The following is a 72,089-nucleotide window of genomic DNA, read 5'->3' on the forward strand; positions in this document are numbered from 1 at the left end:
TGGCATCATGCCGGTCGGTGCTTGAATGTAGCGCAGCGTCTTAGTATTAGATGGAGACCAGACATGCCCATTCTTCGCTGTCCACTCACTGTTAGGATGGACAGGATCTTCAGTGTCCTCTCCAATTTCAGAAGAAGGGTTAGAGGCATTCAAAGAATTGGAGGACTCCAATGACCATTTTGTGTCAGACTCCCCCTCAAAACCTGTGTCATCTTCAGATGAGTCCTGCAGTTCGCTGGCAGATAAAGGCTTCATTTCTAAAGCCTCCCTTGTACTAAAATTCCTCTTCATTTTTGCTCCTTCTCTTTGCTCCAGGTCTTTCTCCTTCTCTGCTCACTAATGAAATGACCCCTCAGCCAAGCTGCATTTTTATCTTTGGCTGTGAAAGCAGTTGTTTTTGTTTACAACAAAGGCAGGAGACAATGATTTATTTATACACACAGACACAGACACACACACACACACACACACACACACACACACACACACACACACACACACACACACACACACAATAACTGGCAAAAATACAATAATTTCATGCATTGGCCTACAAAGGGAAAATGGTTGAATCTGGTGGAATACAGTAAAAATGTCAAATATCACCAAATGCTGACATTACAGAATGCAAGGTTTTATACTGTAAAGGCAGTGAAATAAAAACATGTGGTTTTAATGGAAGTCGATGAGGCATTTTTGTCCATGAAGGTGTCCAGAGGGAGTGTCTGGCACTACATAAAAAATACTAATGCAATCAAATCAGTTTTGTTGATAATCTTTGACATATCCAAGATTCTAATCACCACCAAAGCCCCATTCCCCTATGATTTATTTTATGGAAAATAATTAATATTCTGTTGGGTTTTTCATAAATAATAATTACTTCAAAGAATCAAACTGGCATTTAAAGGGTTAAAATCCTGAAAATGATTGAATGTTTGGTAGTTTTGAGCAAGTCAGAAGTCATTTAAGTGATTTATGAAAAAAGCATAAAAGCATAAAAGAAATATTGATATGATGATTTAATATGAGTTTTTGCTATGAAAATGTCCAGAGTGTGTAAAATGAATCAATCAAGTATAACAAACATGTAAGAGTAAAAAAACACTGGATTTAAAAATTTTGATCAAAAAGAAAGATTCTGACAAAATGTCATAAGCAGTAACACAGCAAAAAGTATCACAAAATGAAAAAATAAAATACAAAGTACAAAAATGCCCGAAGAGGGCATGAGGGTTAATTAATTGTGGTGATGGGTTTGGGAGGGGAGATGGAGGTAGGGCGGGGTTTTATTTTGTGTGAAGTGTAAAATGTTCTAAAGGAAAACCTTCTAACTAACTGATTACAAAATTATAATCAACTGCATGAACCAAGGTAAAAACAACCTGCTAATCCATGTTTTTATTAGCTTGTATTATAATAAACCTGTAGGACTACAGAGTAAGTGCTCATGACTTCTAACCAGATTGTGAACTATGAAGGGCAGAGGAACAATATCTCTGTAATCCAGGTTATTTAGCAACACAGAATAAAAAGCTGAGTTAATGTTAAAGGGGTGATAGAATGCAAAACCGATTTTACCCTGTCATAGTTGAATAACGACAGTTTGGTGGGTAAATAGGACATACATAGAAGCTCAAAGTCCCACTGACACCCCTTTACTATGAAAATGTCATATTTTGAAACTGCCGCTGAAAACGGGCGAATCCCAACAAAGCTGGAAGTTGACGTCAACCTCCCAAAAACTGGAACCTTTGTCACGCCCATGGGTGTATTAATTGCTGCCTCGCCGCCCGACCTGCCGTCCTTCACAGACCCCGACCTGCTCTGAGGTACTTGGAGCTCCGTCACGACTGGGAGCCCACAGCACTCCATACCCGTGCAAAGTCACCGGTTTTTGGATAATGGACTACTAAACGCCGGTGCTCTGACAGAGCTCCAGGGCCTGCAGCTCCCCTCTTCCTGCTAGCTAAATGCCCGGTGTGTGTGAGTGAGAGCACGGTCAGCGAGCTTGTTACGCCAGCAATCTGTTACCATAGGTTCCAGTTAATCTTTTAATGTGTGTAATTATAATGTGTTGAGTTATTTAAACAAACAATTGGGGAAATAAACGCTGCTTGTCCGCGAGTCACATTGATAGAGCCTGTGGCTGGATGTAGCTCTATCAATGAGAGCTAGCTCCTCCCAGAATTCCTCTGAAATTCACAAATATTCATTAACTTGAAATCGGACACCGTTGTTAGCATTATAAGACATTTAGGGAGATGTTGTATAAGTGACGTGATGAAATTCAAACTGTAAATATACAGAAATTACGTCAAAAATGAAGCTAACTATCCGTGATTTGTAGCTAGCTACACATAGCTAGGATTGAAGGGACAGTCATAGCTAACGAAACCCCCACTGTTCACAAAAATTCATTAATTTGAAATCGGACACCGTTGTTAGCTTTATAAGACATTTAGGGAGATGTTGTATAAGTGACGTGATGAAATTCAAACTGTAAATATACAGAAATTACGTCAAAAATGAAGCTAACTATCCGTGATTTGTAGCTAGCTACACATAGCTAGGATTGAAGGGACAGTCATAGCTAACGAAACCCCCACTGTTCACAAAAATTCATTAATTTGAAATCGGACACCGTTGTTAGCTTTATAAGACATTTAGGGAGATGTTGTATAAGTGGCGTGATGAAATTCAAACTGTAAATATACAGAAATTACGCCAAAAATGAAGCTAACTATCCGTGATTTGTAGCTAGCTACACATAGCTAGGATTGAAGGGACAGTTATAGCTAACGAAACCCCCACTGTTCACAAAAATTCATTAATTTGAAATCGGACACCGTTGTTAGCTTTATAAGACATTTAAGGAGATGTTGTATAAGTGGCGTGATGAAATTCAAACTGTAAATATACAGAAATTACGCCAAAAATGAAGCTAACTATCCGTGATTTGTAGCTAGCTACACATAGCTAGGATTGAAGGGAAAGTCATAGCTAACGAAACCCCCACTGTTCACAAAAAATCATTAACTTGAAATCGGACACCGCTTTACAAGACCTTTAGAGATATGTTGTATAAGTGGAGTGACAAAATTCAAACTGTAAATATAGCTAGTTATGCTGACAGCCAGCCAAGATTAACTGGAACTGTTGAAAGAGATTGCTGTTGTAACAAGCTCGCTGACTGCGCTATCACTCTCACACACGGGCCATTTAGCTAGCAGGAAGAGGGGAGCTGCAGGCCCTGGAGCTCTGTCAGCGCAGCAGCGTTTGGTCCATTAACCCCAAAACGGTGACTTTGCGCGGGTATGGAGTTCTGTGGGCTGCAAGCCGTAATGGAGCTCAATTGTGCTCAGAGCAGGCCGGGGTGTGTAAAAGAAGGCAGGCCGTGCAGCGAGGCAGCAACACAGGCAGCACCGGCAGCTGAACTCCGACACACAGTCTTACCAAATTTGCAATAAGCCATCAATTTTCGTAAAACGTCCCATATTTGAGCTTTATATAGTTGATTTCTTGCTTAAAAAAGTCTCAGAAGTGAATTTAATAACGTAATAGCCCGACAAACAATGCATAACTTTGCAATGAGACCTGCTGTCGAGTCTCCCATGTGTTTCTATGTAGTTTGCTCAAACCAATCAGTGCGTAGCTCATTCTGAGTATTCATAAGCATACCATATTTGGAAGAAAAGCTCTTGTTCCAAATAGAACCATATTCACAGGGTAGTTAAGGGCCTAATAAATTAGCATTCAGGCAATTTTCAGCCCAACCAATGTTACATACCCCATTAGGAGACCTTAAGGAACAGTGTAAAATACCCTATATAATCATTCTATCACCCCTTTAAAGAATTGGTGTGATTTGACAAAGCTGATCCCAACACTACACACCTCTCTATCATTAAAGAATTCAGAGAATCTTTTTCTCACAAATCCTCTTCTTAGTTTCATAATATCTATTTTGTGTCCATTTTCCTTGTTGATCGCAGCATGTTGCAGCGGACAGGTAAGTGTCATAGAGAGGCAGACCTGCTGCCCAGAACCTGTCAGACAAATAAAATGTTGTTCTTTTATCAAACAGCTGAAACTCCTGATTGTTGTTAATTTGAAATAAACTGTTCAATTTCACTTAAAATATTTATATTATTTGTAAATAATCAAATATTTCAATAACCCAAGATTAAGCTTTGTAAATCAATGTAATCTGTAACAGCTGCTAACGAAAGAATGAAACCTTTCTCCCTCTCTCCCCCCCTCTCTCCCTCCAGGGAAACAAACCAACTCAGCATCTTTCAATGTAAAAGACTTATTTTAGAGACAAACAGTGACCATGATGGAATTGTGATGGAAACAAAAAAATCTTTAAAATGTCTCACGTTTCTGTCAGCAGTGATCCGTCCACCCATTTCCATTCTGCTTGTCTCCTTTCATCCCATAGACCAATCCAGGACTCTCCATCCTTACTCAGCTCAGAGACAAACTTCTAGAAGTTGACGAGAGACAACAATAATTTCTATGTTCACAGTTTAGCATTAATGTTGTAGTAAAGTTATCTTGTGACTTCATCAGCCACAACAAACACAAGAGGGATCCCTCGGTACACCACACACTGAGGACGGGACCCAACAGCATGACAGTAAACACACATTAGTAATAGAGGAGGGTCAAGAAAGACATTTATACTCAGCAGAGAAACAGAAAACACATGAGGAAGTGCACGTTTACTACTCAAGATAGTTAACATTAATTTTATCAGAATGCATTTTAAAAAGGAAAATAAACATTCCAAGGGCATTTTACAAAGATTTCAAATTGTTATGTATTTTTAACTATTTCCATTAAATGTCTTTTTCTCTAAACTCACTCATTTAGAAACAAACACTCACCTGTTCCTCTTCATTGTTTATGACGGCCAGATCTGCTCCTCTCTTCTTACAGTCAGCTCTGCTTCCATCCCAATAGTCCTTCTCTTTAGATTTAAAGTAACAACTGCATCCAAATCTCGTCCATCCATGAGGACAGCTTTTATCTTAATGTCAAACAAGTTTAAAGACAGATTTCACATCATTCAGTGTCAAAGTGATAAGACTTGGAGTTTTAACCATTTAGTTAAAGATCTTTCTTTCCTCTGTTACGTTTCCCTTTCAGGTGGTTTACAAAAAATTTGAATTTCAGCTCAGGTTTTATTTGTCATTTGTAAGTGACCATCTCTAACAGAAATATTCACATCATCAGCGAAACACTTTAACAGCATGAAACAGTTCTAATCAATGGTAACTACACAATCGGTCTATGATGTACGTAAATGTGTATAATACAGGGGTTTACTGGTTTTAAACTTTTCTTACCTTCAGTTCTGTTCTTCAGCTGCTTTACTTCATCCTGTAGATGACTGTGGTTGTTGCTCAATTGGTTGTATCTGGTCTGCAGCAAAGTGACTGAAAGATGTATATTAAAACCATAACAAAGTTTAAAAAAAGACCAACAACACCAAATCATTCTGCTTCAAACTAAAGAAAAATATTTGGGACATGAAATGATCAATCAAATGAGCCAAAGCTTGTATGAGGTCTCATTAGTCTGACTTTCCCAAACTCATGTTTCCACTGACAGTGTTTCCTTGCTGAGTGGTGGTATAAAGGAAACATCCTGGTAGTCAAGTGTTGTGTTGATAAAGTTTCAGCTGAATGTTAACACAGAATGAAGACTGTTTTTTTCCCCCCTATTTCTTAAATTGGAATTGGGTTAAAATGGATCGCTTAACAGGTGATATGGACAGTAGGAATAATTACAGCGACTAATAACTATTTCAGCATATATATGGCATGTCAGTAAAAACCTGAACCTTTCCTTTAGAGCCTGAAGCTGATTTAAGTACACCATGGTGTATTGGTTCAGTTTTTGTGGCTCAGTAGTTGTGAAGTGTATTTAATCTTACAGTATACGGATAAGAGGATGATTCCAGTCATCATCAGAAAGCAGAGCACTGCCAGACAGAATGCTGCAGCCCTGAAAGTCAGTTATATATTCTGTGCATAATGAAATCTCAAAATACCATCCATTCTCAAATTGGAATTTTGTTATTTGGTGTGTCTGTCCTTTAAGCTGTCATTCATGTTGAATTGTTGTAAGTAGTAACTATAACTGACTTGTTAAAGTGCTCATATTATGCTCATTTTCAGGATCATAATTGCATTTAGAGGTTATATCAGAATTACATGGTTTGATTTAACAAAAACGTCATATTTTGTCGTACTGCACATTGCTGCAGCTCCTCTTTTCACCCTGTGTTTTAGCTACAGAGTGAGGCATTGCACTTCTGTTCCATCTTAGTTGGGAATCGCACGTGCAGTATCTAGGTAAGGACTACTAGCCAGTCAGAAGCAGAGTATGAGGGCGTGCCCTGACAGTACCAGTTTGTAAACCTATACATGCACAAAAAAGATATATAACACAATTGAGGAAAGGGAAAAAGAAAAAAAAAGCATAATGACGACTTTAAGTATCAAGTGTGAACAAGAACCAAAACATCCTCTGTTTTAGCGCCTGTCTCTTTAAGACCCCTCCTGTAAAAGACTAGTCTGCTCTGCTTATTTAAAACATATGACTACTCAGATACTACTCAGACAGGGGAAGTATATTCTAATGAGCCTGACTGTAACAGAGGAAGGGGAGTCAACTGTAAATAGCTTGTTGAATCGCATGTTTCCTCATTTGGCAGCCGTGAAAAAACTGACTGAGTTGCCTTATTTCACAGTTGGTGGATTGGTAGGCACGCCAGATACCCAAATGTATATAAGAACTGGAAAAGTATGTTTTTATGACATGTCTCCTTTAAGATATAACCGTTTGTATTAAAACAAAATACTCGAGGCGGCCTCTAGCTCACCCAGTAAGAGCGTTCACCCCATGTTGGTTGAGTCCTGCAGCAGCGTGGGCTCAAATCTGACCTGCTGCCCTTTGCTGCATGTCATCCCCCATCTCCCTCTTTCATGTCTATCCAAGGTCACTTGTAATAAAGGGAAAGGCCCCCCCCAAAAAAATAAAAATAAATAAAAAATAAAATACTCACAGCGAATGAAGAGTCCAGACAATGTCAGAAGATAAAACCCTCCCAGAGTCACTGCAGTAGCTTTGAAACACCTTCTGTTGTTGGCTGCAGGGTTGTTTTGAGTGTGTGGTCCTACAGAGACACAATACATTCAGAACATGATTTATTATGTTTGAAGTTTTAACAATAAGACTGACTCACAAGGCACCAGATTACAGTCCCAGGACACCTTGAATTGATCCACAGTTAATGGTGACCAATGGTGGATTGATTAATAAATTGTGAATTATTATTCAGTATCTAATTGTTATAAAGCAACACGTAAACTGACATGAACTTCCCCTTTACAACAATCATCATTTCTGACTTACTGGCTCTTTGTGGCCCAAGATCAGCATGATTCTCTTCATCCTCTAAGATATCCACCTGACTCTCCTCTTTCTCTTCCTCTCTGCTGTTCTCTTGGAAGTTTCTGTTATAGCTCACATTCAAACGTGGCGCAGCGACAGAATCTGCAGACATCTTGACAAACTAAAAACTGAACTGAACGTATTCTCCGTCTCACTGTCTGTCTTTAAGTAGGCCACTCCTTTGACACAGGAAGTGGCTGCAGCACAAACTACTAAGACAGATCCACACCCTTATACATTTGTTACTGTTAGAGAAAAAGTTTCACTTAAATTAAAATATGACTCAAATTGCAGCATTCAGTCGATTGGGAATTAGAATTATTAAACCCTTTAGATAAACTTTATAAAAGTATCTTAAAGTAAAGCTGTTTCTGCCTGACTGTAAAATTGAGGAAATACACATCTGTGCATATCAGCATTAACACATCTCTGAAACAGGAACTGTTGTTGGACTGAAGACTTATTTTTGTTCTGTCTGATAGAGGAAGTTAAGTTTAGGTGGCAATTTTTATGTTTTAGTGAAACAAACAAAACACACGATAGACCATCTTCCTTACTAACACACAACCAGGGTCTGTGATAATTACCTGAAGTTCAGCTGGATGGAATAAAGAATAAGCTCTGCTACATGCACAGCTAGTAACACACAGAGAGCAGATCATAGATGTATAAATGAGTATAGGAGCACAGAAAAAAGATGAAGAGATGAGTGACCAATGTTGCAAGTCTTCTATGTGTAATAGTTTAGGCATATGTATGTGTTAATGCCTAGTTAGCTGAAGTGTTGTTGAAACTGAACCTAAAATTATTTCTCTTGTGGCTCTTTTGTCAGTTACAGCTTCAGGTGCATTACCACCACCATCTGGACTGGAGTAGTACGGACTCATTTGTATTAAGCTCTGGAAAACTTACTGACTGTAATCAGATTAGTGACGTGGCTAACAGAGACTCATATATAGTATGGGGCAAGGTGGTTAAAAAAGTGTTTTAAATGACGAGTGTAAATGAGATGGTTAAGATTTGAGAAATATTCTTATCACAGAAAAGCCAACGTTATTTGTGGGTTTAGAATCAGAATTAGAAATGGCTTTATTGCCAAGTACGTTTTTTTTACACATACAAGGAATTTGTCTTGGTGTTGTTGGTGTATGTGACACATTCTCTACATATAAGAAGGATAAAAAGAATATAAAGAATATAAGTATAAACATATACACACAGTATGTATTAATAAGATAAAAATAAAACGTAACACCTCCTCTCCTTGTGCCAGACACAGCCTAATTCAACTTAAAATCCCTCTTAGAGTACACTGGACTAGGGCTAAACTGGCCAAGATTTTCCCTAGTGCTGATCCTGCTTGTCCCCCGCTGTAAAATTCAGCCAGCTGATCACATACATATGTTCTGGTCTTGCCCTTATCTCAAGACATTTTGGGCAGACATATTTCAGGCCTACTCCAAAATGTTTGGTATAGACATCCCCCCAAACCCAATATGTGCCATATTTGGCTTTACACAAGAAACTAAATCTCTTAAAGGCAGGGCTTTTGCTGTTATAGCATTCACCTCTTTGCTTGCTAGACGCCAGATATTACTCCTGTGGAAGGAACAAACACCACCCACATTCAGTAGATGGATGAGAGACATTATGTTTTTCCTGAAACTGGAGAAAATTAGATACACACTGAAAGGCTCCATACAGAGCTTTGAGAGGACTTGGACCCCCTTCATGACATACTTTGAGAGCTTACAAAGACCCTTACAGGAACCTGACTAGATGATGACATCCCCCCCCCCCTTCTCCCCTTTTCTCACCCCTGTGATTTTGATATTTATTTTTTGGGTATGTATTTATGTATTTTTTTTATTTTTATTTTTATTTTTATTTTTATTTTATTTATTTACTTATTTATTTTTAATTTACTGTGTTTATATTTATAGGTATTTACTTTATAGTAACATACTTTATTATAGTGTGCCTATTTCTTAGGACAGACTGTAGGGTTTGGACTGGATGGGTTGGGGTTGGGATGAACGGATTGGATGAGCATGGGGTGGGTGTTTTGATTATTGCTGTTCTATACCACTTGTACTGCACTTTTGTACGGCCAAGATTTGAACTGCTTTTTGTTCAGAATTGTCTATTTACTGGCAAAAATCAATAAAATGTGTTAAACAGAAAAATAAAACGTAAAATAAAATAAGTTAAAAAGTAGTAGTAAAAAGGAACGCTACAGCAGAGTAGGTACATGTAGGAACATGTAGAGCCAGAGGTGGAGTGTGGGGAGAGTCAGGATGGGTTCCGGGCCTTGTTAATGAGGCTAGTGGCGGAGGGGAAAAAACTGGTCATGTGGTGTGTGGTTTTGGTCCCGATTGACCTCAGCCTCCTGCCAGAGGGGAGTGACTCAAAGGGCCCTATTTTAACGATCTGAAATGCATCAAACGTGAAACGCAAGTAGCTTTGTGGGCGGGTCTCGGGCGCTGTTGCTGTTATACTGGCGGGATAAATGACTCTTGCGCCCAACGCAAATCTAAAATGGGTTGGTCTGAAGTAGCTAGGTGTGGTTTGGGCGTAACGTGCAATAAACCAATCAGAGCGTCATCTCACATTCCCTTTAAGAGCAGGCGCGCTTGTTCCATGGCAGATTGCTATTATGATGGCGGATTTGCCTGGCGCATGCCAGTGGGAGCTGTCTGGGATGCGGCAAAGTAATAAATGCCCGTCTTGACTGGGTGGCGATGTTGCTGCGGCCTCTCGGGCGCATCTCCTCAAGTCTGGAGAGGATTGCTGCAGCCATGGAGCGTGGGCCTCCAAAAGCACCACCTGCTCCTGTTGTGCCCCTTCTTCCTCCCCCCACTCCATCTCCGTCCACCCGCTCCACCAGGAGCGCATCGCGTATTGCCGCTCCCGGACCAGATCCCGCTCGAGTGTCCAATCCCGCCGTAGGTCAACATCACGTCTCCTTAAGTCCTCTAATATTTCCTCATTTATGTCATCAACACATCCATGATTTATGGAAATGTGTAAAACACAACAAGCCACAAAGAATGTTACAACTTTTTGAGGACTGTACTTTAAAGTGCCTCCTGACCTATCCAAACTGAAGTGCATTTTCAGTAATATTTTTCCTTGTATTCATGTATGGTTTGCAAAAATGGGAACTGCTGCGTCCGTGTAGATATGAGAGAAGCAAAGTGTATGCGATTTGTGCATACGCTACATTATGGCCAAGCATGCACCCCTAAAATAGAATTGAATAATGCGCCACTGACTTTAGACTAGCGCCATTTGACTTTAGACCAGGTTTTTCCTGGTCTGTGACGGAATTGTTTTCTGAAACTGCAAAATAGCACCAGGGAACGTTTTAGCCTGGACACGCCTCCTCTTTTCGCTGAACCGCCCCCGGGAGCACAAATACATTCCCTAATTTACCAATGTGTGTCTGTATTCCAAAAGTCCGCTGTGCGTCGGGTGTAAAATAGGAATGATACATGCGTTGGTGTACAAAGGCCATTGCGCTGAGTGCAAAATAGGGCCCAAAGAGTTTGTGTCCGGGGTGGGAGGGGTCTGCCACAATCTTTCCAGCACGCTTCAGAGTCCTGGTGGCGTAAAGGTCCTGGAGCTGCGGCAGCTCCAGGACCTCCAGGACCATTCGGTCTGCCTTCTCTGCAGACCGAATGTCTGTCCTTGGCAGTGGCAGCAGCGTACCAAATGGTGATGGAGGATGTGAGGATGGACTCAATGATGGCTGTGTAGAAGTGCACCATCATTGTCTTTGGCAGGTTGAATTTCTTCAGCTGCTGCAGGAAATACATCCTCTGTTGTGCTTTATTGATGAGGGAGCTGATGTTCTGCTCCCAATTGAGATCCTGGGATATGATAGTTCCCAGGAAGCAGAAAGACTCCACAGTGTCAATTGTGGAGCCACAGAGGGTGATGGGGGCAGGTGAGGCTGAGTTCTTCCTGAAGTCCACACCATCTCCGCTGTCTTTAGAGCATTGAGCTCAAGGTTGTTTTGGTCGCACCAGGTCACCAGGTGGTCAGCCTCCCCCTGTAGGCAGACTCGTCACCATCAGAGATGAGTCCGATGAGGGATGTGTCGTCCACAAACTTCAGAAGCTTGACAGACTGGTGACTGGAGGTACAACTGTTGGTGTACAGGGAGAAGAGCAGAGGGGAAAGAACACAGCCCTGAGGGGATCCGGTGCTGATGGTCTGTAAATCAGAGACATGTTACCCCAGCTTCACATGCTGCTTCCTGTCACACAGGAAGTCAGTGATCCACCTACAGGTGTAGTCAGGCACACCAAGCTGGGAGAGCTTCTCCTGAAGCAGTGCTGGGATGATGGTATTGAAGGCAGAGCTGAAGTCCACAAACAGGATCCTGGCGTAGCTTCCTGGCGTAGGTTCCTGCGGAGCCCAGGTGCCGGAGGATGTAGTGGAGGGCTAAATTGACTGCATCGTCTACAGACCTATTAGCTCTATAGGCAAACTGCAGGGGGTCCAATGACAATTGGGGGTTGAATGACAATCAAACATTTATATATATATAACAGTATATCTGTTGAGGACAAAAATAGGATAAACAAGCTAATCAAGAGAGCTGGTTCAGTTATTGGTCTTAACCCGGACGTACTGGAGGTTACTGTAGAGAAGAGGATTAGTTCAAAAATAAAAATTGTCCTGCTTTTTGAAGGCCATCCACTAAACACTTTGTTCAAAGGACTCCGAAGCTCTTTCAGTGAGCGATTGGTAATGCCTCGGTGCTCAAGTGAGTGCAGGAGAAGGTCTTTTGTTCCCGCAGCGGTTAGATATTTTAACCAACACAGTTAACTGTTGAATATTATTTTTGTCATTTATAGTGTTTGTTTTTTACATTTATGTATTGTGAAATTGAATTTTTTCTTAAAACTGTGTCTCTTAATCAGGATCTATTAGTCTCCTAATTCAGAATTATTTATATTTGACTGTTTGTTATGTATTGTGTTCGATGGCAGCATGGTTGGTGGCAATCCAGTTTCCCTATCGGGATTAATAAAGTTTTGCAAATCAAAATCAAATCAAAAAACGCACACAAGGCAGGAGACATGGCATTTCCAGCAGCAACACACAAAGATTCCTCCATTTGGCTTGAACAAAGGGAAGGGGCTGTGGGCACAGGTGATGTCTAATAAAGTCTGTGGCTGATTGATGTCAGTACCCGATTCGTTCCAACTGCACAATCCGTTCTGCGCATGCGCAAGATGTTCGCGCATGCACTGTGGTACGATGATTTACGACACTACCCGATCTGTTCCCACACTAGCCTCCACCGGGAAGCTAACGTTAGTTTAGCTAATAGCTAATTCACTTTAGTTTAGCTAATAGCTAATTCGGGCGGACTGCTAGGTGATTATAGCGGTCTGCCGTTAGCCTCCACTGGGAAGCTAACGTTACTTTAGCTAACAGTTCATTTGGCTAACCGCTAGCTGATTGTAGCGGTCTGCCGTCCGTCAGCCTCCACAGTTAAGCTAACGTTATAACTAATACTAACTATATACACTCAATACTTGTCTTTATTGTTACTATAAATCTTAATTTTGCTGTAGCCTGCTTTTCCCATTATGTTTGACTTAACGTTATTTTAGACTGAATCTAGCTGTCGGTTCTGCCTGCACGATCCGTTCTGCGCATGCGTTATTTGTCGGCAAGCGGTTAGCCGAATTAGCTGTTAGCTAAACTGGAGGCTAGCGTGGAACAGATCGGGCAGGTCGTAAAACAGTATTATCATCTGCGCATGCGTAAACATCTTGCGCATGCGCAGAACGGATTGTGCAGGTGGAACGGATCGGGTACTGACAATTGGGGCTAATTAGTTGGAGGTGCAGTGGGGGAAATGGAGAAATGAGTGGCACAGAAAAGGGGCCGTGGCAACTGCTCTGCATATATATATATATATATATATTAGGGCTGTCAAAATTAACGCGTTCATTTTTGCGTTCATTTTTTAATATTTAACTTGTTAAAAAAAATTTACGAAATTAACGCAGCTGTGTTTGTTTACTTCATGTGGCGACTGAGAAACGTAATACGTCTCCATAACAGCAGGCGGCGCTACTCGGTATTGTTGCCCAAGTAATGAAAACCGGCAGCTGATTGGACGAACGCGTCACATGGGTTTGTTTTCTCCGGATGTTGACAGCCAGACTGTCATGGCGGCCGTTCAGAATACGATCTCATATTGTACTAAAATAGTTCACTGAAACATGTTTCTGAAAACATTTTAAGCGAGAAATAAGCCGTGCAGTTGCAGAATCTGTCTTCATTTCAGCTCAACAAAGGTCAGTTTAAAAGATTTTCGTCAGATTTTGAGAGACTAGTCACGTCACCTCATTGCGCTCGCCATTTCCGGGTGAGTCCCGACTGCCCTGCCGCCGACTGAACTCTCGGCTCGTTGGAGATGAACTGCTCCTCGCCTGTAAAGTAGACGAGAGCAGGCGACAGCAGCCGGGGACGGTGACAAAAATCTGCTCTCAAGTCAGACAGTTTCTAGCCGTTTCAGCAGCCTTCAGCAGGACTAAATAAGCCAAATTGTTGCTGCTGTTGTTCTGAAAGATATTAAACATTCTGAACTTAGCAGAACCTTTCCTTGTTTGTTTTTTTCTTCATATTTGCAAAGTTAAGTGATTTAGCATTTAAATATCCATTATTACAAGCTTCAGTCTCAATTTAAAAAAGCGATTAATCGCGATTAATTACAGCAAATTGTGCAATTAATTAGTTAATTTTTTTAATCGATTGACAGCCCTAATATATATATATATATATATATATATATATATATATATGTATACAGTACAGGCCAAAAATTTGGACACACCTTCTCATTCAATGCGTTTCCTTTATTTTCATGACTATTTATCAAGATTTGGTACCCCCTGACCAGCAATAGATTTACCAAACAACAGCCATGTAACTGAAAAACATTTGAATGCTAATGAAAAAAGGCAACAGCTTTTTTTTAAATGTAAAAACATGGAAAAAGTTGGTAGAAAGAAGGAGGTAAGGCAAGAATAGGTGAAAATTAGTACAAAAAAACTTGGAAAACCGCGACAAACCGTTAAAGCGACAGACTTTAACGCACTTTAAAAACACAGTAGAAAGAAGGAATACAAACTTCGAAAAAAGTGACAAAAATAACAACAAACAAACTTGGAGAAAAAAAGAAGACAGAAGAAAAAAAGAAGGAAGGAACGAAGGCAAGAACAGGTTGAAAATAGTGACAAAAAGTGAAAAAGAATTTAAAAAAGTGACAAACTTCAAAAACAGTGACAAAAACTTAGAAAAAAGTGCTCACATACCCCCTGCAGTCCTCCAAAGTACCCCTTTTGAGAAACACACACACACACACACACACACACACACACACACACACACACACACACACACACACACACACACACACACCTTAGAGCTCTGGAACAAACTTCCCATTCATATTAGGTCCTCCTCCACGGCCGAGATCTTTAAGTCTCGTCTTAAAACACATTTTTATTCTTTGGTGTATGATTAGGGACATTTGTATAGAAGTGTGTTGTTTGTATGATGTTCATTGTGTCTATATTTTTATTGTCTGCCTTTGTTTTTATCCAATCCACCTTTATTTATAAAGCACTTAAAAAACAACACTGTTGACCAAAGTGCTGAACACAGTCTATGAATAAACAATAACATACAACAGAGGCACAACACAATATTAATAAAACAATAAAAATAAATACAGCAATACAAAACTCAAAGTCAACCCTCAAACTAAGTTAAAAGCCAAAGAAAATAAATGAGTTTTAAGACGAGATTTAAAAACAGCAAGAGACTCAGTCAGTCTGATGTGCAAAGGCAGCTCATTCCAGAGTCTCGGAGCTGCCACGGCAAACGCACGGTCACCTCTGGATTTACGTTTGGTCTTGGGGACGAGCAGTAGTGCCTGGTCAGCCGACCGGAGCAAACGAGAGGGGGTGTAGGGCACGAGCAGATTAGACAGGTACTGGGGGGCCAGGCCATGCAGACATTTAAAAACAAATAACAGAATTTTAAAATCAGTGCGAAAGTGCACAGGGAGCCAGTGGAGTGATTGGAGGATGGGTGTATTATGGTCAAATTTTCTAGTTCCAGTTAAAAGACAAGCAGCTGCATTTTGGACTAGTAATCGTGCCATATTAGATTTGCTAATACCAGTGTAAAGTGCATTGCGTTAATCTAAACGAGTGGTGATAAAAGCATGGATTAAAATTTCAAAATCATGTCGAGATAGAACCGGTTTTATTTTGGCTAGTTGCCTCAGCTGGAAGAAGCCGGTCTTCACCACTGCCCCAATCTGCGCATCAAGTTTTAAACGACCGTCCAACTTGACAACCAGGTTTGTAACCACAGGGCTAATGTGTCCGGTTAGACAACCTACGTCAACAGGAACCGCAGCAGCCGAGTCACTAGGAGCAAATAACACAAACTCAGTTTTGCTTTCATTTAAATACAAAAAATTCATAGCCATCCATGCTTTCACTTCATTCATCTAAAAGAGTTTTTGACTGACTTAGCAGTACATATATTTGGCAGTCGTCAGCATTAAAATGGAACGAAACATTATGACTTCTGAGGATTAACCCAAGAGGCAGCAGGTACATTGAAAAAAGTAGCGGCCCAAGGACAGACCCTTGAGGAACTCTACATGACAGAGGAGCCGTAGAGGACAGAGCATCACCAACCTGAACTGAAAAGCTTCTGCCTTCCAAATAGGACCTAATCCAGGCTAAGGCCAACCCCTTAATGCCCACACAGTTCTCCAGTCGAAACAATAAGATTTGGTGGTCGACTGTATCGAACGCAGCCGTAAGGTCCAATAGCAGCAGAGCAACAGTATCACCAGAGTCTAAAGCCAAAAAAATGTTGTTTAAATGTCGTTGAATATAAATTTGTGCAGCACTTTGTTCAGCCTAGGTTTTTTTTTTTTTTTTGCTCTATAAATAAATTGACTTGACACAGAGCTGCGGTGCAGACGGATTAAACTACATCACCTCTGCAGCTTCAAGTCACAGCGAGTCATGGAAATGTGGTCGCAAGTGTGGTTACACTTTTCAAAACTCCACACAGACAGCGTTCACTGCAATATAATATAATCACGAGCCGAAAAGCGGCCGTATAGCGCGGTTAATGCTACACTTCCTCTGAGACAGACACAACAGTGTTCTCTATGCCCTGGAGACAGACTGACAGGCTGGAGGTTGTAGGGCAAAGCAACTTTATTTCTATAGCACATTTCAGCAGCAAGACATTGTAATTCTGCACCAAGGCTGAATTTTGGGAAAGAGACTTCAGATACAGTATTAGGGTACCACTAAGGCCTATATAAAAGCATCCAAAGAGCACCATGTCAAGGGACCTTTAAGGTTACAGTGCAGCGTTAAAAAAATAATAATGATTTAAATGGTTGTGGGGACAGGTTTGGGAGGGGAGATGGAGGTAGGGCGGGGTTTTATTTTGTGTAGAGTGTAAAATGTTCTAAGGAAAAAATTCTAATTGATTACAAACATAATTAACTACATAAACCAAGGTAAAGACAACCTGCTAATCCATGTTTGTATTAGCTTTTATTATAATAATCCTGTAGGACTACAGAGTAAATGTTAAAGAATTGGTCTGATTTAACAAAGCTGATCCCAACACTACACACCTCTCTGTCATCAAAGAGTTCAGAGAATCTTTTTCTCACAGATCCAGTTCTTAAAATCATCAGCAAAATATCTTCCTGTCCATTTTCCTTGTTGATCGCAGCATTTTGCAGCATGGTAACTGTCATTGCGAGGCAGTCCTGCTGCCCAGAACCTGTCAGACAAATAAAATGTTGTTCTTTTATCAAACAGCTGAAACTCCTGTTAAATTTCACTTAAAATATTTTAAACAAACCAATCAAATTAACATTTTTCAACAAACAGTGACCATGATGGAATTGTGATGTAAACCAAAAACCTTGTCTCAAAAAATGTCTCACTTTTCTGTCAGCGGTGATCCGTCCACCCATTCCCATTCCCATTTCCATCCTTGTTTCTCTTCATACCGTAGACCAATCCAGGATTCTTCATCCTTACTCAGCTCAGTAACAAACTCCTAGTAGTTGACGAGAGACAACAATCATTTCTCTGTTCACAGTTCAGCATTTCTGTTTAGTAAAGTCATCTTGTGACTTCATCAGCCACAACAAACACAAGAGGGATCCCTCGGTCCACCACACACTGAGGACTGGACCCAACAGCATGACAGTAAACACACATTAGTAATGGAGGAAAGTGAAGAAAGACATTTATACTCAGCAGAGAAACAGAACGCATGAGGAAGTGCACGTTTAAAGCTCGACAGTTAACATTTCATGTAATCAGAATGCATTTTACAAAGGAAAATAAACATTTCAAGGTAATTTTCCAAAGATTTCAAATTGACATTATGTATGTTTAAATATTTCCATTAAATTTATTTTTCTTTAAAATCACTCACTCAGAAACAAACACACTCACCTGTTCCTCTTTGTTGTTTATGATGACCAGATGTGCTCCTCTCTGCTGACAGTCAGCTCTGCTATCATCCCAAGTCTTCTCCTCTTTACACCTAAAGTAACAACTGCATCCAAATCTCATCCATCCATCAGGACACCACTTCTCTTAATGCCAAATGTTACAAAGACAGATTTCACATCATTCAGTATGAAAGTGATAAGACTTACAGTTTTAACTATTTAGTTAAAGATCTTTCTTTCCTCTGTTACGTTTCCCTTTCAGGATGTTTACTCTGTAAATAATTTGAAAACAGGAGTTTACTGGTTTTAAACTTTTCTCACCTTCAGTTCTGTCCTTCATCTGCTTTACCTCATCCTGTAACTGACTGTATTTGTTGCTCAGTTGGTCGTATCTGGTCTGCAGCAAAGTGACTGAAATATAAGATAAGGTGAGCCTTTATTGAGGACAGAAATAACAACAGTTACATAAATAAAGGTAAAAAATAATGTAAAATAAGAATTTGAAACTATGAAAGAGTAAATCGACTAAATATCCAGTGAAAACCACAACAAAATAGGAAACAGACCAACAACATCAAATCATTCTGCTTTAAACTAAAGACAGAATTAAGATATATATCCTTTGTGTGATGAAATATCACTCATTATTTCAAAATGGAATGTAGTTATTAGGTGTCTCTGTCCTTTAACCTGTTCTATATGTTAACAAAAAAGTAAATAGAGGATCAGTGACGTATTAACTGAAGCATAAAGTGTGAACAAGAACCACAACCTCTGTTTTAGCGCCTGTCTCTTTAAGACCCCTCCTGTAATAGCCCAGCTTGCTTTGATTGGCTTATTTAAAACATATGGCGCAGCTATGCAAAAGATAGTTGTTAAGCAGTGGGCGGAGATCCTCAGAGGGGGGAAGTATATTCTAATGAGCCTGACAGTGACAGAGGAAGGGAAGTCAAATGTGAATAGTTTGTTGAATCACGTTTCCTCATCTAGGCAGCCGTCAAAAAACAGACTGAATTGTCTTATTTCACAGTTGGTGGGTTAGTAGGCACTCCAAATGCTGTATATGTGTATAATACAGGAGTTTACTGGTTTTAAACTTTTCTTACCTTCAGTTCTGTCCTTCAGCTGCTTTACTTCATCCTGTAACTGACTGTGATTTACACTCAGTGTTTGGTAGCTGCTCTGTAACCGGCTGTTGTTTTTGCTCAGTTGGTCGTATCTGGTCTGCAGCAAAGTGACTAAAAGATGAATATGAAAACCTTAACAAAGTTAAAAAAAAACAAAAAAAAAAACAACAACAACAACACCAAATCATTCTGCTTTAAACTAAAGACAAATATTTGGGACATAAAACCACAGTCTTTGTTTTGTGCAAAAATGAGCCAAAGCTTGCATGAGGTCTCATTAGTCTGACTTTCTCAAACTCAATATGTCTTCAGTACAGTTTTCTCTCTTCATGTTTCCACTGACGGTGTTTCCTTGCTGAGTGGTGGCATAAAGGAAACATCCTGGTAGTGTTTTGTTGATAAAGTTTCAGCTGAATGGAAACAGAATTTTTTCCATTGGAATTGTGTTAGGAAGGGATCGCTTGACAGGTGAAATGGACAGTAGGAATAATTACAGCAACTAATAACTATTTCAGCATATATCAGGGGTGTGATTGGCATAGGACAAAAAAGCAGGAAAATATACCGTGCACCCAGTAATAGTACCGTTTTGATGGGTAATTTAGCAAATCCAATTACACTTTATGTTGTTTATGTTGCAACAACTAATAAAGACCTACTGTAACTAAAGACCAGGGGTAAAATTGGGATTTGTTCTGTGGGGGAGCTCACCTTAGGGGGGTCCGTGGGTATGGAAAAAGTTTTGAAAAATAAACCATCAAATGGCCCTTTCTGGAGAGTTTTGTGCAAAGAAATGGAGAATGATGTGCAAAACTGCAAGGTTAAGAGCCTATACTTTCCATTGTTGTAGTATCAAAAGGTATTAGGGCATTTAGCATTTACATTACTGTTAATCAGCCATCGCTTGATTACACATTGTATTACCTTGTTATGATATAAGAAGTGACCCATACAATGTGCCAAACATAATGGGCCACATGAAGAGACAGCAGCATATGACAGTAGCAACAGCTGACAAGATTTGGGTCTGTGGTGACCAGGTCCACCTCACACAAACTTACTTCTCCCAATCTTTCTCTTTACTACAAGACACACACACAAACACACACACACACACACACACACACACACACACACACACACACACACACACACACACACACACACACACACACACACACACACTTTAACCCCTGCTAAGACGTACTATTTGAGAGTATACAGATTTTTGTTGGTTTCTCCAAATACCTGAGGAAAAATGTAATTAGCACCACGTAATAAAAAAAGATTTCTGGCTTGTTTGTCACTTGTTGCTATGCTTTTGGCAATTTAATTTTTTTTTTAAAGTTTTTCTAATATTTTATATATATATTTATATATATATATATATATATATATATATATATATATATAAATTTTTGGGAATATATATATATATATATATATATATATATATATATTATATATATATATATATATATATATATATATGCATGGAGTATTGGTTCAGTATCTGTGGCTCAGTAGTTGTGAAGTGTATTTTATCTTACAGTTTACAGATAAGAGGAAGATTCCAGTCATCATCAGAAAGCAGAGCACTGCCAGACGGAGTGCTGCAGCCCTGAAAGTCTTCCTTTGGACAGCCGGAGGATGTCTCTCAGTGTCTGGTCCTAAAGTGGTAAAGTACACAGAGAACAAGGTTCATTACAGGGACACAACATGAGTCTTTGTTGTCAAAGTTCCTATTATAAGTTCCTCCAGGATTTAGCAGCCTTTTTTGAGATTGTTGCAGCCCAAAATGCCTGATTTTGTGGGAGCTTTCGTAAAAAATATCGATAAAAGTTGCGATGTCTTTGTATTTTTGTTGCAACGAAGTTGCGAGAGACAGTGAAAATTGCAAAAAAAGTGTGATTTTTTTCAGTATACTTCTTTAAAAATAAAAATAAAACTTGTTTCAGGGAGAATAAAATTGAGTGAGTTTTCCTAGTAACCTCACCAAAAAGGCTCAGGGTGTTGCAAATGTTGGTATTGTCAGGCACACAGAGGCACAATGGACCCACAAAAGCACCTCTCCGGTAGGTAAAAATCCAAAAGCTTTATTTGAAGCACGAACAAAACAGGCAGAAGTTTCAAAATCGACAGACAGACTGAGGTGTGTGCGTTTCACATGTAGCTAACTGACTGGAAACGTTACCGGGGATTATTTACCGCCGATGGCGGAGATGAACTAACGCTACACTCGTTAGCCTACTGTAAGTAGCCTACAATAAACCCTCAATGATTACAGAGTCAATACTTATCAATACCCACCTACCTGTTGTACAGGCAGAAAGCGATATTTCAGTCTGCTCTGCATGGCTGTCCACTCTCGTCCACCGCGCTGTGCAAACACAGCTCTACTCTGCAAACAGCGACTTTACAAACCAACTAAAATGAAAGATGTCAGTTTGTAGTCTAAGTGTTTATCTTAATTCGCAACCAATCTTTAACTTTGGACAAACTCTTGTAAACGTAGCTGACGTTCTTTATTCTTGATGATGTTGCTGGTTGTATTATTTAGCAACAACATTGTCTTATTTCAAATGAGGCATACAGGAGGAATGCTATCCTGCTTATCAGTCCATTCATCATCACAGCTGCTGTTTTCCACAACTTTTCACTTCAGGCTCTGTGACAGTGAGATGTTTACCTGACAACAGGACTTTCTTTCTGTAAGCATTTTCCACCAATCAGGACATGGATTACGTTTCAGTAATCAAGTCTTTAACCATCTCTCCTCAGTGAACTGCCCCCTAATCTGAGATCATTTTCTAGTTAAGTAGCCTATCTAGTTATCATTATGGATTTTCCATGTTTTTAGGGGTTTGCTTACACTAATACATGTAAAAAATATAGCATTAATTTAGTAAGAAAGTGAAAATATCAAACAAGAAGATGCGTATTAGATATAATTTTATTTTCTATAATCTCTGCGCACATTTTAATCTGATTAAATAGCTTGGTTTTATTTTTAACTGAGAGCCTACTTAGCCAAGCAGTACTACAGTAAAGCATCATACTCTGAATTACTGATGTGAAAAATAGAGAGATGATTTGACTACTAGCTCCATAAGGTCTCAATCTATGAAGAAAATACACATGCTGTTGTATTTTTTTGCAGATAAAATGTATATGAGAAGTCAATGAGAGATTGTCGTCTATCATGACACCCAAATATTTATAGACCGAGACTTGACTAATTTCTGAGTTATGAATCTTCACTAAGGACAGTTGACAATTCTGAGTTATTCCAAAAATGATTTCCTCTGTCTTCACAGTGTTAATAATGAGAGCATTGTTATCACACCACTCAACTAACCAATCCACATTGCCCTTGTTAGTTAATTTCCTATCCTGGCCTGGCAGACACATTCATACGGTTTGATAAAGGACTTATTGGACTTTAACTTATCATTGCCCTTACAATAACGAGCGTAGCTGTCCTCAAATTAGGTCATCCTGTACGTCTCATCTCCGGTTTTTCCTGCATCCACCGTGTGTGTTTGTGTGTTTGTGTGTTTGTGTGAGTGCGCGTGTCAGGAAACAGCAGCAGCTTTAGAGTGAAAAAAACGAGTGTAAAGAGACCGTATTATGTCCCTGTAAGAATAACCTTTTACTCAGCAGCTTTGATCTGTGGTTGGATGTGTCAGACCCTCCAGGTTACATTCAGGTGAGAACACGATCTAACCCAAATACAGGAAGTAAACCACAAACAGAGCATTTACTAGCCTGTAGCTTCAACCTTGCACACAATTTTATAGACTTATGTATGATTTAAGGGATGATGGTCGTCTGTGTGACATCATCAGTCTGTGTGACATCATCAACACTGAAGCAAAACCAGGAAACCCAAGACATAAATGTGGTGTTGCTCCATTATTTCTGAGACCAGAAGTGTCGGCAGGTTTCACTCAGATATTCTGTCCAATAAACAAGCGACTGTTTCCACCATTTGACATTTGGTAACTGTGTTTGGTGCCTTTGACAGAGTGCAGTGTTAACGCAAACCCAACCAAATTAATAAATGCAACAATGTTGCAACATCACCCCCGAAATCTGGTGTCTGTCGAGTCTGGTGAACTATAGGTGTGAAAGCACCTTTAAAAAAATTATTAAACCTCTTAGGTAAACAAAGTATTACACTAAAGTATAATAAATATAAACTCATCTGAAATGTTGAGTTGGAATGGGCCATTGAATTGCAGAACTGACACAATAAAAAAGCTGCCTTATAGTGACTTTCCTCTCTCTCTCTTTAGTCTCTCTCTCTCTCTTTATTTGGCCCTACATTGCTAATGATATTCAACAGACGTCATCACACTGTACTTCCCTCCTTCCTGTCCTGTGGTTTTATGTCTTTACCGGAGATGTGTCCTCAGATCTCAGAAATGACACTTGTCAGTTAAATGTTACCATAACCAAACACATTGGGCATCATTTTCTTAATAAAAAATGCATCCCAAAACTTGAAAATGACTCTTCTAACCAGAGAGCTCTGATACTCTCAGCAGAACATAATAAAACTAACTCCAGGAAAGAGCTGCAAAACACAAGGTTTCCATACTGTACATGTACATCTCTAGAGACAAACATAGATGGGCGGCAGTTTCCTTGGGATTTGACAACTGAGACTAACAAACTAAACTGAGAGCAAACGTAGAGTTTACACATCAGTCCAATGTGTCTTGAAGGTACAGCCACATTCAAACAGATAATCATTAATATTTATAATATTGATTTGTCATAATTTCTCACTTACCTCCTCCGTGTGACTGATTATCAATGTGGTCATCTCCAATAGCGTCTGTGCTCTCGTATATTACCACCGTCCTTTCCTCCCACTCTCCTTTGTCTTCCTGCACATTTCTGTTGTATCTCACCTTCTTTGACATATCTGGTTTGGCATAAATATCTTCGGACATCTTGAGAAACCGTAGCTGCACCTAACTTCACTTACTGCTTACTGTGTAGATCTGTCACTATGCTGCTGGAAAACTTTAATAGATATATATTCAGTAATATATATATATATATATATATATATATAGATATACATTCAGTAATGTAACATGTACTGTACTGATGCTGCTGCTGTCAGTGTTTCTTGGAAAGTAAAGAACATTAAGGAAGTAACAGCACATACCACAGACACACACACACACACACACACACGCACACACACACACACACACACACACACACACACACACACACACACACACACACACACACACACACACACACACAACCTTATTACTTAATAAAAACATAGTAACTCCAGTCTGGTGGTTTTCTTAACTTCAGCGAGGACACTGCATTGTCCAACCTTTGGATTTATTTTATGAAACCATTTATAAACTATAAATGCATTTGTGTAAAACGTATAACTAGCATTTATTCACAGTTAGTTAAACACTTTCACACCCCACACAGCAGTTCAACAGTTTGGCCAAAACAGGAAATGCTGTTTTCACATTTCTTTCTGTTACCTAAACTAAATCTTTGTGTGAAGTCTTTAATGAAGTTACAATGACATTTTATGACCTAAAATGGATATCCTGCTTAGTAACAAGTCATTGACCATCAGTCTGTCAATCCATGATTAAAAAATAAGACTTTCACTACTGTTGGGCGCAATACCTAAAAACTATTGCTAAGCCTTTGTTCTGACTGACAGGTCGTACAGCATCCCCTGCTTTATCGTCTGTTTTAAAATAAATTTGACCATAATTTACTAAATACCTTGCTGTATTCAATAACACTTCAACCTAGCGATTGAGACCATGAACTCATATGAAAATGTTTACTGAGGTAAATCAAGTGAGAGGTGGCCTCATTTTCTCATAGACTTTTATAGAAACTCCAAACTGAATGTCAGAATGGGAACGAAAGGTGATCTTAGCAACTTTGAGTGTGGCATGGTTGTTGGTGCCAGACAGGGTGGTTTGAGTATTTCACAATCTGCTCAGTTACTGGGATTTTCACACGCAACCATTTCTAGGGTTTACAAAGAATGGTCTGAAAAAGTAAAAACATCCAGTATGTGGCAGTCCTGGGGGGCCAAAATGCCTTGTTGATGCTAGAGGTCAGAGGAGAATGGGCCGACTAATTCCAGCTGTTAGAAGATCAACTTCGACTCAAATAACCATTCGTTACAACCGAGGTATGCAGCAAAGCATTTGTGAAGCCACAACACGCACAACCTTGAGGCGGATGGGCTACACCAGCAGAAAACACCACCCGGTACTCATCTCCACTAAAAATAGGAAAATGAGGCTACAATTTGCACGAGCTCACCAAAATTGGACAGTTGAAGACTGTAAAAATGTTGCCTGGTCTGATGAGTCTCGATTTCTGTGGAGACATTCAGATGGTAGAGTCAGAATTTGACGTAAACAGAATGAGAACATGGATCAGTCATGCCTTGTTACCACTGGGCAGGCTGTTGGTGGTGGTGTAATGGTGTGGGGAATGTTTTCTTGGCACACTTTAGGCCCCTTAGTACCAATTGGGCATCGTTTAAATGCCACAGCCTACCTGAGCATTGTTTCTGACCACGTCCATCCCTTTATGACCACCATGTACCCATCCTCTGATGGCTACTTCCAGCAGGTTAATGCACCATGTCACAAAGCTCCAATCATTTCACATTGGTTTCTTGAACATGACAATGAGTTCACTGTACTAAAATGGCCCCCACAGTTACCAGATCTCATCCCAATAGAACATCTTTGGGATGTAGTGGAACAGGAGCTTTGGGCCCTGGATGTGCATCCCACAAATCTCCATCAACTGCAAGATGCTATCCTCTCAATATGGGCCACCATTTTTAAAGAATGTTTCCAGCACCTCGTTAAATCAATGCCACGAAGAATTAAGGCAGTTCTGAAGGCAAAAGGGGGTCAAACACGGTATTAGTAGGGTGTTCCTAATAATCCTTTACGTGAGTGTATATCCTGTGCATAATGAAATATCACTCATTATTTCAAACTGTAATGTAGTTATTTGGTGTGCCTGTCCTTTAACCTGCCGTATATGTTGAGATGTTGTAAATAGTAAATAGAGGATCACTGACTTCTTAACTGAAGCATCAGATGTGAACAAGAACAACAACCTCTGTTTTAGCGCCTGTCTCTTTAAGATCCCTCCTGTAATAGCCCAGTCTGCTCTGATTGGCTTATTTAAAAAATATGGCAAAGCTATGCAAAAGATAGTTGTTAAGCCGTGGGTGGAGCTACTCAGACGAGAGAAGTATTTTCTAATGAGCCTGACTGTGACAGAGGAAAGGAAGTCAAATGTGAATAGCTTGTTGAATCACATGTTTCCTCATCTAGACAGTGGTGAAAAAACTGACTGAGTTGTCTTATTTCATAGTTGGTGTGTTAGTAGGCACTCCAGATACCCAAATGTATATAAGAACTGGAAAAGTATGTTTTTATGACAGGTCTCCTTTAAAATATGACAGTTTGTATTAAAACAAAATACTCACAGCGAATGAAGAGTCCAGCCAACATCAGAAGATAAAACCCTCCCAGAGTCACTGCAGTAGCTTTGAAACACCTTCTATTTTTGGCTGCAGGGTTGGTTTGAGTGTGTGGTCCTACAGAGACAAAATACATCCAGAACATGTTTTATTATGTTTGAAGTTTAACCAATAAGAATGACTCACGAGGCACCAGATTACAGCACCAAGACACCTGATAATGACCCAGAGTTAATGGTGACTAATGGTGGATTAATTGATTAATTGCGAATTAGCATTCAGTATTTAATTGTTATAAAGACACACGTAAACTGAGATGAACTTCCCCTTTACAACAATCATCATTTCAGACTTACTGGCTCTTTGTGGCCCGAGATCAGTGTGATGCTCTTCATCCTCTAAGATCTTTACCTGACTCTCCTCTTCCTCTCCGCTGTTCTCTTGGACATTTCTGTTATATCTCACATTCAGGCTCAAACGTGGAGCAGCGACAGTATCTGCAGACATCTTGACAAACTAAAAACTGAACTGAACGTATTCTCCGTCTCACTGTCTGTCTTTAAGTTGGTCACTCCTTTAACACAGGAAGTGGCTGCAGCACAAACCACTAACACAGATGCACATCCTAATACATATGTTACTGTTAGATAAAAAGTTCCACTTAACTTAAAATACGCTTACATTTAGGCATTCAGTCATTTTGGAATTAGAATTATGAAACCCTACAGATAAACTTCATAAAAGTATCTTAAAGTAAAGTAAAGCTGTTTCTTCCTGACTGTAAAATTGAGGAAAAAACATATCTGTCCATAGCTGCATTCAGACATCTCTGACACAGGAACTGTTGTTGGACCGGATACTTATTTTAGTTCTGCCTGTTAAAGGAAATGAAGTATAGGTGTGAATTTTAATATTTGAGTGAAACAAACAAAACACGTGATAGACCATCTTCCTTACTGACACACAACCAGGGTCTGTGATAATTACCTGAAGTTCAGCTGGATGGAATAAAGAATAAGCTCTGCTACATGCACAGCTAGTAACACACAGAGAGCAGATCATAGATGCATAACAGTGTAGAGGAGCACAGACAAACAGATCTGAGATGAGTGACCAATGTTGCAAGTCTTCCATATGTTTGGAAGAGTAGTTAGCTAAAGTATTGTAGTTGTATCTGAATGTAAAATGCACAAGTTATTTCTTTTGTGGCTCTTTTTTTTTGTCAGTCACAGCTTCAGGTGCATTACCACCACCATCTGGACTGGAGTAGTACTGACTCTGATTTACACGTAGCTCTGGAAAACTGACTGACTGTAATCAGATTAGTGACGTGGCTAACAGAGACTCATAAACAGTATGTGGCAAGGTGTTAAGGAAACTTTTGCAACTAAATTTAATCTGGACATAAGACACTTGACATTACAAGGGTAAATGAGAGTTTGCTTAAGAATTGGGAAATATCCTTATCACAGAAAAGCCAACAGTTATCGTTGGGTTTAGAGTAGGGTTGGGTATCAAACTCAGTACTTTTTAGGGTACCAACTTAATGACGTTGTTAAAACCAAAGACGGATTAATATTAAATCAATCAGTACCAACTTTCGGTACTTTAGAGCACGTACGTAAGTGTGAGTTTCTCCGCCTTCTCTGCATGTTTGACAGAGAGCGAGGCTCAGCTCCGACACACACAGAGCTGTGGTGCAGACGGAGCAAACTACGTCTCCTCTGCAGCTTCAAATCACAGAGAGTCACAGAAATGTGGTTGCAAGTGTGGTTACACTTTTCAAAACTCCACATTTACTGCAATATAATATAATCACGAGCCGAAAAGCAGCCGTAGTGCTGTAAACGTTACACTTCCTATGAGACAGACATGTACAATAGTGTTCTCTATGCCCTGGAGACAGACTGACAGGCTGGAGGTTGTAGAGCAAGGCATCTTTATTTCTACAGCACATTTCAGCAACAAGTCAATTCAAAACGCTTTACATCAAACATTAAAGAGCAATAAAAAACTGTCATGAAAGAGAGAGAATATAAAAACAGGTTAAAATTGAATAAGATACAAATACAGGATCAACTACAGAAACCAAGGTAAAGACAACCTGCTAATCCATGTTTTTATTATCTTTTATCATAATAATCCAGTACGACTACAGAGTAAGTACACATGACTTCTAAACAGATTGTGCACTATGAAGGGCAGAGGAACAATATCTCTGTAATCCAGGTTACTTAGCAACACAGAATAAACAGCTGAGTAAATGTTGAAGAATTGGTCTGATTTGACAAAGCTGATCCCAACACTACACACCTGTCTGTCATCAAAGAGTTCAGAGAATCTTTTTCTCACAGATCCAGTTCTTATCAGAATAATATCCTTGTGTCCATTTTCCTTGTTGATCGCAGCATGCAGCATAGTAACCGTTATAGAGAGGCTGTCCTGCTGCCCAGAACCTGTCAGACAAATGAAATGTTCTTTTATCAAACAGCTGAAACTCCTGATTGTTGTTAGTTTCAAATAAACAGTTGAATTTTAAGGAGCCCCCGAGTTGACATGGAGTAAAAAAAAAAAAAACACTTGAAAGTTGAAACTGATATTTTTTTCCTCCATCACTTTTTTTCCCCTTCTTTTTTTACTTTCTTTTTTTCTTTCTTCTCCATATCACCTCCATGGGTCCATAGAATTTCACTTCAAATATTTATTTTATCTGTAATTATTAAAATAATTTTATAAACTCCTTTAAAATCAAATATCTGATTAGTGTTTAACTAATCTTGCATGTATTTGTTAGTACTACTGACAGTTATTTGTAATGTAATGTTTTAATATTGTGTGCACCTGCACGGAGACTGGAGATGGAAACTAGCATTAGCATTAGCTAACTCTGGTACAAAACATCTTTTCGTAAGATTATGTATTTTGTACATTGTCCCTGACGAATAAACTAATTAAATAAAATAAAAAAGGTCCCATGACATGAACCTTTCACTTCATGAGGTATTTTTTAACATTAATATGAGTCCCCCCAGCCTGCCTATGGTCCCCCAGTGGCTAGAAATGGTGATAGGTGTAAACCGAGCCCTGGGTATCCTGCTCTGCCTTTGAGAAATTGAAAGCTCAGATGGACCAATCAGGAATCTTCTCCTTATGAGGTCATAAGGAGCAAGGTTACCTCCCCTTTCTTTGCTTTGCACGCCCAGAGAATTTGGCCCACCCATGAGAGAGAGAGAGACATCATGGCTTTCAAACGAGCAAAGTGGCAGTTGGTCAAGACCACATCCCCACCCTCCACCTTGCCCCCCCTCCTCTCTCCTCCTCAATAGCTACAGACACAGAAATGGCACATCCTAAGGAAAGCTCATTGTGGGACTGGCTCTAGTGGCTGTAATTCTGCACCAAGGCTGAATTTTGGGAAAGAGACTTCAGATACAGTATTAGGGGACCACTAAGGTCTATATAAAAGAGACTTCAGATACAGTATTAGGGGACCACTAAGGTCTATATAAAAGAGACTTCAGATACAGTATTAGGGGACCACTAAGGTCTATATAAAAGAGACTTCAGATACAGTATTAGGGGACCACTAAGGTCTATATAAAAGAGACTTCAGATACATTATTAGGGGACCACTAAGGTCTATATAAAAGAGACTTCAGATACAGTATTAGGGGACCACTAAGGTCTATATTAAAGAGACTTCAGATACAGTATTAGGGGACCACTAAGGTCTAATAAAAGCATCCAAAGAGCACCATGTCATGGGACCTTTAAGATTCAGTTTTGTAAATCGATGCAATCTGTAACGCCTTCCAATGAAATATTGAAACCTTGTTCAATACTTAAATCTCTCTCTCTCAAAGCTGACTCTACACCGCGTCTCTCCAGCTTCATGTTAACACGTCATCCATGGGACTGATGCTCATATTTAGTTATGCAGCATTTCCCAGATTCTCTCTCTCTCTCTCTCTCTCTCTCTCTCTCTCTCTCTCTCTCTCTCTCTATCTCTCTCTCTCTGCTTCAACTCAGCATCCTTCTATTTAAAACATAATTAGTTTAGTGACAAACAGTGACTTTAATGGAAAAATGTCTCACGTTTCTGTCAGCGCTGATCCATCCATCCATTCCCATCCTCTCGGTGTCCTTATATACCGTAGACCAATCCAGGACTCTCCATCCTTACTCAGCTCAGTAACAAACTTCTAGAAGTTGATAAGAGACAACAATCATTTCTCTGTTCACAGTTCAGCATTTCTGTTGTAGTAAAGTCATCTTGTGACTTCATCAGCCACAACAAACACAAGAGGGATCCCTCGGTCCACCACACACTGAGGACTGGACCCAACAGCATGACAGTAAACACACATTAGTAATGGAGGAAAGTGAAGAAAGACATTTATACTCAGCAGAGAAACAGAGAACACATGAGGAAGTGCACGGTTACTGCTCAAGACAGTTAACATTAATTTTATAAGAATGCATTTTAACATTTCTAGGTGTTTTCCAAACATTTTAAATTCTGTTAAACATATTTAAACATTTCTGTTGAATGTCTTTTTCTCTGAGATCACTCACTCAGAAACAAACACACTCACCTTTTCCTCTTCGTCGTTTATTACGACCAGATCTGCTCCTCTCTGCCGACAGTCATCTCTGCTTCCAGACCAAGTCTTCTCCTCTTTAGATTTGAAGTAACAACTGCATCCAAATATCGTCCATCCATCAGGACACCGCATCTCTTAATGACAAAAAAATGTCAAATTAATAAGACTTAGTTGAGTTAAAGATCTTTCTTGCCTCTGCCACGTTTCCCTTTCATGTTTATTCTGTAAATAATTTGTAAATAGTTTCTCTCAGGTTTGATATCTCAAGTGACTGTCTCTGAAATATTTACATCATCAGCGAAAAAGTTCAACAGCATTAAACAGTTACAATCAAAAGTGAAGACACAGTCAAGCCATATAATGTTAATTGGTAAAATACAGGAATTTTCGGTTTTAAATCTTTTCTCACCTTTAATTCTGTCCTTCAGCTGCTTTACTTCATCCTGTAGCTGACTCAGTGTTTGATAGCTGCTCTCTAACTGACTGTCGTTGACGGAAATCTCTTAGGAAAAACAGCAATAGATGAAAATATGACAATATGAGATTATTTATGCTTAATAGACAGTGTGAAGTTGGATCCTGTACTATGTTGATTTAAAACTTTCTTACCTGAAACTTTTCTCTGGAGCTGAGTGTAATTGTTGCTCAGTTGGTCATTTCTGGTCTGCAGCATCTCGTATCTGGTCTGCAGCAAAATGCCTGAAATTTAAGATAAGGTGAGCCTTTATTGATCCCCAGAGGAGAAATCTGGTGTTGCAGCGGGACAGAAATAAAAACATAAAGAAAGGTAAAAAATAAAACAACTAAGAATTGTATACAAATTTGAACTATAAAGGAGCAAATATACTAAATAAATATCCGGTGACAACCACAACAAAATAAGAAACAGACCAACAGCACCAAATAATTCTGCTTTAAGCTAAACACAGAATGTAGTTATATATCCTGTGCATAATGAAATAGCACTCATTATTTCAAACTGGAATGTAGTTATTTGGTGTGTCTGTCCTTTAACCTGTTCTATATGTTGAGGTGTTGTAAATAGTAAATAGAGGATCACTGACTTCTTAACTTAAGTATCAAGCGAGAACAAGAACCAAAACCAAAACATCCTCTGTTTTAGCGCCTGTCTCTTTAAGACCCCTCCTGTAAAAGCCCAGCCTGCTCTGATTGGCTTATGAAAAAAAAATATGGCGCATGATTGCAAAAGATGTGAGATGAGTTGTTAAGCCGTAGGTGGAGATACTCAGACAGTCGAAGTATATACAGTACAGGCCAAAAGTTTGGACACACCTTCTCATTCAATGAGTTTCCTTTATTTTCATGACTATTTTCATTGTAGATTCTCACTGAAGGCATCAAAACTATGAATGAACACATATGGAATTATGTACTTAACAAAAAAGTGTGAAATAACTGAAAACATGTCTTATATTTTAGTTTCTTCAAAGTAGCCACCCTTTGCTCTGATTACTGCTTTGCACAGTCTTGGCATTCTCTTGATGAGCTTTGTGGTGGCAAATTTTATTTTAACCATTATTGATTAATGATTTTAACCATTTGCTTAAAGATTGTTTAAAACCTCCATAGAAAGCTGTTCCTTCTTTGTAGACTCTTAAAGACCAGAGAGGGACAGCTGCAGCCATGAACTCTTAGCCTAGAAGCTTTATTTTTGGAGAGACACTAGCCTCTCACATTGTTGACTTTTTGTTTAGATAGAAGTGGAGAAGGTCGATGACTGTTTACAACAGTGAGAACTACGTAGGTTTCTGTCTCCTGAGATAAAAGTGTTGTTTAGGCTAATGTTAAGAACAGAGAGCAGAGGGGAAGGTGAGACAATGGTGTGACTGTTAATGATGTCCTCTTTTCAACTATGGCCATACTAAAAGATACATTTAGAGGGGGGGCTTAACAGAGGTCTTCACTATATGATGTTTGGATGTTTAGATTTTAGGTTAGAAAGACATTTTCAGTTGTGCTGCGTGTACCTTTGAAACTGTGTTTTCTCCATTTGCAAATGTAAATAAATACTCAAAGACCAAACTTTGGTTTAATTCTCAAACGGTCCTTATTCGAGATTATTTGATCATTGATATTTCTAAACGCTGCTGCTTCAAGGAAATCTTCCACCACAATTTGGCGTTGTCGGCAGGACGGATGAGTTAACAGAGAAAAGAGCTCCGTTGGGTCGCTGATGACTGGCTATACAGGGATTAAAAATCACCTGCCTCATACCTCTAACCTTTAAAAGGTTTTTCAGAGAGAAGAGGGTCAGGACCACGGAGCGCTCTTGACTGTTTTCCACTCCGTCAAAAACGAACAGGAAGAGATTTCAAGCAGCACGGTAAGATCAAATTGATTAATTACAATTGGATTGTGAATTCAAGGTTTTGAAGAACATTCTAAACAAGCAACCGTTGCTGAACGAATTAAGTAATGAATAATTGGCGAAATCATTCTCTTAACTAAAGAGAATAAATGAAACTAATCCTGACTTTTGGGAAGTGAGTAACTGGGTATTTTTTTTTGGGTCATTAGATAGGACAAAGATAACTGAGGTTATGAATGACATCTTTTGGCAGACACGGACAACGTCGGGCATATTTATGATTGAATTCTCATATGGTGATAAGACAATTGATTGACGGACAAGACCAGTAAGAGAACTGGCAGAACAGTAGGCAAGGCCTAAAGAATTAATCTACGAAACTGATAGCACTTTTACTGATTAAAGAGGCGGACTGCAGGGTAAATAAAATAGTTAACTATTTAAGAGATTTTTGACTGCAGGGTCGCACCGGGTTTTTCATACAAGTTTCCCGAGCAAAAAACAAATAGTCTAAACTCTAAACAAGTTCTGGACCCTTTAAGGACAACCTGCAGGACGGTCTGGGTTGTAACATTACTCTAAGAGAGCCTCTTGATTATTTAGAGACAGACTGCAACAAGGCAAAACATACTAAATAGGTTGAGTTATTTGACTATTAAGTTGATTTTGTCCGCAGGGCTGTACACGGGTTTTCACGCAAGTTTCCCGAACAAATAACCTCGCGGTGTGGTGACGATCACATCGACCAAGACATAGTATACTATAAAGTCCAAGAATCAATTATGGGAAACAAAATTTCCCGTTCCAGTGATGCAACTGGACCCATAGTGGGTGAAATGACTCATAAATATGGACCGGATTGTTTGCGATGTCTGTCATAACTGGTCATAAAGCTTTGGCTTTCCGAGAAACGGATCTTTGTGTACAAAGACACTGAGAATGTTAAAGCAAGATTTTAGAAGAAGTAGAAAGAAAACCGAGACCAGTGTTTGTACTGCAAGGACTTTGGACATTGGGTAGGTAAATGCCCGAAGAAAAGCAAAAAACACCTCCGACAAAGAACAACACTTGTCCCTCAGTTTGACTAAGTCCAACAGCTGATAAAGAAGGTAGTGCTAACACACACACACACTCGCTTCATGCAATGAAGAAATGCTTTGCACTGATACACTGTTTTTGTTTTTGCTATTAGGGACAATTGATAGGTTAGAAAGGATCTGGAAAAATAATCTATTCAGTTAAACCATTATAGTATGTTATCTTCTGAAACCTAGAAGAAAATGCCTACTACTGAATGTAAAGTTAAAGAGGTTCCACTCACATAACTTGATTATTAGAGCCAAAGATTTGACAATTGGCACAATTGTCAATTGGGGTTACAGATCAAACAGTAAGAGAACAATTCTCTGTTCCTCTCTCCTGTACATGGAAAAAAACAATTCTTGGTGTATGAAGGTTCCACTTATTTGGTTTAGGTAGTGATTTAAGGTGCACTTTTAACATTGGTTTAACCTCAACACCTGACGGATTGAGAATTTCTCCTAATGTTCAACTGACGTAACCACGTTAATTACTGTGTGGCTAAAATGACCTCACTGAGGCGCCGTCTGTAATCAGCCCTGCCTCTGACTGCATGAAACCTGACAACCAATACATCACTCAAGGCTGCATCTGCTTTTTATCCCTCAGGAAAAGGTTTTTGGTGCAGTGCTGTTTTCATGTAAAATGAACAGAATAGCAGCTTGTTCAGTTTAGTGTTAACGATTAGATTTTTACTTGAGCCGGTCACCTAGAATGTCTGTACACGTTCCTGAGGTCACTGTAAGACTTTTGCTGCCAAGGCTATTGAAGCGTTCGTGAATATGAAACTGTCTTCCCCGATGCTGGGACTGCCAGATCCCTAAAAACAGTTCATACAGACATACACGTACATACACATGCTTGCAATGAAGACATGCTTTCTGCACGCTACAAACACTCCCCACACGATAGACAGATCAAATGAGACGCAAAAACAGCACGACAAACAGAAATAACTTTTGGAAAATATGTCCAAGTATTCAATGTGTTTGTCTGGTGTGTATACAAATTGCCAACCATGGTGTTAATTATACAAGGGAAGAAAATTGGATTTTTTTTTTTGATTCGGGAGCAACAATTTGGGTTTAGTGAAGTTTTGTTCTTCAAATCAGAAGCTCTCTGGTAAACTAGGGTTTTTTTCCCTTAGAGAAATGGTTAGGAGAATGGTTATCTCAGAGGAGTTCACCATCCTTATGATTTGAGCATATTCAGATCCTTAGGATCCTGAACTAGATATGAAAGGAAAATGTTCATTGTTTCTTTCTCCCTTCCATCTGAGTGTCCTGTAAATTTGTTATGCAGATTGCATTTGAAAATGTCTATTTGAAATTGAAGACATTCTTTCACCCACGGGTCTTAGGAATGTTTATTCTTTTGCCCACTGGCTTTAAAGTTGTGCGGTTTGATAAAAATCACTCTTTGGCTGACATATTTTTGTTGCAGCCTAAAAGTACGTATTTGTTATACCATGTCAGTCTGTTAATCTCCTGATTACGGTAACAAATTGGGACACCTGTAGTTAAGTTGAAGGAATCACAAATATTACATGCATTCCTTTTGTCACCTTTTGACCCTGATGAAGATTGCGTTAAAAAAGTTTTTTTTGAACAAATCAAAGGACGAGTATGAGTTTTCTTTTGTCTACTGGCATATACGCATGTCCAGTGGCTGTCACCTTGACTGATAAACTACATACGTTTTTCAGAAATTCTAACTCAAAAGCTCACATTCATGTTTCTTTGTCTCCAACAGAAGAGGAGACAGACGTAGGACACTTTGTGACTATTTGTAAAAATTGACTGACTGGACTGACATTACTGATAATGTTTTATTTGTCTCCATCGACAGGAGACTATAGAAAACCTATACGACAGCGTAGGCCTTGTATTCACAGTGTTTTACATATTCAGTGAACCTGTGACTACAATAGATGCATATTCACACGGTAAAAACGACATTTTATCTACTGATGTTTCACCACCTTTTGTCTCAGGTACAGCGTAATCTCTGGGCAAAACACACAAATGTGACGTGGATTGATAGACAAATTGTTAACCTGTAGTCATCAAGCTGCGTTCGGACTACAGGCCCCAGAAACATCAGTACACGCTAAAACAGGAAGTAATCGACAGAAATCCGACCGTGTTTTTAACTCTTTATTGACGGATGGGGTTTATAGTTCCATGTTTAGATTCTCCAACACGTACACTTATTCTCTCAAGTAACATAAATAAGAAGAATCATTTTTATTACAAATGTTAAAGTTTGTTTCATTCAGGACCTTCAAGCAGTAAATGCAGAGGGTCTATGCTCGAGCACCTAATGTCTCCCACAGCTAAACATAACATTCTGCAGGGAATGTTAAAGGTTCTGATTCTCTGTTGTTTCGTCTAACGTTTTTCTTTCCTCAGAGTTCCAGTAGAAAAGACAGTAAATATCGTTTTATAGTTCTGGGTGATGGTAAGCTGTACACCTTGACACACCTTTCAGGAATACATTGAGTTGTTAATTAATGATGCCATAAATTACAGAAAGAATAACAGTGTGTTTATACTGTATGTACCCTGGAGAGATCCTTCTTTCTTTGACAGAGGACAGCCAGAGGAGGAGACACACACACACACACACCACACAGATAAGGCACAAGCTAAAAGCAAACATGAGTAGTACAGTAGTACAAGTGAAATTTTGGTTTAATGAAAAATATGTGATATGTTTCCCGTAACAGGTAACGATTTGGATAAATAGATGTTCAAAGTACACGTGATTAGGTGTGCTTTAGACAGCTAAAAACTTTAATTTGTAATGATTCTTGGAACTAGCAGATAGTAATTAGTGTTACTTTGGTTTGTAAACTGGAGATAAAAAAAAATGACATAAACAATGTATTTTGGGTAATTCGTCTCAGTTTAATGGTGATATTGAATAAATGAAGGTTTAAATGAGATTTAATCCTAAAAGCAGTACGTTTCATGTCATACTCTAATGAGTTTTTGAGTTGCTATATCACAAATTGTTTTAACTAAATTAGTTGATGTTGACGTTGAAAACTTTACTGTGGTGAAAATTCTCCTTAAGAAATTATTCATTGAACTTTGGTTACTGATAAACAGGATTTGCTGTAAAACCTAGAACAATGTTAAGGATTAGAATATTAAACAGATTATTTATATTGCTTTTGAGTCATGAGCTTTGTCATGTCTCAAAAAGGAGGGATATAGTATAGCAATGATAAATAACGGGTTTAATAAAGTAGCAAGGGAAATAACTTGTGTTAAATAATTTTTCTAAAGACGTTTGAAACACTTGTTGTGACATCACTGTAGCTCCAGTTTAAAAGACCTTGAATAACCAAAGTGATAGAATAGTTAACAACTGTACATTTAAAGAAAAAATCTGCTTAGCTGAGAACAAAATTGACAAAATTGATAGTTCAACTGTAAACAAAAGGATCATCTACCCCCTGATTGACACAGTAGTGTAAGGGGATGCAATAGTAATCATTTTTGTTTTATTGGTTCCGATTTGCTCAAAAGAATTTTGCTCTAAAGATTTTTTTTCTTTATTTATACATAGGTAGGGAGAGGCCCATAATAAAACCACCTATTTCTTCCACGGCAGTATAAGGGAAATGATAGGTTAGGGTAGGATATTGCGTGAGAATTTTCTTCTGCTCTTTTGGCCATGAGAATCCAGGTGTCAAGCCTGGGGATTCCGTGGTGATAACAACTTCAGGAGGAAGGATTGGCAGATAGACGGTGAAAGAGACCATCGCGATCGTTCCAGTGACACAGGGCAGTGAAAGGTTCCAGGGAGAGTCACCTGGATACACGCATCACTACAAAAGGTTCTGGAGGAGAAGAGGAGGACAGGTTTTTCTACAACCTGCAACAAGTGACGAGCAGATCTTCTGCTGAGTCACCTACGAGGGAAATCGATTCAGAGATCAGCCTGACAGACGACGTTTCTGTGCTATCTCTGAAATCAATCGGGGAAAACTGGAGTTTTTCTCACTGTTTGCAACACATTGAGAGAGGAGGAAAACGAGAAGTTTTTCCAAGGAGGAAAAACCAGAAGCTACATATTGGTATTGTAGCCTGCTGTTTAACATCTTTTCAGAAGACAGCAGTGATACTGATCTCTTCTCTGACAACCAAAGTACATTCTCTGACAGTGACAGCAGAATACACTTCACGATTGTAGAGGACACACCACCTCTCTCTGAACACACACATTCCTCTGTGACTCAGAGCAGTGTGCTCTGACACACACACACACACACACACACACACACACACACGGAGCAGATGGACAGAAAGGACTGCAACAGGTACCCTTCAAGAAGAACATGGGGGGTTATTCCACATTTGTAGTGTGATTATTATGACTTTCTATTGCATTTATGGTTTTTGCATTTTATTTTTGATGAGAGAAAAGTATGATAAATCAAGTGTAACCATTCCTCCCAACATTTACATACACCAACACACTAGGGTGACTGGAGGAAAAGACGGGTGATGCGTTCACTACTTTCCATATCAATGAGAAAATGGTGGTTGGAATACAATAAGTACGAGTACAGAGCTAATACTACTGTAATGATTAACTCCGATAATAGGCAAAGGGATGTTTGGCATACAAATGCTACTAAATTGGGGTTTTGTACTTTATGTGGTTCCTCATGCACATCCACACAAACTCAACTGATAGATTATTGATAAAGAAAGTAAATTATTCCTAAACAGCAATATTGTTAATATTGAACAAAGTTAAGTATAAAGACCTAGGCCATTTTGTTGTGTGCTTTAGAACTTAGGAAAAGTTCCTTGTGGATCTTTTATTACATTGAAGTAATTTCACCTTCCACATTTTGATGACACGTATAAACACCACGTTTGACTAAGACTCTTGAAAGATTATCTAATAGATACATTTTCTACTAAGGAATGACTTGGGTTTAGTTAGGAAATGTACACGTGATGTAGGTTATGATTTCTGTTTCCAGTGAAACCACACACATAGAATAACTGAATTTTATTTGTGCTCTGACAGCACTTAATGATGTTAGAGACAAGGAGGGTTCAGTTTGATTCTGATTCTTCTCAACTTTCACTCTGTGAGAGCTTTGATAATTGCACTGAGCGTGTTTCAATTGATTTATATTAAAATAACCAAAGGGGGGAAGCATTTGATGGCATTGCATAATTTAATTATCAGCTTTATGGAAAATTTGACTTCGCCGTATGGGTAGATATGAAATTAGTAAATGTTCACACTTCACACCAGTTTATTTTAATGTTTATATACATAACACATTCTTTACACAAATTATAAGGCAGTAGTCTAATGTGACATTAACCAGTGACATTCAGGTCTAGGGTTTTTAGCAGATTATGTTTGGTCTTAGGATTTGTTTTTTTGTGTTTGCTATGTTATTACCCTAATCAAGAAAAAGAGTTCACTTCATTCTTATGGTAAAAATGATTGAGCCTTCTGACGTATTCCGTCTTTCTGAATATGATATATTTGACACCTGCCATTACAGTTATGACTTCCCTTGTGCATACAACTCACCACTACCCCATGTATGTGCCCACATCTGATGTTTCTACTAGAGAAAAGAGAGAGGTTTCCAGCCCAGGAACTAAATTTGCAGCAGGATTCTTTCCTTGGTATTGGACAGTGAAAAATGCACATAATATTGATCAGGTTCAGGAAAGTCTTGAGAATTTGACTGCTATGATGATTTCAGGGTTTGGAGAATTTCCTCCTGTTATGCGAGCTATGAGAAACATGCTAATGCAGCATCAGATGGGATTGGACCTATTGCTAGCAGCACAGGGGGGATTATGTCACATCATTGGAACACACTGTTGCACATTCATCCCAGACATTTCAGGAAACATCACTGACACCATTCACCACTTGAACCTACTTTTGACTAACCTCAAAGCACAGGACGTCCCAGAACACTATGCAGGATGGGACTGGTGGGCCTGGGGTTTTCAAGGGGAATGGAAAGCTTGGTTAGCTAGATTTGTTGCACCACTAATAACTTTGATGTTTGGTTTCCTGATCTGTGTATGCTGCATAATCCCACTTGTCAAGAAAATGATTTCCTCCATCTGCATGGTAAACATGATACAGTATCAGGCACTTCAGAACACTGAGTCCTCTGACTTGTTTCGTATGTCCAGATATGATGATGAGGTCTTGGACATTGTTTCTGATAATGTGTAAGACTGATTAAAATTTTGTTTTAATGATTTTTACTTAGACGTGAAAGCTTGCTACAATTAAAAAAGGTTTTTTTTTGTACCTCTTTTAAAAACAGTATTTCAGCAATAGACAATTATATCCATAAGTTTGATTATGTGATTAATTATTTAATAAGGTTTGAATCTTTAAGGGTAAACATTTTTTTTTGTGATTATTTTGTAATCAAAAGGGTGGACTGTGGTGGCAAATTTTATTTTAACCATTATTGATTAATGATTTTAACCATTTGCTTAAAGATTGTTTAAAACCTCCATAGAAAGCTGTTCCTTCTTTGTAGACTCTTAAAGACCAGAGAGGGACAGCTGCAGCCATGAACTCTTAGCCTAGAAGCTTTATTTTTGGAGAGACACTAGCCTCTCACATTGTTGACTTTTTGTTTAGATAGAAGTGGAGAAGGTCGATGACTGTTTACAACAGTGAGAACTACGTAGGTTTCTGTCTCCTGAGATAAAAGTGTTGTTTAGGCTAATGTTAAGAACAGAGAGCAGAGGGGAAGGTGAGACAATGGTGTGACTGTTAATGATGTCCTCTTTTCAACTATGGCCATACTAAAAGATACATTTAGAGGGGTGGCTTAACAGAGGTCTTCACTATATGATGTTTGGATGTTTAGATTTTAGGTTAGAAAGACATTTTCAGTTGCCTGGAGGTGTGTTTGGGGTCCAACTAAACGCAAACTGGATGGGATGGCATGTCGCTGCAGGATGCTGTGGTAGCCATGCTGGTTCAGTATGCCTTCAATTTTGAATAAATCCCCAACAGTGTCACCAGCAAAGCACCCCCACACCATCACACCTCCTCCTCCATGCTTCACGGTGGAAACCAGGCACAAAGACACGGCGGTTAGAACCAAAGATCTCAAATTTGCACTCATCAGACCAAAGCACAGATTTCCACTGGTCTGATGTCTATTCCTTGTGTTTCTTGGCCCAAACAAATCTCTTCTGCTTGTTGCCACTCCTTAGCAGTGGTTTCCTAGCAGCTACTTGACCATGAAGGCCTGATTCGCGCAGTCTCCTCTTAACAGTTGTTCTAGAGATGTGTCTGATGCTAGAACTCTGTGTGGCATTCATCTGGTCTCTAATCTGAGCTGCTGTTAACCTGCGATTTCTGAGGCTGGTGACCCGGATGAACTTATCCTCAGCAGCAGAGGAGACTCTTGGTCTTCCTTTCCTGGGGCGGTCCTCATGTGTTGTAGCGCTTGATGGTTTTTGCGACTGCACTTGGGGACACAGTCAAAGTTTTCGCAATTTTCCGGACTGACTGACCTTCATTTGTTAAAGTGGCCATATTATGAAAATCAAAAAAAAAAAATCAATTTCTGGGATTTGGGGTGTTCTTTTGTGTCTCTGGTGCTTCCACACACATACAAACTTTGAAAAAAATCCATCCATGCTGTTTTAAGTGAGATACGGTTTCCAATGTGTCCTGCCTTCAGTCTCCTGGTGAGCTGTTCAAAAATCGGCTCGGACTGTGACGTCACACTCCGAAATGAGCTGGCTAACCACAACCGTTAGCTCGTAGCGTTAGCGTTAGCATGCTAACGCTAGCGCTAGCATGCTATGTCGTTTTCAATAGCAAAGCACTGCTACAACACACACAAGTTCACCATAATCTACAAAAGAACTACTTACATGTGCACCCTCATTTAGAAGTCTCCCAGCTAATCCTGCCTTGGAACTGACCAAAGTTGGAGAAACAGGCTTTCTTTTACTGTCTCTAGAGTTAGCTAGCTGACATGATCTACATCTGAGCTACTGAGCATGTGCGAGTGCAATCAAAGATAGTACAGAAGAAGAAGATGAAAAGAGGTCTCACTCTGTAGCTAAAACAGAAACCAGGTGAAAAGAGGATCTGCATCAGTGAGAGAGAGCTGTGCAGTACAACAAAAATATGGTGTTTTTTGAAAATTAAACCATGTAAACCTATTCTGGTACAACCTTAAAATACAGTTATGAACTGAAAATGAGCAGAATATGGGCGCTTTAAAGTAATGATGGCCACTCATTTCTCTTTCCTTAGCTGACTGGTTCTTGCCATAATATGAATTCTAACAGTTGTCCAATAGGGCTGTCGGCTGTGTATCAACCTGACTTCTGCACAACACAACTGATGGTCCCAACCCCATAAATAAGGGAAAACATTCCACTAATTAACCCTGACAAAGCACACCTGTGAAGGTAAAACCATTTCAGGTGACTACCTCGTGAAGCTCATTGAGAGAACACCAAGGGTTTACAGCGCTATCAAAAAAGCAAAGGGTGGCTACTTTGAGGAATCCAAAATATAAGACGTTTTCAGTTATTTCACACTTTTTTGTTAACGACATAATTCCATATGTGTTCATTCATAGTTTTGATGCCTTCAGTGAGAATCTACAATGTAAATAGTCATGAAAATAAAAAGGAAACGCATTGAATGAGAAGGTGTGTCCAAACTTTTGGCCTGTACTGTATATATAAGTATATTGTAATGAGCCTGACTGTGACAGAGGAAGGGAAGCCAAATGTGAATAGCTTGTTGAATCACATGTTTCCTCATCTAGGCAGCCGTAAAAAAACTAACAGGGTTGTGTTATATCTATATGACAGTTTGTATTAAAACAAATACTCACAGCGAATGAAGAGTCCAGCCAATATCAGAAGAACAAACCCTCCCAGAGTCACTGCAGTAGCTTTGAAACACCTTCTGTTGTTGGCTGAAAGGTTGTTTTGAGTGTGTGGTCCTACGGAGACACAATACATCCAGAACATGTTTTATTATGTTTGTTTGAAGATTGAACAATAAGAATAACTCACGACGCACCATATTAAAGCACCAGGACACCTGATAATGACCCAGAGTTAATGGTGACTAATGATGGATTGATATATTCATTGTGAATTAACACTCAATATCTAGTTTTAATAAAGCTACAGAAACTGAGATGAACTTCCCCTTTACAACAATCATCATTTCAGACTTACTGGCTCTTTGTGGCCTGAGATCAGCGTGATGCTCTTCATCCTCTAAGATCTTCACCTGACTCTCCTCTTCCTCTCCACTGTTCTCTTGGACATTTCTGTTATATCTCACATTCAGGCTCAAACGTGGAGCAGCGACAGTATCTGCAGACATCTTGACAAACTAAAAACTGAACTGAACGTATTCTCCGTCTCACTGTCTGTCTTTAAGTTGGTCACTCCTTTAACACAGGAAGTGGCTGCAGCACAAACCAATGAGACAGATCCACACCATTATACATTTGTTACTGTTAGATGAAAAGTCCCACTTAACTTAAAATATGATTCGAATTTCAGCATTCAGTCGTTTGGGAATTAGAATTATGAAACCCTTCAGATAAACTTTATAAAAGTATGTTAAAGAAAAGTAAAGCTGTTTCTTTCCTGATATTGAGGAAATAAACATATCTGTTTATAGCTGCATTCACACCTCTCTGACACAGGAACTGTTGTTGGACCGGACACTTATTTTTGTTCTGTCTGTTAGAGGAAGTTAAGTTTAGGTGTGACTTATAATGTTTGAGTGAAACAAACAAAACACATGATAGACCGTCTTCCTTACTGACACACAACCAGGGTCTGTGATAATTACCTGAAGTTCAGCTGGATGGAATAAAGAATAAGCTCTGCTACATGCACAGATAGTAACACACAGAGAGCAGATCATAGATGCATAACAGTGTAGAGGAGCACAGAAAAAAGATGAAGAGATGAGTGACCAATGTTGCAAGTCTTCCATGTGTAATATTTTATGCATGTGTGTGTTAATAGCTAGTTAGCTGAAGTGTTGTAACTGAACCTAAAATTATTTTTTTTGTCAGTTACAGCTTCAGGTGCATTACCACCACTATCTGGACTGGAGTAGTACTGACTCATATATATATATATATATATATAGGGCTGTCAAAATTAACGCGTTCATTTTTGCGTTCATTTTTCAATATTTAACTCGTTAAAAAAAATTACTATGTATATATATATATATATATATATATATATATAGTCACTTTTAATTCCACAATTTCTTTCTTTATTGATTATTGGAGTAAGTCTGTGTGGTTTCTAAGAGGGAAAAGGATATGGGATACAATTAGCTCCATAATGCCACAGTACAAGGCCACAATTAATTTGAATGACAATCAAACATTTACACAAGAACTTGGAATGCAGGAAATAAGCTAGGTAGCCTACAAAGTCAATACATAATTATCTCTGGCCTGTAATTAATAAACTAACAATGCATATAAACAAAATGCACATATTCTTACACCAGTGATTCAAATGAGCAACTTACATAGCTCAATAACGCCCACAAGGCACGAGACACAGCATTTCCAGCAGGATTCACAAGGATTCCTCCATTGTGGCTTGAACAAAGGGAAGGGGCTGTGTCTAATAAAGTCTGTGGCTGATTGAGGCTAATTAGTTGGAGGTGCAGTGAACTACATGGGGAACTGAGTGGCAAAGAAAAGGGGGAGTGTATGTATATATATATATATATATATATATAAAAACCTTTACTATCCTCCTGGGTGCGCGGTTTGTTTCAGGGACGTATTAGAATTTTTTTTTTGTTTCAGATGGTTTACAGGATGCTGGGGGCGCCCGCCTTTGTCACACAAATAAAAGACGCATCTTCTGACGCAAGTCACGCAGCGATGTGTTTTTAGTGAGTGTCTGAAATCTGGTTTGGTCTTTCGGTTCACTATTTAATAAACACTATATAGGGAATAGTGAGTGAGTGAATGAGGGAACAGTTTCCAACACAGCTGAAGAAAGAGGAAGGTGACGGACATCCAGCTGAAAAGAAGGACATCCGGCGGTATTTCCGGCAGCACCGGAACAATCCCGGAAGTGGAACGGTTGTGGATGTGGACCACATGCAGCATGACAACTTTGAGTTATATTCTCAACTGACTGTCCCAGAGACAGAATGTTGATATTCTACATGTCTTTAAAAACACCAGATTACATTATCTAAGTAAATTTGACCCGTTTACAAAATTTGCTATATCAGAACTATATAAGTGACCAGGGGCGATTCTAGGATCTGACCTTTGGGGGTGCTCAGCCCCTAATGAAAAGTTGATAGCAGTTAAGCTAGGGGGGTTCGGGGGCATGCTCCCGTAAGATTATGTTTTTTTTTAAACCCTTAAATCATGACTTCTTGTGAGTTTTGGGGAAAGAAATAGACAGATTGAGATATGCCATAATGACAAACTATCAACAGATTCAAGGCATCTGCTGTGAAAAAAGATGGAAACTACAAAGCATGATTATTGCAGCACACATACCCAGGGGTGTTGGACTGGGGGGGGGAAGGGGACTGAGTGCCCAGGGCCCTCATGTGAGGAGGGCCCAAAAATATGCTAGAATTCATAGCTTTGGCTGCAGGGAGGGGCCCATAGAAAATGCCTTTCACAGGGCCCAGAATTTGGAGCTACACCCCTGCACATACCTTGAATGGTAAAATAAGCCTTAACATATTTTTAGACAAGATTATTCATGTTTTTTTCTGCTGTTGATTTTCAACTTTTTCATCTAATCTAATAATGCCTCTGAACCAGATGGGGAAAACACAACATCTCTTTTTCTTAAGAGCCTAGTCCTCCATGAAATGCATATGTAAATATAATGTGAATGGAATGTTTTAAGTGTTTTTGCCCATATAATATATGTCCACTTTCTCACCTGGTTCTTCCAGGTCCCTCTCTTTGTCCACTCTCTCTCCATCCTTCTCTCTTTCTCCCCATCCTCCTTTCTCCCTCTATCTCCCTCCCTCTGTCATATCACTGACAATCACATACAAAACATTTTGTAATCAACTAGAAAATAATCTTCAAATAAAAGAGAAAATAAAACACAGTAGTCCTACTATATACATGTCTTATAGGCTACCTAGCCATTTTCTCACCTTGTTCATCTTGCTCTCTCTGCCCTTCTCCCTCTCTATTCTCCTCGCTCCTTTGTGCTGTCAACCAGAAGGCAAATGTAATCAACTAATCAACAGAGAATGCATTGTGTAGGCTACCAAAGTAGAGCTGATGAAGGTCCTGCTACTCCCGAAAACATGTCTTTTCGCTTTTTTCTTTTATTTGAGCCGCTTGGGTAACTTTTTTTCATTTTGGCGTTTAGACCATTGACATAACAGGTTTAGACCGTTTAGACTCGTCTTTCTCCGTCTCTGTGTACTTCCCATTTCTCCTGTCACCGTTTGTTTATTTTGGCGGCGCACTGTGGGACGGACTAGTCCATTTCATTGTGAAAGTAGGGGGTGCTGACCTCTCTCAGCAAGCAGGGCGCCTGCAGCTGCTGGGGGCGCTGATCTGCCAATTCCCCACACAGTGAAATGATAGAAAACAGAGAAACGCTTCGCGGCACAGAGGATTATTTATATATTTTTTTAAGTTAAGTGGCTGCCCGGTTCGCCCGTGCCAAAAACCGCCACTACCTTGAGCACTAAACGATCTCACATTATCACAATAAGGACTTTATTTTCAGGGGTGCTGAGATGATTTTTAGGGGTGCTTCAGCACCCCTAAAAATAGCCTAGCGCCGCCTATGTAAGTGACTAATGTTGGGAAAAGCTACAAAAAAATCGACAAAAATTCGGAAAAAGTGACAAAAAAACATTAAAAACATTGCCAAAGGTGACAAGAACTTGTTAAAAAAGGTGATAAAAAAATTTGACAAAAAGTGAAAAAAATACATTGGAAAAAGCGCCAAAAAAACAACAATTTGTTTTTTTTATAAAATCAACAAAAACGTTGAGAAAAATGTAGAAATGTAGCTCTTGAGAACTGACTGACTGTAATCAGATTAGTGAAGTGGCTAACAGAGACTCATATACAGTATGTGGCAAGGTGTTTACAAAAGTGTTGCATGTCGATTTAATCCAGATATAAGAAGCTATGAATGACGAGCATAAATGAGACCTTGGTTAAGATTTGGGAAATATCCTTATCGCGGTAAAGGTTGGGTTTAGAGTAGGGTTGGGTACCAAACTCAGTACTTTTTATGGTACCAACCAAATTACGTCGGTAAAACCGAACATCGATTCATGTTAAAGCAGTGGTGCCAAATTGCGGTTTTACCTAAAATTGCGTTTTCAATAATGTACCCCATTTGAATTGTGTTTTTAGGCCAAGTATCCCCTGACCAGCGATAGATTTAACAAACAACAGCCATGTAACTGAATAACATTTAAATGACAAAAGGCAACACTTTTCTTTTTTAAATGTAAAAATTTGGAAAAAGTCAGTAGAAAGAAGGAAGTAAGGCAAGAATAGGTGGAAAATAGTATAAAAACCTTAGATAACAGTGACAAAAACTTCATAAAAAGTGACAGAAAAAAAACAGTAGAAAGAAGGAAGACAAACTTTGAAGAAGGCGGAATTGTGACAAAAACTTTGAAAAAAAGAAGACAATAGAAAAAAGGAAAGAAGGAAGGAAGGAAGGAAGGCAAGAACACGTCGAAAATAGTGACATAAAGCAACAAAAACAACAAAAACTTCGACAAACTTGGAGGAAATAAGAAGACAGTAGAAAAAAGGAAGGAACGAAGGAAGGAAGGCAAGAACAGTGTACCCCTGCAGTCCTCCAAAGTACCCCTCAGGGTACACGTACCCCCTGCAGTCCTCAAAAGTACCCCTTGGGGTACACGTACCCCCATTTGAGAAACACTGCCTTAGAGGGCGTACGCGAGCTTCTCAGCCTTCTCTGCATGTGTGACAGAGAGAGAGACTCAGCTTCGACACACACAACTATTCCACAGTCTCAGATGAAAACAAAGGGTGATTGTACCTTCTCCGTTGTGGCCCCGAGACTCTGGAACAAACTTCCCATTCATATTAGGTCCTCCTCTACTGCCGAGATCTTTAAGTCTCTGTAAGTAAGTTATTCTTTGGCGTATGATTTAGTTTAGGGACATTTGTATAGAAAGAAGTGTGTTGTTTGTATGATGTTCATTGTGTCTATATTTTTATTGTCTTCCTTTGTTTTTATAAAATAATATACATTTTTACAGCACTTTGTTCAGCCTAGGTTGGTTTTAAATATGCTCTATAAATAAATTGACTTGACACAGAGCTGTGGTGCATACGGAGCAAACTACATCACCTCTGCAGCTTCAAGTCACAGCGAGACACGGAAATGTGGTCACAAGTGTGGTTACACTTTTGAAAACTCCACACAGACAGCGTTTACTGCAATATAATATAATCACGAGCTGAAAAGCTGTATAGCGCGGTTAATGTTACACTTCCCCTGAGACTGACCGGCACAACAGTGTTCTCTATGCCCTGGAGACAGACTGACAGGCTGGAGGTTGTAGGACAAGACATCTTTATTTCTATAGCACATTTTCAGCAACAAGACAATTCAAAACACTTCATCACATCACTACATCAAACATTAAAAAGAAATTAAAAACTTTCATGAAAGGAATACAGGCTCAAATAAAAAAAGATACAAATACAATAGACATTTGGTTTCGATGGAGTCCAATCTCCAGAGACTTGTTACATTTACATGTTTTTTCTGTACAATAAATATGTTCATAATTGCAAGGAAGTCTCTCCTGATTGAAATACAGTAGTTAGGTTAAGGTTACAGTGCAGCGTTATAAAATAATAATAATGATTTAATTGGTTGTGGGGACGGGTTTGGGAGGGGAGATGAAGGTAGGGTGGGGTTTTATTTTGTGTGGAGTGTAAAATGTTTAAAAACTTCTAACTAACTGATTACAATCATTATAATCAACTACATAAACCAAGGTAAAGGCAACCTGCTAATCCATGTTTTTATTATCTTTTATTATAATAATCCTGTAGGACTACAGAATAAGTACGCGTGACTTCTAAACAGATTGTGCACTATGAAGGGCAGAGGAACAATATCTCTGTAATCCAGGTTATTTAGCAACACAGAATAAACAGCTGAGTAAATGTTAAAGAATTGGTCTGATTTAACAAAGCTGATCCCAACACTACACACCCCTCTGTCATCAAAGAGTTCAGAGAATCATTTTCTCACAGATCCACTTCCTGTAATCATTAGAATATCCTTGTGTCCATTTTCCTTGTTGATTGCAGCATGCAGCATAGTAACCGTTATATTGAGTCAGTCCTGCTGCCCACAACCTGTCAGACAAATGAAATGAAAAGTCTGAAAAAAGATGAAATTCCTGATTATTGTTAATTTGAAATAAACTGTTTAATTTCAATTTAAATATTTATATTATCTGCAAAAAATTTAATTATTTCAATAACTCATTTAAGATTAAGTTTTGTAAAGTGATGTAATCTGTAACAGCTGCTAAAATCTCTCTCTCTGTTTCTCTCTCTCTCTCTCTCTCTGTCAATTTTCAATTTCATGTTGCTTTATTGGCAAAAAATACATCCGTGTTGCCAAAGCATAAGCATATAAAAAACAAGGAGTAAATACATCTGATATAAAGTAAACAGGATAATTATTGTCGCGCTAATCTGGCGGAGGTGTGGCTGTCTTCTGTGTACCTGTCATTTCTGTCTGCTGCATGCCGCCTCCCCTGAGCATGCTCTGCATAACAGCCCTCTAGTGGCTGTGCACACACTCTGGTGCAGGCTCAACCAGGTGAACTGAATTAGGGTAATTAGGAGCTCTTGCTTAGTCAGTGGCTTAAATAGGCATTAGTTCACTGTGAGGGGAAGACGGACAAAGAGGACGGCAGAAGTACAAACTCTTTTACTGTGAGGAACTGGGACTTTTGATCGTAACGGGCTAGCGGTTTTCACCTGTTTCCTGATTCTATTGCATCATTGTATCAACTGATAAAAGGAAAAGAATAAACATTCTTCTGAGTGAAATCCCAAGTCTGGTCCTTTTCAAGTGTGGGCACCTCACAGCTACAAAACACTTGACAGTGAAAACCGTGGCATCAGAGAAGACTCCACAAAAAGCCTGCCACAAGAGGGGAAGATTTCCACCTGGGGGCCTGGAGGCAAGCCAACTATCTGCTGTCCACCCGTCCGTCCACCTGTTTGTCCAACAGCCAGGAAAGCAACATGGCCGAGTCCAAGTCACTCGAAGAGTTGAAAATTGAGCGAACCACAGCAAAGAGACTTTTTTCCCGACTTACCAACTATATAAGGAGGACCCATATGGAGATGTCTCTGGAGGAGCTAGAAAATAGCTTCAAAAGAGTCACAGTGGAGGGATCCAAAGTGATGGATGTAAATGAGGAGATTGAGGCTGCTTACATTGCGCAGTACAAAGAGACCGAAGAAGAGGGCGTACCTGAGTTAAGCGACCAGCAGAGAGCCGACCTCAGCAGGGCAGAGGGAGAGTGTGAGCAGAAGTTAAAGGAGGTAAAGCACCTAATCAAAGAGACATTGTGGGCCACATTTGGAGAGAGGGAGCTGACCCTCGCTCTAAACACTGCTGAGGCAGAGTGCGAGACATTTTCTTCCATCCAGCCTGAAACCCCCCTGGAGGCATATGACTTTATGCTCCACCACTTAAAGGGGTTGGTACATAATGCCAAGGAAGCGCACAAAGCCTGGAACCATTGGGCTCCACAAGCCGAGAAGCAAGACTTCAATTGTCGCCTAACAAAGCTAGAAACCCTCCTTCCTAAACTGGTGTCAGGGAAGGCCACCCTGATGATAGCAGCAAAGATTAAAGAGGACACCGACAGGTTACCTGCCACAGCCCAGAGAGCACCCCCTGTCGCTGCCATAAAGCTCAGAGCCACAGCTTTACCGAAGTTTACTGGCAGTCAGCGTGAGTACTACAGATGGAGGAAGGAATGGGAGGCTCTGCAGAAGCAAGGCGAACCAACCGGGTCCAGGGAAGTGAAGAAATTCCAACTGCTGGACAGCCTCGATGAAAGAGTGGCCAAAGATCTACGCCTGTCTACTTACACCTCAGCAGACGAGATCTTTAGAGTTTTGGAGAACCGTTATGGGAACCAAGCCAGTATCGCCATCGAGATTATTGAAGAGCTAAACGCTATCCCACCTGTTCGTGGAAATGACCCCAGGAGAATCGTAGAGATCATCCAAGAAGTTGGAAAAGCCCTCTATGATCTGAATGTATTGAGCAGTGCAGATGCCATAAAGAACCCACTGGTAATAAAATCGATTGAGAGTAAATTGCCGGGGTCCCTCAAGAAAGACTGGCTTACCCACGCTGCTGACCTGAACAATGCTGTGAGCCACCAGAACCGCTTTGACAAGCTACTTGCATATCTCCAATCCCAAGAGTCCATCTATGAGCAGTTAGAGCAGCTGAGAGATATCGACCCTGCCAAGGAGAAGACCAAGTTTCAAACAAAGTATGCTCGAACAAAGGCAGCCAACGCCAGCAGTGGATCGACGGGCTGCATTATTTGTGGAGACCCGAAGCACAAGAGGAAACTCTACATCTGCAGGAGATTTAGAACTACCACAAAGCTTCAGGAGAAGAGGGACGCAGTGCGACAGCTCGGAGCCTGCAAGAGGTGCCTGGAAGTCCACGATGAACCCTGCAGACAGACGACTTACCTGTGTGGGAATCCAGAGTGCAGAGACCAACACCACTACCTTCTCTGTCCCTTGCCTAGACTTCTGTCCCAGAGACCCAAGTTTGGTCCAGTGAGAGCTGATGGGAGAAGATGCACTGAGGTCCAGGAAGAATTCCTCTCTAAACTTCCACCTGAGCTAGCGCAGCAGGGTCGCGATGCCTTCTGTAACATTGCAACCCGAGCGTGCAACTCCATTGCAGCGAGGAGAGCTCTTATAGAAGAGACTGGTTTGCATGAGTACCCTGTGATTCTGATGCTCCTTGACGTCAGCGCCAATGACGGGCGACGGATCGGGACACTTATTGATCTGGCGTCTGACACAAATTATATAACTCATGAAGCTGCAAGCAAACTGAACCTCCGCAGTGAAGATGTCACATTGGTCGTCTATGGCGTCGGAGGGATGAAGGTGTCTGTAGCAACCAAGCGCTACATCCTCAAGATTCGTATCAGCACGTTAAGAGGGACCCTCAAGTCTCACCAACTGATCTGCTACGGACTTGACAAGATTGCAGAAGTGCAAAGACATGTTCCACCTAATAAGTTGCAGAAGATCTTTCCTGATGTTCCCCTCAAAGACCTCATTAGACCCAGAGAGATCCAGCTTTTGATCAGCCACAAGGAAGGCCAGCTGGTGCCACAAAAAGTCCGCTCTATTGGCGACTTGGTGCTCTGGGACGGTCCACTCGGCAAGACAGTCGGGGGCATGCATCCAGATCTCTTCGAGGAAGTCATCCTGAAGGCCCATATGTCCAAGACTCACTTTGCGAGATCGATGAGAACTGCAGCAGTGAAGTATCGAGAGTCTGTAAGAGACCCAGCTTTCTGCCAGTATCCAGATCACTCTGAAGCCCAGTCGAGCACAGCCACCAGCAGCAGGGACTTTCGGAAGTGGTGGAGGTGGGAAAGTATTGGAGCCGCCTGCCAGCCGAGATGTGGAGGGTGTCGCTGCGGGAACTGCCAGCCAGGGGGTAAAGAAATGACACTCGCAGAAGAAAGGGAGATGGAGATCGTGAGAAATGGCTTGACGTATACAACTGGAGATGATCACAGTGCTGAACCACACTGGCATGCAAGGTATCCGTGGGCAGAAGATCCAACAACTCTACCAAACAACAAGAGAGCAGTAGAAGCAACATTCCTCAGAACTGAGAAGCAGCTGTCGAAAGAACTTGAGTGGAAGGCAGCCTATACTGCGCAAGTTCATGAGATGGTGAACAACAAAGCTGCAATAGAGCTGTCTGAAGACGTCCTGCAGAGTTGGACCGGGCCAGTGTGGTACATAAGCCATCTCATCGCGCCAAATCCACACTCAGCCTCCACCCCAGTGAGACTAGTGTGGAACAGCAGCCAAAAGTACAGAGGTCTCAGTCTGAACGACATCCTCATCAAAGGTCCTGACGTCCTGAATCCGATCAGAGCTGTCCTCCTTAGGTTCCGAACTGGAGTCTATGCTGCCCTTGGTGACATCCGCAAGATTTATAACTCCGTCTGGCTGGAAGATCGAGAGGTGCACCTGCACAGATTCTTGTGGCGTGACAGTGAAGATACTGAGATAAAAGAATATGCCATTACAAGAGTCAACATTGGAGATAAACCTGCCGGTTGCATAGCCCAAGTTGCCATGCGAGAGACTGCAAACTTGCCTTTGTTTAGTCAGTTCAAAGAAGAGAGACGCGTGCTGGAAGAGGATGCCTATGTTGACGACATTCTGACTTCTCACAACAACCTTGATCATCTGAAATGCCTCACAACCAACATTGAGCACATCCTGAAAGCTGGAGGATTCTACATGAAGCCCTGGGTCTACTCTTTTCGAGGTGGGAGGAGAGATCCCAAGAGTGAGAGACTCAAAAAAGAGCCAAAGACTATGATCCTGCCTAACCAGCTGATGGAACATGACAACAAAGCCCTTGGCCTTGGTTATACCATGGATAATGACAAGCTTCATGTCATGGTTGCAGTGAACTTTTCAAAGAAGAAGAGGAAGATGCGCCTTGGTCAAGACCTGGTGAGAGAAAAAGTTAGAAATCAAACTCCCGATCCACTCACGAGAAGAGAGCTTCTAAGCCAAGTCTCTGGTCTGTACGACCCACTCGGCCTGGTGACTCCTGTCAAGCAAAAGGGTGCCATTCTGGTTAGAAGAGCTTTTCAAGAAGCCAAAGTAAAGTACTGCTCAGAAGACACGTGGGACGCTGCCTTGTCTGAAGGTCTCCGGGAAGACGCTATAAAGCTTTTAGAAGAATATGCTGACCTGAGCCGACTTCGCTTCTCCAGATCCCTGACTCCGCCAGATCACTGTGCAAAGCCCAGTGCCATCACATTCTCTGATGGCAGTGAAAAAGCATACGGAGCGGTGATGTATCTTCGATGGAGCTGTAGCCATGGTGTAGTTGTGAGATTGGTCAAATCCAAAGCCAATCTGACCCCTCTCGACCACAGAGGAGATCCTGTGAAAGCTGAGATGTGTGGAGCCGTATTTGCAGCCCGGCTCAAGACCTACTTCCAGAGACACTGCCGACTCCAGGTCGAGAAATGGTACCATCTTGTCGACAGTCAGACCGTCCTGGGCGCAATACAGCGTGAGAGTTATGGTTACCAGACCTTTTTCGCAAACCGTGTTGGCGAGATTCAGAGCAGCACCGACGTCCAGGACTGGTGGTGGATTCCAGGGCTAGCAAACATTGCAGACATCATCACCAGAGGGTCCAATCCAGATGCCCTAACTGAGGACTCCGAGTGGCAGTCGGGTCCAAAGTTCCTTCGACTGCCTGACGATGAGTGGCCAAAGAAATCCGCTGAAGACGTCGCAGCCCAGGCTCGAGACAAGGTCACAAAGATCCAGAAAAAGGCATTTGTAGCGGTACTTACTAGAAGTCACCTGAAGACAGCGCAAGATCCAGCATACGATCTGGCCCGGGTGGAGTATAGAAGACCACCGGCAGGAGGAGCAATTCGGCAGCTCGTCGATATAAGGCGCTTCAGCAATCTGAGAAGGTTGGTCGGGACTGTGGCGTGGATCTGGAGAGGAGCTAAAAAGTTCCTGAGCGCCAAAATCAGAGATCAAGAAAAGTGGGAGGCAGTATCTTCCTTGGGGGTTCTTACAGTCGGCGAGAGACGAGACGTGTTTCGGGACCTTTGTCTAGCAGCACAAGTGGGCGTCAATTTCCCAAGCACCACAATAGACCGACTAGTCGTCTACAGGGACCAGACAAGTGGACTTCTGGTCTGTGGTGGCAGAGTCACGAAGAGAGCTCTCCAAAGTCTTGGGAATGTAAAAGGCCTTACCTTCAGTGAGTTCCTGACTGTGCTCCAGCTAGCTGCTAATCTTGCTAACGAGAGACCGATCGACGCCAGAGAAGAGCGCATCCAGTATATCACGCCAAACAACCTGTTGCTTGGGCGAGCCACACAAGGTGGAGACTTCAAAGCTGTCGACTACACCATGTATCTGTTCAAAAGACTCCGAGAAGTTCAAAGTATAGTCAACAACTTTTGGAAGTCCTGGAGCCAGCTTGCTGGCCCGAACCTGTTCATTCGCAGTAAGTGGCATACTGCTGAAAGGAACGTTGCCATTGGAGACATAGTGTGGCTCTGCGACCAAAACACTCTGAGAGGGCAGTTCAGACTTGCGAGAGTCGTCGGCGTGAATCCTGATTCCAGAAGTGTTGTCCGAGATGTTTATGTGAGGGTCTCTCTGAACTCCAGCGTTTCGGTGAGAGATCCAAGATTGGGTGCCAAAGATCCCGAATTGAGTACCATTCTGCATCGGGATGTCCGGCGCCTTGTGGTCCTTACGCCTTGTGGTACCGGTGGAAAATCAGGGAGAAGTCCAGCCCATTTGAGAGTGCGATCTTTCCGGGCATTGCCGCGGAAAAGATCGAGTGGGAGGTGTCGCGCTAATCTGGCGGAGGTGTGGCTGTCTTCTGTGTACCTGTCATTTCTGTCTGCTGCATGCCGCCTCCCCTGAGCATGCTCTGCATAACAGCCCTCTAGTGGCTGTGCACGCACTCTGGTGCAGGCTCAACCAGGTGAACTGAATAAGGGTAATTAGGAGCTCTTGCTTAGTCAGTGGCTTAAATAGGCATTAGTTCACTGTGAGGGGAAGACTGACAAAGAGGACGGCAGAAGTACAAACTCTTTTACTGTGAGGAACTGGGACTTTTGATCGTAACGGGCTAGCGGTTTTCACCTGTTTCCTGATTCTATTGCATCATTGTATCAACTGATAAAAGGAAAAGAATAAACATTCTTCTGAGTGAAATCCCAAGTCTGGTCCTTTTCAAGTGTGGGCACCTCACAGCTACAAAACACTTGACAATTATGATATAAATGCAGATAATAAACAAATTCTGTGCATGTCAGAGGTGTTGTAAATAGTAAATAGAGGATCACTGACTTCTTAACTGAAGCATCATAGTGTGAACATGAACCACAACCTCTGTTTTAGCGCCTGTCTCTTTAAGAGCCCTCCTATAAAAGCCCAGTCTCCTCTGATTGGTTTATTTAAAAAATATGGCGCAGCTATGCAAAAGATAGTTGTTAAGCAGTGGGCGGAGATACTCAGACAGGGGAAGTATATTCTAATGAGCCTGACTGTGACAGAGGAAGGGAAGTCAAATGTGAATAGTTTGTTGAATCGCATGTTTCCTCATCTAGGCAGCCGTGAAAAAACTGACTGAGTTGTCTTATTTCACAGTTGCTGGGTTAGTAGGCACTCCAAATGCTGTAAATGTGTATAATAAAGAAGTTTACTGGTTTTAAACTTTTCTCACCTTCAGTTCTGTTCTTCAGCTGCTTTACTTCTTCCTGTAACTGACTGTGATTTGCACTCAGTGTTTCAAAGCTGCTCTGTAACCAACTACAGTTCACCTGTAACTGACTGTTGTTTTTGCTCAGTTGGTCGTATCTGGTCTGCAGCAAAGTGACTGAAAGATGAATATGAAAACCATAACAAAGTTAAAAAAAAGACCAACAACACCAAATCATTCTGCTTAAACTAAAGACAAATTTCCTCGCCACTGCTAATGCTTGCTCTTGGGGGAATTACTGGAATTGTTGGGTCTTTGTAAATTATAGAGTGTGGTCTAGACCTACTCTATCTGTAAAGTGTCTCGAGATAACTCTTGTTATGATTTGATAGTATAAATAAAATTAAATTGAAATTGAAAAAATATTTGGACATAAAACCACAGTCTTTATTGTGTGCAAAAATGAGCCAAAGCCTGTATGAGGTGTTAGCTGCCCAAAAGGCAACGTTGGAGGAAAAAAACACCATTGAGCCATGTATGAGGTCCCAGTAGTCTGACTTTCCCAAACTGAATATGTCTTTAGTACAATATGATCTCTTCATGTTTCTATGCTAAACAGTTCAACAGCTTGAAGCAGTTATAATCAATGGTAACAACACAATCAAGGTCTATGATGTAAATGTGTAAAATACAGGAGTTTACTGGTTTTAAACTTTTCTTACCTTCGGTTCTGTCCTTCAGATGCTTTACTTCATCCTGTAACTGACTGTGGTTGTTGCTCAGTGTTTCAAAGCTGCTCTGTAAGTGAGTGTTGTTTTTGCTCAGTTGGTTGTATCTGGTCTGCAGCAAAGTTACTGAAATATGAATATGAAACCCATAACAAAGTTTAAAAAAAGACCAACAACACCAAATCATTCTGCTTCAAACTAAAGACATATATTTGGGAAATAAAACCACAGTCTTTGTTGTGTGCAAATATGAGCCAAAGCTTGTATGAGGTCTCATTACAATACAATTACATACAATTTTCTCTCTTCATGTTTCCACTGACAGTGTTTCCTTGCTGAGTGGTGGTATAAAGGAAACATCCTGGTAGTCTAGTGTTGTGTTGATAAAGTTTCAGCTGAATGTTAACACAGAATGAAGACTGGTTTTGCCCTCCTATTTCTTACATTGAAATCGTGTTAGGAAGGGATTGCTTAACAGGTGATATGAACAGTAGGAATAATTACAGCAACTAATAACTATTTCAGCATATATATGGCATTTCAGTAAAAACCTGAATCTTTCCTTTAGAGCCTGAAGCTGATTTAAGTACACCATGGTGTCTTGGTTCAGTATTTGTGGCTCAGTAGTTGTGAGGTGTATTTTATCTTACAGTTTACAGATAAGAGGAAGATTCCAGTCATCATCAGAAAGCAGAGCACTGCCAGACAGAGTGCTGCAGCCCTGAAAGTCTTCCTTTGGACGGCTGGAGGATGTCTCTCAGTGTCTGGTCCTAAAGTGGTAAAGTACACAGAGAACAAGGTTCATTACAGGGACACAACATGAGTCTTTGTTATCAAAGTTCCTATTATCACCTTCCAGGATTTTGCAACCTTTTTTGGAGATTGTTGTGGCCCAAAATGCCTGATTTTGCGGTAGCTTTTGTAAAAAATTGCAATAAAAGGTGTGATTTTATTTGGAAAGAAAACTTGTTTCTGGGAGAATAAAATTACTCTGGGCAGAGTTTTCCTAGTTACCTTATCAAAAAGGCTCAGGATGCTGCAAATCTTGGTATAATATGATAATGGCTGGTGGATTTAAGATAAAAAATAATTTATTGAATGAATCAAATGTCAGTGGCTTGGTGATCTTTACATTGTTAGTTAATTTCCTATCCTGGCCTGGGACACACATTCATACGGTTTGATAAAGGACTTATTGGACTTTAACTTATCATTGCACTTACAAGAACGAGCGTAGCTGTCCTCAATTTAGGTCATCATGTTGTCTCATCTCCGGTTTTTCCTGCATCCACCGTGTGTGTGTGTGTGTGTGTGTGTGTGTGTGTGTGTGTGTGTGCGCGCGCAAGTCAGTCGCGGGGGGAACTGAGGAGCAGCCCCGCCCACTGCTGACAGCTGACAGCTTTCAGCAACTTTAGAGTGAAAAAAAGTTACATTCTACATTGATATTAAAATGTATATTAGCACGGTTTTTCGCTGTACGTTTTGTTGGTAAATGTGAGATGTTCGAGTCTCACAAGTCTCGTCTTCATATCACAAACAAGAAATGCATTTGGCGACGTACGTGTGTTAGGTCAACCCGTTCTCACCCATGTTTGTCAGTGGCTCTCAGAGACGCGTCTTTAGAGTCACATACTGACGCAAAGTCTGGCACGTGGGACTGCTGGCATTGGTTGAAGTCGCGGGACACTCTGGTTATTGGTCAAATTTGCGGTAAAGTTGCGGTGATTGGTAAAAGTTGTGAGTCGCACTGAATTTACGGTGATTGGTTGAATTTGCGTGAATTGTTGCGCAAAATCCTGGAGGGTTAGAACGCGATCCGACCCAAATACAGGAAGTAAACCACAAACAGAACATTTACTAGCCTTGGCTTTCACTTAGATATTCTGTCCAATAAACAAGCGACTGTTTCCACCATGTGACATTTGTTAACAGTGTTTGGTGCCTTTGACAAAGTGCAGTGTGAACGCAAACCCAACCAATAAATAAAAAATGCAACAATGCTGCAGTGTCACCCCCAGATCTGGTGTCTGTCGAGTCTGGTGAACTGTAGGTGTGAAAGCACCCTTAAAGAAATGATTAAACCTCTTAGGTAAACCAATTATTACACTAACGTAAAACAAATATGAACTCATCTGAAATGTTGAGTTGTAATGGGCCATTGAATTGCAGAACTGACGCAATAAAAAAGCTACTTCGTCACACTGTACTTCACTCCTTCCTGTCCTGTGGTTTCATATCTTTACCGGACTTGATGTTTTCCTCAGATCTCAGAAATGACACTTGTCAGTTAAATGTTACCATAACCAAACACATTGGGCATCATTTCTTAATAAAAAATGCATCCCAAAACTTGAAAATGACTTTTTGAACCAGATAACTCTGATCCTCTCAGCAGAACATAATAAAACTAACAACAGGAAAGAGCTGCAAAACACAAAGTTTCCATACTGTACATGTACATCTCTAGAGACAAACATAGATGGGCGGCAGTTTCCTTGGGATTTGACAGCTGAGAGTAACAAACTAAACTGAGAGCAAACGTAGAGTTTACACATCAGTCCAACATGACTTGAAGGTACAGCCACATTCAAACAGATCAGCACGAATATTTATGATATTGATTTGTCATAATTTTTCACTTACCTCCTCCGTGTGACTGATTATCAGTTTGATCATCGCTGATAGCGTCTGTGCTCTCATATATTTCCACCTCCCTTTCCTCCCACTCTCCTTTGTCTTCCTGCACATTTCTGTTGTATCTCACCTTCTTTGACATATCTGGTTTGGCATAAATATCTTCGGACATCTTGAGAAACCGTAGCTGCACTTAACTTCACTTACTGCTTACTGTGTAGATCTGTCACTATGCTGCTGGAAAACTTTAATAGATATATATTTAGTAATGTAACATGTACTGTACTGATGCTGCTGCTGCTAGTGTTTATTGGAAAGTAAAGAACATTAAGGAAGTAACAGTACATACCACACACACACACACACACACACACACACACACACACACACACACACACACACACACACACACACACACACACACACACACGCACACACACACACACACACACACACACACACACACACACACACACACACACACACACACCACAACACAGGCATACGTACAAGCAGTGATTTGTCTGGAAACCCAACTAAGATCTCATGGAAATAAATGGAACCAAAGGTTTTAACTGCAAATATGACTTGGACTTTCATTGATCAAAAAGGTAAAAAGTGTGTTAATTAATCTCAACGTGGAACAGCACCTCAGGGGCTTAAAGCTTGGGCTGAGCCTCTACAAGTACAATTATGTAGAGCAAGCACAACTGGAAGTTTAAAACCAGATGTTTTGTTTTTTTGTCCCAAAAGGCACAAGTGAGTTGATTTTAAGGAAGTGCTGTAATTTGTTCCAGGTTGATGAGAATTAAGAACAATAAAAATTATAATACAATAGGGTGAACCTTATTAAAATAGCAGGCATGCAAGAACACACGCATAGACACACACGCACACACGCACAGACACGCACACACAGACAAACACACACACACACACACACACACACACACACACACACACATACACACACAGACACACACACACACACACACACACACACACACACACACACACACACACACACACACACACCCACAGACACACACACACACACACACACACACACACCCACAGACATAATAACAAAATAATAACCATAACAATCTTTTTTTCATTTCTCCAGTCATAAACACAGCAGAGGAAACAAATTCGATCACCACGATTTTTGTGTGCGTCCATAGTTATAATCAGAGGTGTCAATTCCAGGTCCAGAAAGTAAAAGTCCTGCCATGTGTTTATTCCACCAATGAACTCAGCCAGCTGATTTCACTACTAATTAGTGAAATCAGCTGCTAATTAGTGAAATCAGCTGGCTGAGTTCATTGGTGGAATAAACACATGGCAGGACTTTTACTTTCTGGACCTGGAATTGACACCTCTGGTTATAATGAATAAAAAGGTTTACATTCATAGTACTACTGTAATCCCATTGCATTTTTGTGTGTTTCCATAATCCCACTGATAGCTGATCCACAGTAAGCTAAGCACAGCAAAGATGTGAACATGCTGGACAACAGGCACAATGCTGTCTTTATACACACACACATGCTGCCCCCTCCTGGTAAAACTACAAACTGCACTGCCTGTTTCTTATCACATGAAGTTAAAACACAACTTGGAAGTTGTTGTTAAAGTGCTCATATTATGCTCATTTTCAGGTTCGTAATTGTATTTAGAGGTTATATCAGAATATGTTTACATAGTTTAATTTTCAAAAAACACCATATGTTTTTGTTGTACTAAACATTGCTGCAGCTCCTCTTTTCTCTTTTTCAGACCGATTCATGTTAAGTCAATGGTGCCAAATTGCGGTACCTTAAGGCGCTGACACACCAACCCGATTATCGGCCGTCAGACGTCGTTGGACAGTCTGGCGAGGTCGGTGACTCGAGTCTGTTCGGTGTGTTCCTTGCTGTCGTCAGTTGTTCATTTTTGGACGATTTGACTTGTTGAATTGGCCAGTGGGTGGAGTGCTAGCCCTTGACTAGCGAATCAGTGCACGAGAAAACCAGAGCTGACAACGCCAGTATCTTCTTATTACTCGCCATCAGATTTTCTTCCGTTCAGCGAGTAATGACAACAACGATCCTTCTTGGCTACTATCAACACTCTCTGACGAAAACAATGACTGACGACAGCGTGTTCTGTGTTTTTGAGGTCTAGAGAGATGTTCCTTCATTTCCGGTTTTCATTTTTCGGGTGACAATACAGATTAGCGCCGCCTGCTGTTATGGAGACGTATTACGTCTAGCGCACGCGCAGAACGTACGCTCAAGTCGGCGTCGCTTCGGTGTGTTCCGAGGCACTTTTTTGACCCACTTGGGGAGGCAGTCAGTCCGACTGCCTTTTCTGCTGATAGTTGGCCGTCGTGTGTCAGAGCCTTTAAATGTGCTTTATGAATAAATTGACTTGACTTGACATGACACAGAGCTACAGAGTGCGGTACAAACGGAGTAAACTACATCGCCTCTGCAGCTTCAAGTCACAGCGAGTCACGGAAATGCGGTCACAAGTGTGGTTACACTTTTCAAAACTCCACACAGACAGTGTTCACTACAATATAATATAATCACGAGCTGAAAAGCAGCCGTAGTGCTGTAAACGTTACACTTCCTCTGAGACAGACATGTACAATAGTGTTCTCTATGCCCTGGAGACAGACTGACAGGCTGGAGGTTGTAGGGCAAGGCATCTTTATTTCTATAACACATTTTAGCAACAACATAATTCAAGAAGCTTTACATCAAACATAAAAGAGCAATTAAAAACTGTCACGAAAGGAATGTAGGCTAAAATTAATAAAAAAGATACAAATGAAGCTTAGCGTAAATTCTTAAAGGACTTCATATACCTTTTTTCATCACTCATAATGATCAGCTGTTTCATGGTACGTCACTTGTCAGTAGTAATCAGATCCAGCTGTGTCGTTGTTAGTTAAACCAATCAGAGTCGGCCATTTGTCACGAGCCTGTCACAGCAAGACATCCTGCTTTAAATCTGCTCGCGGTTGGCAGTTGTCGTTTCAGGAAATAGAGTGTGTCCCGCCTCCTCCCCTTCTACCACCGGGGGTCACGCCCTCTGACTTGGGTATCGTTTGCGCTTGGCTGTCGTTGGTTCCTCTGCTCATTCCTCACCAGTGTCTGGACTCCATCGTGGGATATGTTTGGGTTTCCTTAACCCTTTATGACATTTGGTTTCGATGGAGTCCAATCTCCAGAGACTTGTTACATTTACATGTTTGTCTGTACAATAAATATGTTCATAATTGCAAGGAACTCTCTCCTGATTGAAATACAGTAGTTAGGTTAAGGTTACAGTGCAGCGTTAAATAATAATAATGATTTAATTGGTTGTGGGGATGGGTTTGGGAGGGGAGATGGAGGTAGGGCATGGTTTTATTTTGTGTGGAGTGTAAAATGTTCTAAGAAAAAACTTCTAACTAACTGATTACAAATGTTATAATCAACTACATAAACCAAGGTAAAGGCAACCTGCTAATCCATGTTTTTATTATCTTTTATTATAATAATCCTGTAGGACTACAGAGTAAATGCACATGACTTCTAACCAGATTGTGCACTATGAAGGGCAGAGGAACAATATCTCTGTAATCCAGGTTACTTAGCAACACAGAATAAACAGCTGAGTAAATGTTAAAGAATTGGTCTGATTTAACAAAGATGATCCCAACACTACACACCCCTCTGTCATCAAAGAGTTCAGAGAATCTTTTTCTCACAGATCCAGTTTTTAGTTTCATATAATCTACTTTGTGTCCATTTTCCGTGTTGATCGCAGCATGTTGCAGCGTACCAGTAATCGTCATAGTGAGGCAGTCCTGCTGCCCAGAACCTGTCAGACAGATAAAATGTTCTTTTATCAAACAGCTGAAACTCCTGATTGTTGTTAATTTGAAATAAACTGTTTGATTTCACTTTAAATATTTATATTATCTGTAAATAATCAAATTATTTCAATGAATCGTTTAAGATTAAGCTTTGTAAATCAATGTAATCTGTAACAGCTGCTAATGAAAGAATGAAACCTTGTTCATTGCCCCATCTCTCTCTCTCTCTCTCTCTCTCTCTCTCTCTCTCTCTCTCTCTCTCTCTCTCTCTCTCTCTCTCTCTCTCTCTCACTCTCAATTTCAATTTGATTTATTTGCATGACAAAAAATACATCTGTGTTGCCAAAGCATAAGAACAAACAAAACAAGGAGTAAATACATCAGATATAATAAAAAAACAAAAACAAAAAACAATTAGGATTAAATAATTCCAGATAATAAACAAATGGTACATTGAGACAAATATATATATATATATATATATATATATATATATATATATATATATATATATATATATATATATATAAATAAAGAAAAGGAAAAGAAATAATAATAAAACTGATAATATATACAGTTCTCTAATTATTTTGTCTTGTATTGTGGCAGGAGAAGACATATTTAGCTACTAGCCATGCCGTGTTTTCATCTTCCCCTAATAAAAGAGGAAGCTTGTTGTCCTCAGTGTAGATAGTGAAGCCTGGTATATGTTTTTCAAATTTTGGAAATATTTGGTTCTTAAGTCTTCATATTTGGGACATGTACATAGGAAATGTAATTCTGTTTGGATGTCCTGGTGGCAGTATGTACAGACTCGTTCCTCTCTTGGTCTCCACTATTTTAAATGTTGACCTCTTTCAATTTCCAGCTCATAGTCACTGACTCTGTATTTTGTTTACATTTCTTTTTCTTTTGGATTTTTTGTTTTGAAATATTCGGCCAATTGGATATTTCTGTTCAGGGATTGATAACAGAGGAGTTTGTCTTGTATTTTATTTTCATTTCAACATTTTTCTGTATATTCTTCTTTTAATTTAGTCTCTCTCTCTACCTGTCTGTCTACTACTGACTGTGGTGTTTAGCTCTGTGTACCTGTCTCTATCTCTACCTGTCTGTCTACTACTGACTGTGGTGTTTAGCTCCTTGTTCCTGTCTCTCTCTACCTGTCTGTCTACTACTGACCGTGGTGTTTAGCTCCATGTACCTGTCTCTCTCTCTACCTGTTTGTCTACTACTGACTGTGGTGTTTAGCTTTTTTCAAAAATATTGTGATTGCGATTTAATATGCAATTATTTTTTAAGCTCTTTGTCTTCTTTATTATTGAAAAAAGACTAGCAATAAATCATTGTATAGTATGAACAACACAAGATTAGATAGATTAAACAAACTATTCTTTCCTGGAGGCCAGGCCTGTATGTCATGATGAAATTAGGTGATGCATGAATTTATATGAATGACATCTTTTTGTCACTACTTCAGTCACAATAATATATTGAGCTCTGACCAAGCCTGGTGTAAACATTCATATGAAAGTCAGAAACAAATCACAAAACAAAAATGTGGCTTTACCACACTTTAATATTTAAATTATTTAATTGATTGCACATTTTAAACACTGTCTTTGAACTTTACTAGACAGTTAAATAAGTAAAAAATATATGTACAATGGTGTATTTTTTACAGCGCACAGAGGAACTGCCTCCAGCCCCTCCCTCCCCTCATGAAGTTGCGTGCCGTGTGCATGACAGCGTCAACGTTGCACTTGCTCAGAGAGGCTATCGTTACATTAGTAGTAGCATGCTGCTGCTGGATTTGCCGTGGGATTAACTGTATTAATAAAACCGTTGAAACAACGCGGCATTACCCGGCAGTCTCCTCCGCTCCATATATTTATGGAGCTAACTAACTGGAGCTAACCGCTAATCAGAGCTAATCGTTGCTAATCGTTGCTAACCGAGCCTTCAGTGCTGCATGCCTGTATCCATTAACTGCATGTATCGACTTGAGCCCAAATAAACCCCTTCATTTTATTAAAATGGCTGTAACATTTTTTAACTACAACTCAGAGTTGTTTGAATGACAGACATCTGCTCAAGGTACAGCGTATACTTAGCATGCCAAATTGATGCTTTCCTTGCAGAGTGCAGACTGATATGCTCTCATGAGTCACGTGACCAAATCGCATTTTTATTAGGAAGTTACAATTAGGATATCACGTTTTAACATATCGCCATATTATAGCAAATGCAATTAATCGTTCAGCCTACTATTTAGTAAGGTAGGGGAGGTTTTCTCTAAACAAATGTTTATCCTTGGGTTTAGGTACAGGAAGTTTGCTAAACATACAGTAAATGCCAGCTGTTAAACTTCATCTTTGGCCAATCAAAGATGGCTGTATATGTGAGCAGAAAGAGGAATGTGGATGACTCTGTCGATATTAATGTGAATCTACTGTTAACTCGGATGGTGAAAGGCAGAATCAGGATTGATTTTAATTATTATAAAGAGATGAAGGATGTGGATCAGTTCAGTGTGATCTGGGCCCATGGTGATGTGTTGTGCTCTGTTGAACGAGGCTCTCTCTCTCTCTCTCTCTCTCTCTCTCTCTCTCTCTCTCTTTCTCTCTCTCTCAAGCCGGGGAAACCAATCAAATCAGCATCTTTTAATAAACAGTGACTTTGGTGGAATTATGATGGAAACCAAAAACCTTTAAAATGTCTCACGTTTCTGTCAGCAGTGATCCGTCCACCCATTCCCATCCTATTAGTCCTGTGTATGTGTATATTTTCCGTAGACCAATCCAGGACTCTCCATCCTTACTCAGTTCAGTGACAAACTCCTAGTAGTTGACGAGAGTAAACAATCATTTCTCTGTTCACAGTTCAGTAATTTCTGTTGTAGTAAAGTCATCTTGTGACTTCATCAGCCACAACAAACACAAGAGGGATCCCTCGGTCCACCACACACTGAGGACTGGACCCAACAGCATGACAGTAAACACACATTAGTAATGGAGGAAAGTGAAGAAAGACATTTATAATCAGCCGAGAAAGAAAGAGAAGGCATGAGGAAGTGCACATTTTGTAGGCTACTCATAAAACAGTTAACATTTTATTTCATTGGAATGCATTTTAAAATGGAAAATAATCATTCCAAGGTCATTTTCCTCTATTTTTCTCTAAAATCACTCACTCAGAAACAAACGCACACACCTGTTCCTCTTTGTTGTTTATAACGACCAGATCTGCTCCACTCTGCTGACAGTCAGCTCTGCTTCCAGACCAAGTGTTCTTCTCTTCTGATTTAAAGTACCAACTGTGTCCAAAGGTCGTCCATCCATGAGGACAGCTTTTAACAACAACTTTTAAAGACAGTTATAATCAACGGTAAGTACACAATCATCATCTGATGTAAATGTGTATAATACAGGAGTTCACTGGTTTTAAACTTTTCTCACCTTCAGTTCTGCGCTTCAGTTGCTTTATTTCATCCTGGAGCTGTCTGTAGTTGTTGCTCAGTTGGTCGTATCTGGTCCGCAGCAAAGTGACTGAAATATAAGATAAGGTGAGCCTTTATTGAGGACAGAAATAACAACAGTTACATAAAGAAAGGTAAAAAATTATGTAAAATAACAATTTGAAACTTTGAAAGAGCAAATCGACTAAATAAATATCTGGTGGAAACCACAACAAAATAAGAAACAGACTAACAACACCAAATCATTCTTCTTTATTAATTAAACTAAAGGCAGAATTAAGTTTTATATCCTGTGCATAATGAAATATCACTCATTATTTCAAACTGTAATGTAGTTATTTGGTGTGTCTTTTAACCTGGTCTATATGTTGAGGTTTTGTAAATAGTAAAAAGAGTATCACTGACTTCTTAAAGGTCCCATGGCATGAAAATTTCACTTTATGAGGTTTTTTAACATTAATATGGATTCCCCCAGCCTGCCTATGGTCCCCAATTGGCTTGAAATGGTGATAGGTGTAAACCGAGCCCTGGGTATCCTGCTCTGCCTTTGAGAAAATGAAAGCTCAGATGGGCCGATCTGGAAGGTTACCTCCCCTTTCTCTGCTTTGCCCGCCCAGAGAATTTGGCCAACCCATGGGAGAGAGACATCATGGCTTTCAAACGAGCAAAGTGGCAGTTGGTCAAGGCCACACCCCCACCCTCCACCTTGCCCCACCCTCTCTCCTCCTCAATAGCTAGAGACACAAAAATGGCACATCCTAAGGAAAGCTCATTGTGGGTCTGGCTCTAGTGGCTGTAATTCTGCACCAAGGCTAAATTTCGGGAAAGAGACTTCAGATATAGTATTAGGAGACCACTAAGGTCTATATAAAAGAGACTTCAGATACAGTATTAGGGGACCACTAAGGTCTATATAAAAGAGACTTCAGATACAGTATTAGGGGACCACTAAGGTCTATATAAAAGAGACTTCAGATACAGTATTAGGGGACCACTAAGGCCTATATAAAAGAGACTTCAGATACAGTATTAGGGGACCACTAAGGCCTATATAAAAGAGACTTCAGATACAGTATTAGGGGACCACTAAGGCCTATATAAAAGCATCCAAAGAGCACCATGTCATGGGACCTTTAACTGAAGCATCAATAGTGAACAAGAATCACAACCTCTGTTTTAGCGCCTGTCTCTTTAAAACCCCTCCTGTAAAAGCCCAGCCTGCTCTGATTGGCTTATTTTTTTAAATGACGCAGCTATGCAAAAGGTAGTTGTTAAGCCGTGGGCAGAGATACTCAGATGGGGAAAGCAGTTTTTTTTAATCATTATTTATTCATTCAGAATACAGATATACAAACAAACAAAGCATATTTACAAACCCATTTCAAAAATAGCACTTTTGCCTCGGGTCGAGCATATAACCAAAACCTAGGAGCATATACATAGCAAATCAACATAAAGAAGAAAATAACCTTCAGTGCTGTTCTTCCGCTGCTTTACTTCATCCTGTAACTGACTGTTGTTGCTCAGTTGGTCGTATCTGGTCTGCAGAATCTTGTATCTGGTCTGCAGCAAAGTGACTGAAAGATGAATATGAAAACCCAACCCGTTCTCATTGCGAACTCATAAAACACGTTTGGACAGTGGCTGTCAGCGTCTGATGCAACGAAAAAGGCGTCTTTCGGCATGTTTGTGTAACACACCTTAACATAACTGCATCAAAGGGGACGGCAATAGTCTCGTCCAAGCGCGTTTACTTATAGCACTAAAGGGACGGCGCTAAAGGGACGGATATAGTCTGGACCAAGCATGTTTACTTAAAGCGCTAAAGGAGACTTTTAGCATCAATAAGAACGACAAAGGCACCTGACCAAGCGTCCAGATTTTATGAGATGGGTGTGAGAATGTGTTGGAAAACCATAACAAAGTTTCAAAAAAAGACCAACAACAGCAAATCATTCTGCTTCAAACTAAAGACATATATTTGGGACATAAAACCACAGTCTTTGTTGTGTGCAAAAATGAGCCAAAGCTTGTATGAGGTCTCATTAGTCTGACTTTCCCAAACTCAATATGTCTTTAGTATAACTTGCTCTCTTCATGTTTCCACTGATAGTGTTTCCTTGCTGAGTGGTGGTATAAAGGAAACATCCTGGTAGTCAAGTATTGTGTTGATAAAGTTTCAGCTGAATGTTAACACAGAATGAAGACTGGTTTTGCCCCCCTATTTCTTACATTGGAATTGTGTTAGGAAGGGATCGCTTAACAGGTGAAATGGACAGTAGGAATAATTACAGCGACTAATAACTATTTCAGCATATATATACATATGGCATGTCAGTAAAAACCTGAACCTTTCCTTTAGAGCCTGAAGCTGATTTAAGTGCACCATGGTGTATTGGTTCAGTATTTGTGGCTCAGTGGTCGTGAAGTGTATTTTATCTTACAGTATACGGATAAGAGGATGATTCCAGTCATCATCAGAAAGCGGACAGAGTGCTGCAGCCCTGAAAGTCACTTATATATCCTGTGCATAATGAAATATCACTCATTATCTCAAATTGGAATTTAGTTATTTGGTGTGTCTGTCCTTTAACCTGCAGTATATGTTGAGGTGTTGTAAGTAGTACCTATAACTGACTTGTTAATGTGCTCTTTTTTTGCTCATTTCCAGGCTCATAATTGTATTTAGAGGTTGTACCAGATTAAGTTTACATGGTTTAATTTAGCAAAAACATCATATTTTTGTTGTACTGCATATTGCAGCAGCTCCTCTTTTCACCCTGTGTGATGAGCTCTCTGTTTTAGCTACAGAGTGAGACCTCTCACTTCTATTCCATCTTTGTTGGGAGTCGCACTTGCGCAGTAGCTAGGTAAGGACTACTAGCCAGTCAGAAGCAGAGTATGAGGGCGTGCCCTGACAGTAGCTAGGTAAGGACTACTAGCCAGTCAGAAGCAGAGTATGAGGGCGTTCCCTGACAGTACCTAGGTAAGGACTACTAGCCAGTCAGAAGCAGAGTATGAGGGCGTGCCCTGACAGTAGCTAGGTAAGGACTACTAGCCAGTCAGAAGCAGAGTATGAGGGCGCCCCTGACAGTACCTAGGTAAGGACTACTAGCCAGTCAGAAGCAGAGTATGAGGGCGTGTCCTGACAGTACCTAGGTAAGGACTACTAGCCAGTCAGAAGCAGAGTATGAGGGCGTGCCCCTGACAGTAGCTAGGTAAGGACTACTAGCCAGTCAGAAGCAGAGTATGAGGGCGCCCCCGACAGTACCTAGGTAAGGACTACTAGCCAGTCAGAAGCAGAGTATGAGGGCGTGTCCTGACAGTAGCTAGGTAAGGACTACTAGCCAGTCAGAAGCAGAGTATGAGGGCGTGCCCTGACAGTAGCTAGGTAAGGACTACTAGCCAGTCAGAAGCAGAGTATGAGGGCGCCCCCCTGACAGTACCTAGGTAAGGACTACTAGCCAGTCAGAAGCAGAGTATGAGGGCGTTCCCTGACAGTACCTAGGTAAGGACTACTAGCCAGTCAGAAGCAGAGTATGAGGGCGCCCCTGACAGTACCTAGGTAAGGACTACTAGCCAGTCAGAAGCAGAGTATGAGGGCGTGTCCTGACAGTAGCTAGGTAAGGACTACTAGCCAGTCAGAAGCAGAGTATGAGGGCGTGCCCTGACAGTAGCTAGGTAAGGACTACTAGCCAGTCAGAAGCAGAGTATGAGGGCGCCCCTGACAGTACCTAGGTAAGGACTACTAGCCAGTCAGAAGCAGAGTATGAGGGCGTTCCCCTGACAGTACCTAGGTAAGGACTACTAGCCAGTCAGAAGCAGAGTATGAGGGCGCCCCTGACAGTACCTAGGTAAGGACTACTAGCCAGTCAGAAGCAGAGTATGAGGGCGTGTCCTGACAGTAGCTAGGTAAGGACTACTAGCCAGTCAGAAGCAGAGTATGAGGGCGTGCCCTGACAGTAGCTAGGTAAGGACTACTAGCCAGTCAGAAGCAGAGTATGAGGGCGTTCCCTGACAGTACCTAGGTAAGGACTACTAGCCAGTCAGAAGCAGAGTATGAGGGCGTGTCCTGACAGTACCTAGGTAAGGACTACTAGCCAGTCAGAAGCAGAGTATGAGGGTGTACCATGCTAGCAGCTAGGCGAGC

The 72,089-nt window shown here is 40.3% G+C and overlaps 3 protein-coding genes across 3 annotated transcripts; all 3 read right to left on the reverse strand.

The window, feature by feature from the left end:
• Positions 1-3,841: 3,841 nt before the first annotated feature.
• On the reverse strand, positions 3,842-7,630 carry LOC114568725 (C-type lectin domain family 4 member E-like). The gene is made up of 6 exons (XM_028598381.1): positions 7,429-7,630; positions 7,079-7,189; positions 5,355-5,444; positions 4,893-5,035; positions 4,383-4,489; positions 3,842-4,049 (listed from the first exon to the last, which is right to left on the reverse strand). Exons 1-6 carry the CDS (start codon positions 7,577-7,579, stop codon positions 3,917-3,919), a joined length of 735 nt encoding a protein of 244 aa, XP_028454182.1. The 5' UTR covers positions 7,580-7,630; the 3' UTR covers positions 3,842-3,916.
• A 9,498-nt stretch (positions 7,631-17,128) lies between these two features.
• On the reverse strand, positions 17,129-18,134 carry LOC114568734 (CD209 antigen-like protein E). Its single transcript, XM_028598387.1, has 3 exons — positions 18,015-18,134; positions 17,495-17,610; positions 17,129-17,328 (listed from the first exon to the last, which is right to left on the reverse strand). Exons 1-3 carry the CDS (start codon positions 18,132-18,134, stop codon positions 17,196-17,198), a joined length of 369 nt encoding a protein of 122 aa, XP_028454188.1. The 3' UTR covers positions 17,129-17,195.
• Positions 18,135-28,777: 10,643 nt separating this feature from the next.
• Positions 28,778-46,896, reverse strand: LOC114568748 (CD209 antigen-like protein E). The gene is made up of 8 exons (XM_028598390.1): positions 46,871-46,896; positions 43,921-44,061; positions 43,569-43,679; positions 31,876-31,965; positions 31,676-31,768; positions 31,258-31,400; positions 30,758-30,864; positions 28,778-29,118 (listed from the first exon to the last, which is right to left on the reverse strand). The coding sequence occupies exons 4-8, from the start codon at positions 31,937-31,939 to the stop codon at positions 28,995-28,997; spliced, it is 531 nt and encodes a 176-aa protein (XP_028454191.1). The 5' UTR covers positions 31,940-31,965; positions 43,569-43,679; positions 43,921-44,061; positions 46,871-46,896; the 3' UTR covers positions 28,778-28,994.
• Between the last annotated feature and the right edge of the window lie 25,193 nt (positions 46,897-72,089).

This window comes from Perca flavescens, chromosome 14, assembly GCF_004354835.1.
Source record: "Perca flavescens isolate YP-PL-M2 chromosome 14, PFLA_1.0, whole genome shotgun sequence".
In the NCBI taxonomy this organism is placed as follows: Eukaryota; Metazoa; Chordata; class Actinopteri; order Perciformes; family Percidae; genus Perca; species Perca flavescens.

Coding starts and splice junctions, on each gene's coding strand:
- LOC114568725 (XM_028598381.1), bottom strand. CDS start 7,579: ATGTCTGCAGATTCTGTCGCTGCGCCACGTTTGAATGTGAGCTATAAC. Junction 7,190..7,428: donor TCTTGGGCCACAAAGAGCCA/GTAAGTCAGAAA, acceptor GTGTCTCTGTAG/GACCACACACTCAAAACAAC. Junction 5,036..5,354: donor GCTGAAGAACAGAACTGAAG/GTAAGAAAAGTT, acceptor TTTGACATTAAG/ATAAAAGCTGTCCTCATGGA.
- LOC114568734 (XM_028598387.1), bottom strand. CDS start 18,134: ATGAGATTTGGATGCAGTTGTTACTTTAGGTGTAAAGAGGAGAAGACT. Junction 17,611..18,014: donor TAAACAACAAAGAGGAACAG/GTGAGTGTGTTT, acceptor GTCAACTACTAG/GAGTTTGTTACTGAGCTGAG. Junction 17,329..17,494: donor GGATCACCGCTGACAGAAAA/GTGAGACATTTT, acceptor TTTGTCTGACAG/GTTCTGGGCAGCAGGACTGC.
- LOC114568748 (XM_028598390.1), bottom strand. CDS start 31,939: ATGCTGCAGACCAGAAATGACCAACTGAGCAACAATTACACTCAGCTC. Junction 31,401..31,675: donor GCTGAAGGACAGAATTAAAG/GTGAGAAAAGAT, acceptor TTTGTCATTAAG/AGATGCGGTGTCCTGATGGA. Junction 30,865..31,257: donor TAAACGACGAAGAGGAAAAG/GTGAGTGTGTTT, acceptor ATCAACTTCTAG/AAGTTTGTTACTGAGCTGAG.